This window comes from Littorina saxatilis, unplaced genomic scaffold, assembly GCF_037325665.1.
Source record: "Littorina saxatilis isolate snail1 unplaced genomic scaffold, US_GU_Lsax_2.0 scaffold_354, whole genome shotgun sequence".
In the NCBI taxonomy this organism is placed as follows: Eukaryota; Metazoa; Mollusca; class Gastropoda; order Littorinimorpha; family Littorinidae; genus Littorina; species Littorina saxatilis.
This window is the reverse complement of record NW_027127057.1, coordinates 1-72,089: the sequence shown is the minus strand read 5'-3', so window position 1 is coordinate 72,089 and position 72,089 is coordinate 1. Positions and strand designations below refer to the sequence as shown.

Genomic DNA, 72,089 nt, shown 5'->3' with positions numbered 1-72,089 from the left:
ATATGATATGTTTGGATTGAAAACACGCTCAGAAAGTTAAAACGAAGAGAGGTAAAGAAAAGCGTGCTATCCTTCTCAGCGCAACTACTACCCCGCTCTTCTTGTCAATTTCACTGCCTTTGCCATGATCGGTGGACTGACGATGCTACGAGTATACGGTCTTGCTGCGTTGCATTGCGTTCAGTTTCATTCTGTGAGTTCGTCAGCTACTTGACTAAATGTTGTATTTTCGGCTTACCCGACTTGTTACATTTGGTCAAGTTTTGGCTAAATGTTTTAAGATAGACGGGGGAATCGAGACGAGGGTCGTGGTGTATGTGTGTGTGTGTGTGTGTGTATGTGTGTGTGTGTGTGTGTGTGTGTGTGTGTGTGTGTGTGTGTGTGTGTGTGTGTGTGTGTGAGTGTGTGTATGTGTGTATGTGTGTGTGTGTGTGTGTGTGTGTCTGTGTGTCTGTGTCTGTGTCTGTGTGTGTGTGTAGAGCGATTCAGACTAAACTACTGGGCCGATTTTTATGAAATTTGACATGAGAGTTCCTGGGTATGATATCCCCGGACGTTTTTTTTTCCATTTTTTCGATAAATACCTTTGATGACGTCATATCCGGCTTTTTGTAAAAGTTGAGGCGGCACTGTCACACCCTCATTTTTCAATTAAATTGATTGAAATTTTGGCCAAGCAATCTTCGACGAAGGCCGGGGTTTGGTATTGCATTTCAGCTTGGTGGCTTAAAAACTAATGAGTGAGTTTGGTCATTAAAAATCGGAAACTTCTGATTAAAATTATTTTTTTATTAAACGATCCAAAAACAATTTCATCTTATTCTTCGTCATTTTCTGATTCCAAAAACATATACATATGTTATATTTGGATTAAAAACAAGCTCTGAAAATAAAAAATATATAAAAATTATGATCAAAATTAAATATCCGAAATCGTTTTAAAAACTATTTCATCTTATTCCTTGTCGGTTCCTGATTGCAAAAACATATAGATATGATATGTTTGGATTAAAAACACGCTCAGAAAGTTAAAACGAAAAGAGGTACAGTAAAGCACATGCACAGCGCAATCGCTACCGCGCCAAACAAGCTCGTCACTTTCACTGCCTTTTTAGCACTAGCGGCGGACTGCGTTCAGTTTCATTCTGTGAATTCCACAGCTTGACTAAATGTTGTAATTTCGCCTTACGCGACTTGTTTGTTTTTGTGTGGGGCAGCGTGTTAGGCGGTCGGGTTGGTCAATGTCTTCTGAAAAGATTTGATTAAGGGGAAGGGTTTCCATGTTTCTGAACACTACTCAGTTGCAAGCAGATTATTTGTATCCATAAAAATCCACATTTCTTCCGGAAAGTATCTTAAAGGTCCTTGTCTACATTTTTATACCGAAATCGCCATTTTACCATTAAAATGCAGAGTCTATTATCTACAATTATCAACAATACACCCCCTTTCTATCAGGAACGACGAAGCCAGTGTAGCCGTTTGAAAATTCATTGTAGTATTCCAGCGTAGTACTCATAGTAGGATATCCTTATTTGGAAAATGCCAAGCGCAAAACTCCTCTCAAATCCCGTGCATTTCGTGCGTTTAAAAAAAAGCGTGGACAGTGCTCCAGTGTCAAACTGTTGCTGCACTTGTTTGGGCGTGGCTATAAGCATAGTGACATGAATTTGATTGGTTAGTATTTTTAGGCAAAGCACATGTTCTCAGCAAAAATACCCCAAAATAAAATCTTTTTTTACATATTTTTTTCTATAACTTTTTTCCCCATGGTTCATTTGTCATTTGACATCACTTTTTAGCGAAATCTAACCATAAGATTATTGAAAAAAAGCAAAAATGTAGACGACCACCTTTAATTACCTCTACTTAAAATCTTCCGACAGTTTAATAGCAAATTTGTCTCTCTACTAACCCTCTGATGCTGTGGGATGTCCACCTGATTGTCCTCACCCCCCCCCCCCCATCCCCCCTCCCCACCTCCTCTCATCCCTCAACCTCCCCCGCCCTGCCCCGCCCCGCCCCCCCCCCCCCCCCCCGATCCCCACTAGAGTTATAACTTGTTTAAAGGTGATCAAGATTTTTTAACAAGATTTAAGTAACTAAGGAGAAAAGAAAATAGCCCTTTAAAAAAAAAGCCCTCTATATACTTCAAAATAGCATGTTACAAGTTAGTGTGTAAGTCAGACTAATTCAAATAATTATGCTTTAGATTTATCTGTTTCGGGTTGATGAGAGCATTATTTGAAGTACACCAGCAAACCGAAGAAGCTTATCAAAAACAGAGTGAAAATAAGTGAAATTATCAACTTCCACCCCCCAAAAAAATATTTGTTATATTTTTTTGAAATCTCGAGTGCTACTCATAGGTTATTTTCAGCTAGCTTCTTAATGAATTAATTAAAATTGCCTTTAGCTTTTATTTTCTTCGATTTGTTGAAGGTGGTCCATATTAGGGGACTCACACATACTTTGAGGTTTTGCTATTATTTTCTGTTTGCAGTAGAAACTCGGGGTAAACACTGCTATAATGTACGTAACAAATACGGTCTTAGCTGTCATATATAGCCATTTTTGTGTGATAAAAGCTTTGACTGTGGACAGAAACGAGTCCGTTTTAGACGGCGAATTTAGAGTGAGCGCTGCCAAAAGTGAAAAAAAGCGAAAAAGCCTGACGGTTTTGGGGTGTGTGTTTCTGCAACCGCCAAAACCAGTTGTCGTTATCAGCGTGGGTTCGATCCCCATGTTCGTCGAGGGATTTATTTCCGAGAGTCAACTTTGTGCAGACTCTCCCCGGTGTCCGAACACCCCCGTGTGCACGGCGCATGCGCACGATACAGAACCCAAGTTCACCGCGAAAGTCTGAAGGCTTGAAAACATGAATACACACATGCAGAAAAAAGAAAACAAATGGGTAGCGCCGTATACTGTATGGCAGCCCGCTTTCCCCAGTGAGAAAGCTGCCCGAATTCCCACGAGGGTAACCTCACAGGACTATATACAATCTTCTCCTTATCCTTATTCGTAGGGAATAAAATAGAGGAACAACACACTAGGAACAATATTGCCGTGAATTCTCCACACGGCTACATATAGCCATGCGTTGAATTTCGAACACAACAAAGCATACTTTACTGCTGAACTTGAAATTAACAATAAAGAAATGAAAAGAACCAACAACATCGGTTTGTGTTTGTGGGTTCAGTGCAGAGACAAGGGCAGAACGCTGACATTACACTTCTCCAAGCCAGGCCAGTACTTTGACATGACACAGGAAAGCAACACGACCTCTCTGCAGTGACACGGGCAGAACGCTGACAACAATGGCCCCACAACGAGGCGGCCTCAGTACCGATACATGATACGTGCACCGTGTCATTGCGTCGTCTCACACTTATAGACATCCGGGTCGCATACCGAGTTGTGGGTTGGATTTTCGGTGGGTGGGGGTTAGAGGAGGAAGGGGAGAGGGGGGGGGCGGTGGGGGGGGATGAAGGTTGAGGCTCTGTGAGAGTTTCTTGCAGGGTAAAATCACGCCTAATCAACAGTTGTGCACCCTGGCTTGTTGGGCGAAATCAGTGTCTACAAAGATTGATAGTCTTCATAAAACAAAGAAACACAAACCTGCATTGTTGACGATGAGTACATGTGAATAGTATTACGTTCTCTGTGCCGTGTGGTACTTGAGTATCCACACACCCATATAAATGCTGATCATTCTGTGTTGACGATGAGTACATGTGAATAGTATTACGTTCTCTGTGCTGTGTGGTACTTGAGTATCCACACACCCATATAAATGCTGATCATTCTGTGTTGACGATGAGTACATGTGAATAGTATTACGTTCTCTGTGCCGTGTGGTACTGAGTATCCACACACCCATATAAATGCTGATCATTCTGTGTTGACGATGAGTACATGTGAATAGTATTACGTTCTCTGTGCCGTGTGGTACTTGAGTATCCACACACCCATATAAATGCTGATCATTCTGTGTTGACGATGAGTACATGTGAATAGTATTACGTTCTCTGTGCCGTGTGGTACTTGAGTATCCACACACCCATATAAATGCTGATCATTCTGTGTTGTGTTGGTAATGTCATCACGAATTTTCATGACTTTGTCCAGGGGATATCAATACGCGGTCTGGTTACAACAACAATTACCTAGGAAATATACAACATGAATAACTGAGTAACTTACAATAACCCAGATAGTAAATAAGTTCACACTAGCTGTTAACTCTTACCAGTTCGGGGGTTTTAGGGCATATTTTACAGTGCTGTTGGTGCCTACTTGCCGAGTGGCTATCTGGGGTCATATTCCAAATGAAATATATATAGAAAGTTACACATCAAATGAAAGGAAAATGAATAAGCTGTTCATATTTGCAAGGAGAATTGTGCTATCTTTAAAGGTAAAAAATGTTATGGGGGTGACAACATGATTTTTGTTGAAATTTGTACGCCCATTTTTTGGAACACGTGACAAACACAAAGAAGACATTTTTTGTTGGTGTTCAGTTTGTTTTAGATATGCTGCTAACTAGTCTGTTTTGGCATTCATTTTACATAACATAGCAAAGTTTTATTGAGTTTTGCTGATAAAGAAAAACGTTATTGTCAAGTTGGACGTTTCATGACATACGCATGCCTTAGGCACACAAAAAATAGTCTGTTTACGGTATCCCGACCGACCCTATTTTTTCCCGCGACCCTAGACTTGTTTTTGGCATTTGGGGAAAAAAAATTGCCAAATAACTTAAAAATATGGTTTTTTGAAGAAAAAAAGGAAAAGAAAATTAAGGTCTTTGTTTTTTTTGCAAAATAACTTAGAAATATGTTTTTTTTGGGGAAAAAAAAAGTCCCGACCTACCGACCCTATTTTATTGGCCTATGTTACCGTTAACAGACTTTTTGTGTGTGTGCCTAATAATGCATTCCTATAACTAACTTTTAACAATAACCCAGCTCGTTTCTGTCATAAAGTGTGTCTAACATATGAGTTTATCCATATAAGATTTCTTACGATGGGTAAGGGAGCGAACTGGTAAGAGTTAAGGACATTTTGATCCAAAAAGTGTGCCATGATCCAGCAGACTGCCTTAAAATGTCATAGAAAGTTTAAATTTTGATTGGGTGTCTAACATTTGTCACAATCATATTTTTGCTAAGTTGACTTACACCAGTCTTGAGAAAAAAATCCAAAGGATTTAAAGATGCATTGATGTTTATGTGTCTCTGGGTCGTACTCGAAAACACAATAAAGGTTAAATGAGTAAAATCCACTTACACACTCTTACCTTTCAACAAAGCAATCCACAGTTATCCCTCCAACTCGTTAGCTCCAAACAGTGTTTCTTTCTCACAACTCGTTAGCTTCAGTCAGTGTTTCTATAGATCTCACAACTCGTCAGCTTCAGTCAGTGTTTCTTTCTCACGACTCGTTAGCTTCAGTCAGTGTTTCTTTCTCACAACTCGTTAGCTTCAGTCAGTGTTTCTTTCTCACAACTCGTTAGCTTCAGTCAGTGTTTCTTTCTCACAACTCGTTGGCTTCAGTCAGTGGTTCTTTTTCAAAACTCGTTAGCTTCAGTCAGTGTTTATTTCTCACGACTCGTTAGCTTCAGTCAGTGTTTCTTTCTCACTACTCGTCAGCTTCAGTCAGTGTTTCTTTCTCACAACTCGTTAGCTTCAGTCAGTGTTTCTTTCTCACAACTCGTTAGCTTCAGTCAGTGTTTCTTTCTCACAACTCGTTAGCTTCAGTCAGTGTTTCTTTCTCACGACTCGTTAGCTTCAGTCAGTGTTTCTTTCTCACAACTCGTTAGCTCCAAACAGTGTTTCTTTCTCACAACTCGTTAGCTTCAGTCAGTGTTTCTTTCTCACAACTCGTTAGCTTCAGTCAGTGTTTCTTTCTCACCACTCGTTAGCTTCAGTCAGTGTTTCTTTCTCACAACTCGTTAGCTTCAGTCAGTGTTTCTTTTGCACGACTCGTTAGCTTCAGTCAGTGTTTCTTTCTCACAACTCGTTAGCTTCAGTCAGTGTATCTTTCTCTCGATTCGTTAGCTTCAGTCAGTGTTTCTTTCTCACCACTCGTTAGCTGCACTGAGTCAGTGTTTCTTTCTTACCACTCGTTAGCTTCAGTCAGTGGTTCTTTCTCACGACTCGTTAGCTTCAGTCAGTGTTTCTTTCTCACAACTCGTTAGCTTCAGTCAGTGTTTCTTTCTCACGACTCGTTAGCTTCAGTCAGTGTTTCTTTCTCACAACTCGTTAGCTTCAGTCAGTGTTTCTTTCTCACAACTCGTTAGCTTCAGTCAGTGTTTCTTTCTCACGACTCGTTAGCTGCAATCAGTGTTTCTTTCTCACGACTCGTTAGCTTCAGTCAGTGTTTCTTTCTCACAACTCGTTAGCTTCAGTCAGTGTTTCTTTCCCACGACTCGTTAGCTTCAGTCAGTGTTTCTTTCTCTCGATTCGTTAGCTTCAGTCAGTGTTTCTTTCGTCAGGACGACGGGATCACACTTTAGACTTTCGGGCGAACACTACACTATTTCCCACAGGGCGAAGACACGGGGTTACATCTAAACACTACACTGCCTGCAACACGTGTTGACGACTGGTTGGTATAGACACAGACTGAGCTGTGACGACACTGGTCTTTACAAGATAAAGGCTTCAGCGCGGCCACACGATACGTGTTCCCGGACCCTCGTGACGTTTCACACTGCTGCACGTCCAGGTCGCGATGTACTCATCGTCGGTTTGTATGGGGACAGAAAACAGCCGCGTACTTTTTGTAAGCTGATACATGTAAAGGCACAGTAGGGAAAAAGACATTTTGGAGAAGTTTTCTGGGGTATTTGTTCATCAAGGAATGTTAGACATTTACTGTGGGGATTATATAACCTAAAAACGTTCCGTTAATGTGCTAGTTATTTACATAAATGAAAAAAAGAAACAACTGGTCTTCAATAAACTTTTCTGCCATATAGTCCCGATTCTATTCATCAGCTGATCTCATCAGTCCTGGTCAACATCCACGACGCGGGCAAACCCGTGCGCAACACAGCTGTAACAAAACAAAGTTAAGGCAACACAGCTGTAACAGAGCGAAGCCGGTGAAGGCAACACAGCTGTAACAGAGCGAAGTGAAGGCAACCCAGCTGTAACAGAACGAAGTAAAGGCAACACAGCTGTAACAGAACGAAGTGAAGGCAACACAGCTGTAACAGAGCGAAGTGAAGGCAACACAGCTGTAACAGAGCGAAGTTAAGGCAACACAGCTGTAACAGAGCGAAGTTAAGGCAACACAGCTGTAACAGAGCGAAGTTAAGGCAACACAGCTGTAACAGAGCGAAGTGAAGGCAACACAGCTGTAACAGAACAAAGTTAAGGCAACACAGCTGTAACAAAGCGAAGTGAAGGCAACACAGCTGTAACAGAGCGAAGTTAAGGCAACACAGCTGTAACAGAGCGAAGTGAAGGCAACACAGCTGTAACAGAGCGAAGTGAAGGCAACACAGCTGTAACAAAGCGAAGTGAAGGCAACACAGCTGTAACAGAGCGAAGTGAAGGCAACACAGCTGTAACAGAAAGAAGTGAAGGCAACACAGCTGTAACAGAACGAAGTAAAGGCAACACAGCTGTAACAGAGCGAAGTGAAAGCAACACAGCTGTAACAGAGCGAAGTAAAGGCAACACAGCTGTAACAGAGCGAAGTGAAGGCAACACAGCTGTAACAGAGCGAAGTGAAGGCAACACAGCTGTAACAGAGCGAAGTTAAGGCAACACAGCTGTAACAGAGCGAATTGAAGGCAACACAGCTGTAACAGAACGAAGTAAAGGCAACACAGCTGTAACAGAGCGAAGTTAAGGCAACACAGCTGTAACAGAGCGAAGTGAAGGCAACACAGCTGTAACAGAGCGAAGTGAAGGCAACACAGCTGTAACAGAGCGAAGTTAAGGCAACACAGCTGTAACAGAGCAAAGTTAAGGCAACACAGCTGTAACAGAACGAAGTGAAGGCAACACAGCTGCAAAAGAACGCGTGCTAGATTTACTGCTTCCAGATGAGAAACATGATAGAGAAACGAAACACAGACAGTGCAAGGAGAAAGTACAGTCTGCAAAGACTACCCAAACTCAGCGTGTAACACTCGACTTGTTAGACGTTCATATGATCGGTTTGAACACAAATGTTGGGAGGTAATTATAGAAGGTAATAAACCGTAATTTCTAATATGCTGACTGTTAACAAATGATAACAGACATGTCAAAAAATAAGACAGCTACCGGCTCATGCTGATATCATGTGTGAGACATATCTGTTTTCATTTGCTAACAGTCATCGGATTTATTACATTATAATTTCGACCAAAAAACATTTTCTAACCGATCCCGCAAATTAGACAGCCGCACAGGGGACTGTCAGTCAAAGCATCAGTTCTCGTGACCTGGGCCAGCCAATCACTCACCTGGCATAATGAATACTAACAGATGACATGCGCTCTCAGAACAATCTCACAAGATATAACCATGTTGAACATGTGTTTCAGTTCCCTTGATTTTTCTTGTCCAACAGAGATCTTCAGATTTGGAATAGATGTCAGACAGAAAGGAAATGACGTAAAGATATATTTGACGTAAACCGGGGAAGCATGCTGGGTATTTTCGATAACACACCAAACTCTGACATGGATTACATGATCTTTCACGTGCGCACTTGGTCTTGTGGTTGCGTGTCCACACGAAAGGGGATAAGACACAGTAGCAGGTCTGCACATAAGTTGACCTGGGAGATCAAAACAATCTCCACCCTTAACCCACCAGGCGGTCGCGGCCGGGATTTGAACCCACGACCTTCAGATTAAGAGGCCGATGTCTTATCCACTAGGCCACCGCGCCCGCCCTTTGTCATAACAACTCATGGGTTTGCATACCTCTAGAAAACAAGGAAGAAAATAAAGACGGAATGCAAGATAGAAACCAGCGCAGTGTCAAAATGCGTAAAACTCTAAAAGTCCAAAAGCACGAAAAGCACTATGACTGCAAGCTGGCCAAGTTTGTAGATAGAAATAAAGAGACTTGTTTTCGAATCACCTTTCTTCCAAGGTGTGTCTAAAACTCTCTCAGACAAAAACATAAAAAAATAAAAATAGAGAGAGAGTGCAACAGTCGATTCGGTTTTTTTTTCTTTGTTTTTCTTAGAGTATCGTCACTGGAAATCCCACAAGGAACATGAAACTGCCGAATTAATATCCTTCTCCTTTGTTGAGTGGCGGTGAGGTTCGTTCAGGGATCAGTACACACGCTGCTTGGCTTTCACAGTTCCCTGTGACGTAGGTGGCTGCCGGGCTGGGTAACTTAGATGTTCCACTGCTGCGCTACGATATCTTTGTGCTGGGTAAAGATAAATCCTGAACTCAGGTCAAAATGAGTTCGGCGCATTCTCTCACTGACAGGATGCCTTGAGTTTCCTTGTCTGGCAAGGAAACCGATTTTTTTTTTTTTTGTTTTTTTTACATATTTAGAGCTTTTTGTAATGTATTATTGATATAAGCAGATTCGCGATCGTCGATAATGTGTTTTGTAATCTTTAAATTACAAAGGAATTGATATGTATTCGCGGCTGTATTTACTGTGCAAACAACTCTAAATATGGCAAAAGTGTCACGTGATAATCAACCGTTTGGTTTCGGCGCTCGCTGGAGCAGACGATTTTTTGACAGTGATGCAACCATATATTACGGTTTATCCCCCCCTCTGCTTCTTTCTCTCTGTAAACTTGTAGGGCTAGTTATTTTTCGGTAACTTACCCAACAACCAAAATCACTTACCCAACAACGGGCCTGAATCCTCGATAGCTCATGGGTAGAGACTGTACACATTGTGGATCTACTTTTTGCGACTCAAAAGTTCAGAACACTATAAAGTACAAAATATACATTTCTGGAGCAAACAATTCAACCATACCGCATTTAAACCAGCAACTACAGGCTTGAACACATGAATCTCAATATAAAATCCATGAGTTTGGTTGTTTTCTGAATTCAGATCTGCCGTGCACAATCGTTTATCGCTAGCAAGATTCCAAGGAAAAGTAACTCTTATACTTTGTCTAGCGACACGAGTAGTTCCCCTTCCAGATTTCGGCTGCATCGACAAGACTGCAATCCGACGGTCAGTTTTCAACAATATTTCATTTTATAAACAGATTACACGCAATCAATTGCAAACATTTAATCAACTTAAAGAACATGCAGCGGTTTCATTCACTATTTTGCCACAGAAAACTGAACTTCATACAGTTTTTAACGTTGGAACACGGGTGTAAAACTTCGTCTGCTAGTCACATTCGAGGAAAGAACATTTCCTGAGCGATACCAAAACATGAACAGAGCACACACTATCTGCCTTTACCGCCACAGCAGAATAACTACATAACTGTGTACTTGATTTTAGTTCAAAACATGGAAACTGACAAGAAGTGTTAAAAAAATTGAATGATTTGCACGGAACTATACAACCGCGCATTAATCGATCGCCTGCGCAGGTAGACTGATTGGGTGAATATGATTCGATCAAACTTTCGCACAAAAACTCCTCTTTTCTTTGAATAACTGAAGAAAGGAGGGATAAAGAGGTTACATACCTCGTCTCAGTGATTATCAAAAATAATGGTCTCAGTTCGCGGTCATGAAAAAGCTCGCTGAAGCTCGCATTTTTCATGATCCGCTAACTTCGACCATTATTTTTGATAATCACTGAGACTCGGCATGCCTTCCGACAGCAGTCCCAAAATTTCGACTTGTTTTGACCTTAGAACGATGTCTTTATCATAACTGTGAAGAACAGAACGGAGATCACTGTCGAAGTCGGCCAATCTGCAATCATTTTCGTCTCGCGAACACTGATCTCAAATTTAGATCAGTGCTCGCGAAAAACATATGGGAGATAAGTCTGTATTCTTATTTTGATAGATTCGCGTTGGACTGTATAGCGTCCGCTCAAGGCATCCTGTCAGGGAGAGAATGAGCCGAACTCATTTTGACCTGAGTTTAGGATGGGTAAAGATAGTCCACTGCTTCGCTACGATATCTTTGTGCTGGGTAAAGATTCACTCTGACCAACACATCTACATGATGCTTCCACTAGGACTCTGACCAACACATCTACATGATGCTTCCACTGCTGCGCTGCAATATCTTTGTGCTGGGTAAAGATAGTCTACTGCTACACTACAATATCATTGTGCTAGGTAAAGATAGTCTACTGCTACACTACAATATTATAGGGCTTAGTAAAGATAGTCTACTGCTGCGCTGCAATATCTTTGTGCTGGGTAAAGATAGTCTACTGCTACACTACAATATCATTGTGCTAGGTAAAGATAGTCTACTGCTACACTACAATATTATAGGGCTAAGTAAAGATAGTCTACTGCTGCGCTGCAATATCATAACCCAGCCAGCAAGACATTAGCGGCCGATAATCGGCCGAACACCCTTCAAAAAGTCGGGCCGGTGACGTCAAAACATACGACGCGGGTGTTGGCCCGACTAACTTTTGCAAAGAGGCAACGAGGCGGCCGACAGGCGGCCGAACACATGTACTATGGCGGCACACATCCGGTCCGATGTTAATCGGCCAGATGACTTGTTGGACCTGCGGCCCGACACCTTATGCCGACATCGGGAAGATATCGATTTCAGCGGGAAGACATCGGGACGATGTCGGCCCGCAGGTCCAACAAGCCATCGGGCCGATTAACATCGGACCGGATGCGTGCCGCCATAGTACAGGTGTTCGGCCACCTGTCGGCCGCCTCTTTGCCTCTTTGCAAAAGTTAGTCGGGCCAACACCCGCGTCGTATCTTTTGACATCACCGGCCTGACTTTTTGAAGGGTGTTCGGCCGATTATCGGCCGCTAATGTCTTGCTGGCTGGGTGCAGCTACAGCAGTATGTACCCCCCCCCCCGCCCCCCAAGTGTAACAGTGCAACATTCACTTAAAGCTACAGCTACAGCAGTACAACCCCCCTCCCCCCCAGTGTTACAGTGGAAAACAAACCTACAGATACAGATACAGCAGTATGTACAACCCCCTCCCCCCCCCCCCCCAGTGTAACAGTGCAAAACACAACACCAGCTACAGATACAGCAGTATGTAGACCCCCCCCCCCCCGCCCTCACTGTAACAGTACAAAACACACCTACAGCTACAGATACAGCCGTATGTACACCCCCCCCCCCTCAGTATTACAGTATAAAACACACCTACAGCAACAGATTCAGCATAGTGCAAAAATTACTTACAGCTACAGCCGTATGTACACCCCCCTCCTCCTTAGTAACAGTACAAAACACACCAACAGCTCCAGTTACAGCAGTATGTATACCCCCCCCCCCCAATGTAACAGTGCAAAACACACTTACAGCTACAGATTCAGCAGTATGTACACCCCCCCCCCCCAACCCAAGTGTAACAGTGCAAAAAACACCTACAGCTACAGCAGTATGTACCCCCCCCCCCAACTGTAACAGCACAAATCGCACCTACTGCTACAGATACAGCAGTGTGTACAACCCCCCCCCCCCCCAGTGTAACAGTGCAAAACACACCTACAGCTACAGCATTAATATGTACAACCCCCAACCCCCCCCCCCCCCCGCCCCCACTGTAACAGTACAAAACTCATTTACAGCTACAGATTCAAAATTATGTACACCCCCCTCCCCCCGCTGCCACCACTGTAACAGTACAAAACATACAACACTCCACCCCCTTCCCTCGTGTAGAGCGCAAAACACACCTAGAGCTACAGATACAGCAGTATACAACCCCAATCCCCCCCCCCCCCCCCTGTGTGCAAAACACACCAACAGCTACAAAGACAGCAGTATGTTCAACCCCCCCCCCCCCCCTACTGTAACAGTACATAACACACCTACAGCTTCAGCTAGTTACATCTATGCTTGGCGCTGGTGGACAATATTCACTTTTTTTGGCAAAAACCGCCAGTTTTGGCCAAAAAAGACAAAGATTTGGCCAAAACAACCCACACATTTGGCCAAATAAAATAGATTTGGCTATAACTTTTTTTGGGCCAAAACTTTCTATGTAAAAGTTTTGGCCAAAACTGTTTATGTTAGCTAAAACGGGAGATTTGGCCAAACTTCTGCCACAAAAAGATTTGGCCAAAAAAAGATTTGGCCAAACAAAGATTTGGCCAAACAAAAAAGATTTGGCCAAATCTTCACTTTTTGGCCAAATCTTTTTTGTTTGGCCAAATCTTTTTTTGGCAAAATCTTTTGTATTTGCTGGCGCTGGTGGACAATATTCACTTTTTTGGCCAAATCTCTTTTTGGCCAAAACTTTGCTTTTTTGGCCAAAACTGGCGGTTTTGGCCAAAACTGGCGGTTTTGGCCAAAACTGGCGTTTTTGGCCGAAACTATACTTTTTTGGCCAAAACTTTGCTTTTTTGGCCAAAAATGTACGTTTTTGGCCAAAAAAGTGTGTTTTTGGCCAAAAAAGTGAATATTGTCCACCAGCGCCAAGCATATACATCAGTATGCACCCCCCCCCCCAAGTGTAACAGTACAAAACACACCTACAGCTACAGATTCAGCAGTATGTACAACCCCCTCCCCCCCCCCCCCCCCAGTGTCACTGTGCAGAACACACATACAGCTACAGATTCAGCAGTTAGTATGTACACCCCCCCCCCCTAGTGTGTAACAGTGCAAAACACACCACCAGCTACAGATAGATCAGTATGTACACCCCCCCCCCCCCCAAGTGTTACAATGCAATACACGTCACACCTACAGCTACAGATACATCAGTATGTACACCCCCCCCCCCCCAAGTGTAACAGTGCAAACCACACTTACAGCTACAGATTCAGCAGTATGTACTCCACCCCCCCCCCCCTCCCCAGTGTAACAGTGCATAAATCACTAACAGCTACAGCAGTATGTACCCCCCCTCCCCCTACAGCTACAGAAGTATGTTACCCCCCCCCCCCTGTAACAGGACAATACACACCTACATCTACAGCAGTATGTACACACACCCCCCCCCCCCCACTGTAACAAGACAAAACACACCTACATCTATATTTACAGCAGTGTGTACAACATCCCCTCCCCCACTGTAACAGGACAAAACACACCTACATCTACATATACAGAATAAGATACAGCAGTATGTACTCCTCCCCCCCCCCCCCCTCCCTCACTGTAACAGCAAAACTAACATTGAGAGCCCAAAAAAACCGAAATCACTTACTCGCTCCATCCGTCGGTTGTCCTCAGTCGGGTGACGTCGTCATATGTCGTGTGTCGTCGTCCGTTGTCGCGCCGATACCGTTTGACTGTGTGTAAAACTCGGCAAATGTACGTAATAAACCCCGACATCGGCCCGACGCAATGTTGCTGTCGATAAAATTATGCAGAGTTACGGGAGATAACAAATTGATGATCATTATTTTAACATTTGTTACGTCCCCTGTTCAAGCGTCGGTCCAGCAACGGCGTGACATTATGAGACTGACCATGCAAATGCGAAACTAAATTATTCATATTTGTTGACTTTTTCACATAGGAGTAGGATAATTAATTGTAAGTTTTATTTGCATATTTGCAATCAAATACAGCATGAGCTCAAATCATGAGTTTTACATTTTAAAAATACGCCATCATTTACTTGAAATATCAAATAGCTTTCCTTACGGTAAACAAGATTGAGTGTGCAAATGGCTGCTGCTTTCCCGCGTGAGCGAATTTTATTTGTTTTCTTAGTTCAAGTTAATAGCGAAAGAAGAGACATTCTTGGGAATGTTGGACAGCACATTGATGATATGTTATCCGAGACGAATGTCGCCTCGGGATCTCAATCTGAGTGCTGGTCCCAGTGCCACGTGGTGGCGGTGAGAATAGTTGTGTAGCCAGTGAGTCAGGCTCTTGGCAATGACAATCAGATTCAGACGTCAACTCGAGGACAACCGACGGATGGAGCGAGTAAGTGATTTCGGTTTTTTTGGGCTCTCAATGTTAGTTTTGCTGTTACAGTGAGGGGGGGGGGGGGGGGGGGAGGAGTACATACTGCTGTATCTTATTCTGTATATGTAGATGTAGGTGTGTTTTGTCCTGTTACAGTGGGGGAGGGGGTGTTGTACACACTGCTGTAAATATAGATGTAGGTGTGTTTTGTCTTGTTACAGTGGGGGGGGGGGGGGGGTGTGTGTGTACATACTGCTGTAGATGTAGGTGTGTATTGTCCTGTTACAGGGGGGGGGGTAACATACTTCTGTAGCTGTAGGGGGAGGGGGGTACATACTGCTGTAGCTGTTAGTGATTTTTGCACTGTTACACTGGGGAGGGGGGGGGTGGAGTACATACTGCTGAATCTGTAGCTGTAAGTGTGGTTTGCACTGTTACACTTGGGGGGGGGGGGGTGTACATACTGATGTATCTGTAGCTGTAGGTGTGACGTGTATTGCATTGTAACACTTGGGGGGGGGGGGGTGTACATACTGATCTATCTGTAGCTGGTGGTGTGTTTTGCACTGTTACACACTTGGGGGGGGGGGGGGGGTGTACATACTAACTGCTGAATCTGTAGCTGTATGTGTGTTCTGCACAGTGACACTGGGGGGGGGGGGGGGGGCGGGGGTTGTACATACTGCTGAATCAGTAGCTGTAGGTGTGTTTTGTACTGTTACACTTGGGGGGGGGGGGGGGGGTGCATACTGATGTATATGCTTGGCGCTGGTGGACAATATTCACTTTTTTGGCCAAAAACACACTTTTTTGGCCAAAAACGTACATTATTGGCCAAAAAGTGTGTTTTTGGCCAAAAACATGTTTTGGCCAAAACTTTTAAGTGCAAAGTTTTGGCCAAAAAAATAGTTTTGGCCAAATCTAAAACATTTTGGCCAAAAACACACTTTTTTGGCCAAAAACGTACATTTTTGGCCAAAAAAGCAAAGTTTTGGCCAAAAAGTATAGTTTCGGCCAAAAACGCCAGTTTTGGCCAAAACCGCCAGTTTTGGCCAAAAAAGTGCGTTTTTGGCCAAAAAAGTGAATATTGTTCACCAGTGCCAAGCTGCTTGGCGCTGGTGGACAATATTCACTTTTTTGGCCCAAAACACACTTTTTTGGCCAAAAACGTACATTTTTGGCCAAAAAAGCAAAGTTTTGGCCAAAAAAGTATAGTTTTGGCCAAAAACGCCAGTGCAAAAAACCGCCAGTTTTGGCCAAAAAAGTGTGTTTTGGGCAAAATAAGTGAATATTGTCCACCAGTTTGGGCCAAAAAAGCAAAGTTTTGGCCAAAAAGAGATTTGGCCAAAAAAGTGAATATTGTCCACCAGCGCCAGCAAATACAAAAGATTTGGCCAAAAAAAGATTTGGCCAAACAAAAAAGATTTGGCCAAAAAGTGAAGATTTGGCCAAATTTTTTTTGTTTGGCCAAATCTTTTTTTGGCCAAATCTTTTTTTGGCCAAATCTTTTTGTGGCAGAAGTTTGGCCAAATCTCCCGTTTTAGCTAACATAAACAGTTTTGGCCAAAACTTTTACATAGAAAGTTTTGGCAAAATAAAAGTTATAGCCAAATCTATTTTATTTGGCCAAATGTGTGGGTTTTTGGCCAAATCTTTGTCTTTTTTGGCCAAAACTGGCGGTTTTTGCCAAAAAAGTGAATATTGGCCACCAGCGCCAAGCATAGATGTAACTAGCTGTAGCTGTAGGTGTGTTATGTACTGTTACAGTAGGGGGGGGGGGTTGAACATACTGCTGTCTTTGTAGCTGTTGGTGTGTTTTGCACACAGGGGGGGGGGGGGGGGGGATTGGGGTTGTATACTGCTGTATCTGTAGCTCTAGGTGTGTTTTGCGCTCTACACGAGGGAAGGGGGTGGAGTGTTGTATGTTTTGTACTGTTACAGTGGTGGCAGCGGGGGGAGGGGGGTGTACATAATTTTGAATCTGTAGCTGTAAATGAGTTTTGTACTGTTACAGTGGGGGCGGGGGGGGGGGGGGTTGGGGGTTGTACATATTAATGCTGTAGCTGTAGGTGTGTTTTGCACTGTTACACTGGGGGGGGGGGGGGGGTTGTACACACTGCTGTATCTGTAGCAGTAGGTGCGATTTGTGCTGTTACAGTTGGGGGGGGGGGGGGGGTACATACTGCTGTAGCTGTAGGTGTTTTTTGCACTGTTACACTTGGGTTGGGGGGGGGGTGTACATACTGCTGAATCTGTAGCTGTAAGTGTGTTTTGCACTGTTACATTGGGGGGGGGGGGGGTATACATACTGCTGTAACTGGAGCTGTTGGTGTGTTTTGTACTGTTACTAAGGAGGAGGGGGGTGTACATACGGCTGTAGCTGTAAGTAATTTTTGCACTATGCTGAATCTGTTGCTGTAGGTGTGTTTTATACTGTAATACTGAGGGGGGGGGGGGGTGTACATACGGCTGTATCTGTAGCTGTAGGTGTGTTTTGTACTGTTACAGTGAGGGCGGGGGGGGGGGGGTCTACATACTGCTGTATCTGTAGCTGGTGTTGTGTTTTGCACTGTTACACTGGGGGGGGGGGGGGGTTGTACATACTGCTGTATCTGTATCTGTAGGTTTGTTTTCCACTGTAACACTGGGGGGAGGGGGGTTGTACTGCTGTAGCTGTAGCTTTAAGTGAATGTTGCACTGTTACACTTGGGGGGCGGGGGGGGGGGGGTACATACTGCTGTAGCTGCACCCAGCCAGCAAGACATTAGCGGCCGATAATCGGCCGAACACCCTTCAAAAAGTCAGGCCGGTGATGTCAAAAGATACGACGCGGGTGTTGGCCCGACTAACTTTTGCAAAGAGGCAAAGAGGCGGCCGACAGGTGGCCGAACACCTGTACTATGGCGGCACGCATCCGGTCCGATGTTAATCGGCCCGATGGCTTGTTGGACCTGCGGGCCGACATCGTCCCGATGTCTTCCCGCTGAAATCGATATCTTCCCGATGTCGGCATAAGGTGTCGGGCCGCAGGTCCAACAAGTCATCGGGCCGATTAACATCGGACCGGATGCGTGCCGCCATAGTACATGTGTTCGGCCGCCTGTCGGCCGCCTCGTTGCCTCTTTGCAAAAGTTAGTCGGGCCAACACCCGCGTCGTATGTTTTGACGTCACCGGCCCGACTTTTTGAAGGGTGTTCGGCCGATTATCGGCCGCTAATGTCTTGCTGGCTGGGTACATCATGCTTCCACTAGGACTCTGACCAACACATCTACATCATGCTTCCACTAGGACTCTGACCAACACATCTACATGATGCTTCCACTGGAACTCTGACCAACATATCTACATGATGCTTCCACTAGGACTCTGACCAACACATCTACATGATGCTTCCACTAGGACTCTGACCAACACATCTACATCATGCTTCCACTGGGACTCTGACCAACACATCTACATCATGCTTCCACTGGGACTCTGACCAACACATCTATATGATGCTTCCACTAGGACTCTGACCAACACATCTACATCATGCTTCCACTGGGACTCTGACCAACACATCTACATCATGCTTCCACTAGGACTCTGACCAACACATCTACATCATGCTTCCACTAGGACTCTGACCAACACATCTACATCATGCTTCCACTAGGACTCTGATCAACACATCTACATCATGCTTCCACTAGGACTCTGACCAACACATCTACATCATGCTTCCACTAGGACTCTGACCAACACATCTACACCATGCTTCCACTGGGACTCTGACCAACACATCTACATCATGCTTCCACTAGGACTCTGACCAGCACATCTACATGATGCTTCCACTAGGACTCTGACAAACACATCTACATGATGCTTCCACTGGGACTCTGACCAAGACATCTACATCATGCTTCCACTGGGACTCTGACCAACACATCTACATCATGCTTCCACTAGGACTCTGACCAACACATCTACATGATGCTTCCACTAGGACTCTGACCAACACATCTACATGATGCTTCCACTAGGACTCTGACCAACACATCTACATCGTGCTTCCACTAGGACCCTGACCAACACATCTACATCATGCTTCCACTAGGACTCTGACCAACACATCTACATGATGATTCCACTAGGACTCTGACCAATACATCTACATGATGCTTCCACTAGGACTCTGACCAATACATCTACATGATGCTTCCACTAGGACTCTGACCAACACATCTACATGATGCTTCCACTAGGACTCTGACCAATACATCTACATGATGCTTCCACTAGGACTCTGACCAATACATCTACATCATGCTTCCACTGGGACTCTGACCAACACATCTACATGATGCTTCCACTAGGACTCTGACCAACACATCTACATCATGCTTCCACTGGGACTCTGACCAACATATCTACATGATGCTTCCACTAGGACTCTGACCAACACATCTACATGATGCTTCCACTAGGACTCTGACCAACACATCTACATCATGCTTCCACTAGGACTCTGACCAACACATCTACATGATGCTTCCACTAGGACTCTGACCAACACATCTACATCATGCTTCCACTAGGACTCTGACCAACACATCTACATGATGCTTCCACTAGGACTCTGACCAACACATCCACATGATGCTTCCACTAGGACTCTGACCAACACATCTACATGATGCTTCCACTAGGACTCTGACCAACACATCCACATGATGCTTCCACTAGGACTCTGACCAACACATCTACATGATGCTTCCACTGGGACTCTGACCAACACATCTACATCATGCTTCCACTAGGATTCTGACCAACACATCTACATGATGCTTCCACTAGGACTCTGACCAACACATCTACATGATGCTTCCACTAGGACTCTGACCAACACATCTACATCATGCTTCCACTGGGACTCTGACCAACATATCTACATGATGCTTCCACTAGGACTCTGACCAACACATCTACATGATGCTTCCACTAGGACTCTGACCAACACATCTACATGATGCTTCCACTAGGACTCTGACCAACACATCTACATCATGCTTCCACCAGGACTCTGACCAACACATCTACATGATGCTTCCACTAGGACTCTGACCAACACATCTACATCATGCTTCCACTAGGACTCTGACCAACATATCTACATGATGCTTCCACTAGGACTCTGACCAACACATCTACATCATGCTTCCACTGGGACTCTGACCAACACATCTACATGATGCTTCCACTGGGACTCTGACCAACACATCTACATGATGCTTCCACTAGGACTCTGACCAACACATCTACATGATGCTTCCACTAGGACTCTGACCAACACATCTACATCATGCTTCCACTGGGACTCTGACCAACACATCTACATGATGCTTCCACTAGGACTCTGACCGACACATCTACATGATGCTTCCACTAGGACTCTGACCAACACATCTACATGATGCTTCCACTAGGACTCTGACCAATACATCTACATGATGCTTCCACTAGGACTCTGACCAACACATCTACATGATGCTTCCACTAGGACTCTGACCAATACATCTACATGATGCTTTTACTAGGACTCTGACCAATACATCTACATGATGCTTCCACTAGGACTCTGACCGACACATCTACATGATGCTTCCACTAGGACTCTGACCAACACATCTACATCATGCTTCCACTAGGACTCTGACCAACACATCTACATCATGCTTCCACTAGGACTCTGACCAACACATCTACATGATGCTTCCACTAGGACTCTGACAAACACATCTACATCATGCTTCCACTAGGACTCTGACCAACACATCTACATGATGCTTCCACTAGGACTCTGACCAACACATCTACATGATGCTTCCACTAGGACTCTGACCAACACATCTACATCATGCTTCCACTGGGACTCTGACCAACACATCTATATGATGCTTCCACTAGGACTCTGACCAACACATCTACATCATGCTTCCACTGGGACTCTGACCAACACATCTACATGATGCTTCCACTAGGACTCTGACCAACACATCTACATGATGCTTCCACTAGGATTCTGACCAACACATCTACATGATGCTTCCACTAGGACTCTGACCAACACATCTACATCATGCTTCCACTGGGACTCTGACCAACACATCTACATGATGCTTCCACTGGGACTCTGACCAACACATCTACATGATGCTTCCACTGGGACTCTGACTAACACATCTACATCATGCTTCCACTAGGACTCTGACCAACACATCACATCATGCTTCCACTAGGACTCTGACCAACACATCTACATCATGCTTCCACTAGGACTCTGACCAACACATCTACATGATGCTTCCACTGGGACTCTGACCAACACATCTACATGATGCTTCCACTAGGACTCTGACCAACACATCTACATGATGCTTCCACTAGGACTCTGACCATCACATCTACATCATGCTTCCACTAGGACTCTGACCAACACATCTACATCATGCTTCCACCAGGACTCTGACCAACACATCTACACCATGCTTCCACTGGGACTCTGACCAACACATCTACATGATGCTTCCACTAGGACTCTGACCAGCACATCTACATGATGCTTCCACTAGGACTCTGACCAACACATCTACATGATGCTTCCACTGGGACTCTGACCAAGACATCTACATCATGCTTCCACTGGGACTCTGACCAACACATCTACATCATGCTTCCACTAGGACTCTGACCAACACATCTACATGATGCTTCCACTAGGACTCTGACCAACACATCTACATGATGCTTCCACTAGGATTCTGACCAACACATCTACATCATGCTTCCACTAGGACTCTGACCAACACATCTACATCATGCTTCCGCTAGGATTCTGACCAACACATCTACATGATGCTTCCACTAGGACTCTGACCAACACATCTACATGATGCTTCCACTAGGACTCTGACCAACACATCTACATGATGCTTCCACGGGACTCTGACCAACACATCTACATGATGCTTCCACTAGGACTCTGACCAACACATCAACATCATGCTTCCACTAGTACTCTGACCAACACATCTACATCATGCTTCCACTGGGACTCTGACCAACACATCTACATGATGCTTCCACTAGGACTCTGACCAACACATCTACATCATGCTTCCACTAGGACTCTGACCAACACATCTACATGATGCTTCCACTGGGACTCTGACCAACACATCTACATGATTCTTCCACTAGGACTCTGACCAACACATCTACATCATGCTTCCACTAGGACTCTGACCAACACATCTACATGATGCTTCCACTAGGACTCTGACCAACACATCTACATCATGCTTCCACTAGGACTCTGACCAACACATCTACATGATGCTTCCACTAGGACTCTGACCAACACATCCACATGATGCTTCCACTAGGACTCTGACCAACACATCTACATGATGCTTCCACTAGGACTCTGACCAACACATCCACATGATGCTTCCACTAGGACTCTGACCAACACATCTACATGATGCTTCCACTGGGACTCTGACCAACACATCTACATCATGCTTCCACTAGGACTCTGACCAACACATCTACATGATGCTTCCACTAGGACTCTGACCAACACATCTACATGATGCTTCCACTAGGACTCTGACCAACACATCTACATCATGCTTCCACTGGGACTCTGACCAACATATCTACATGATGCTTCCACTAGGACTCTGACCAACACATCTACATGATGCTTCCACTAGGACTCTGACCAACACATCTACATGATGCTTCCACTAGGACTCTGACCATCACATCTACATCATGCTTCCACCAGGACTCTGACCAACACATCTACATGATGCTTCCACTAGGACTCTGACCAACACATCTACATCATGCTTCCACTAGGACTCTGACCAACATATCTACATGATGCTTCCACTAGGACTCTGACCAACACATCTACATCATGCTTCCACTGGGACTCTGACCAACACATCTACATGATGCTTCCACTGGGACTCTGACCAACACATCTACATGATGCTTCCACTAGGACTCTGACCAACACATCTACACGATGCTTCCACTAGGACTCTGACCAACACATCTACATCATGCTTCCACTGGGACTCTGACCAACACATCTACATGATGCTTCCACTAGGACTCTGACCAACACATCTACATGATGCTTCCACTAGGACTCTGACCAACACATCTACATCATGCTTCCACTGGGACTCTGACCAACACATCTACATGATGCTTCCACTAGGACTCTGACCAACACATCTACATGATGCTTCCACTGGGACTCTGACCAACACATCTACATGATGCTTCCACTAGGACTCTGACCAATACATCTACATGATGCTTCCACTGGGACTCTGACCAACACATCTACATCATGCTTCCACTAGGACTTGACCAACACATCTACATCATGCTTCCACTAGGACTCTGACCAACACATCTACATCATGCTTCCACTAGGACTCTGACCAACACATCTACGTGATGCTTCCACTAGGACTCTGACAAACACATCTACATCATGCTTCCACTAGGACTCTGACCAACACATCTACATGATGCTTCCACTAGGACTCTGACCAACACATCTACATGATGCTTCCACTAGGACTCTGACCAACACATCTACATCATGCTTCCACTGGGACTCTGACCAACACATCTACATGATGCTTCCACTAGGACTCTGACCAACACATCTACATCATGCTTCCACTGGGACTCTGACCAACACATCTACATGATGCTTCCACTAGGACTCTGACCAACACATCTACATGATGCTTCCACTAGGACTCTGACCAACACATCTACATGATGCTTCCACCAGGACTCTGACCAACACATCTACATCATGCTTCCACTGGGACTCTGACCAACACATCTACATGATGCTTCCACTGGGACTCTGACCAACACATCTACATGATGCTTCCACTGGGACTCTGACCAACACATCTACATCATGCTTCCACTAGGACTCTGACCAACACATCAACATCATGCTTCCACTAGGACTCTGACCAACACATCTACATCATGCTTCCACTAGGACTCTGACCAACACATCTACATGATGCTTCCACTGGGACTCTGACCAACACATCTACATCATGCTTCCACTAGGACTCTGACCAACACATCTACATGATGCTTCCACTAGGACTCTGATCAACACATCTACATCATGCTTCCACTAGGACTCTGACCAACACATCTACATCATGCTTCCACTAGGACTCTGACCAACACATCTACACCATGCTTCCACTGGGACTCTGACCAACACATCTACATGATGCTTCCACTAGGACTCTGACCAGCACATCTACATGATGCTTCCACTAGGACTCTGACCAACACATCTACATGATGCTTCCACTGGGACTCTGACCAAGACATCTACATCATGCTTCCACTGGGACTCTGACCAACACATCTACATCATGCTTCCACTAGGACTCTGACCAACACATCTACATGATGCTTCCACTAGGACTCTGACCAACACATCTACATGATGCTTCCACTAGGACTCTGACCAACACATCTACATCATGCTTCCACTAGGACCCTGACCAACACATCTACATCATGCTTCCACTAGGACTCTGACCAACACATCTACATGATGCTTCCACTAGGACTCTGACCAACACATCTACATGATGCTTCCACTAGGACTCTGACCAACACATCTACATGATGCTTCCACCGGGACTCTGACCAACACATCTACATGATGCTTCCACTAGGACTCTGACCAACACATCAACATCATGCTTCCACTAGTACTCTGACCAACACATCTACATCATGCTTCCACTGGGACTCTGACCAACACATCTACATGATGCTTCCACTAGGACTCTGACCAACACATCTACATCATGCTTCCACTGGGACTCTGACCAACATATCTACATGATGCTTCCACTAGGACTCTGACCAACACATCTACATGATGCTTCCACTAGGACTCTGACCAACACATCTACATCATGCTTCCACTAGGACTCTGACCAACACATCTACATGATGCTTCCACTAGGACTCTGACCAACACATCTACATGATGCTTCCACTAGGACTCTGACCAACACATCTACATCATGCTTCCACTAGGACTCTGACCAACACATCTACATGATGCTTCCACTAGGACTCTGACCAACACATCTACATGATGCTTTCACTAGGACTCTGACCAACACATCTACATGATGCTTCCACTGGGACTCTGACCAACACATCTACATCATGCTTCCACTAGGACTCTGACCAACACATCTACATGATGCTTCCACTAGGACTCTGACCAACACATCTACATCATGCTTCCACTAGGACTCTGACCAACACATCTACATCATGCTTCCACTGGGACTCTGACCAACACATCTACATCATGCTTCCACTAGGACTCTAACCAACACATCTACATGATGCTTCCACTAGGACTCTGACCAACACATCTACATGATGCTTTCACTAGGACTCTGACCAACACATCTACATGATGCTTCCACTGGGACTCTGACCAACACATCTACATCATGCTTCCACTAGGACTCTGACCAACACATCTACATCATGCTTCCGCTAGGACTCTGACCAACACATACATCATGCTTCCACTAGGACTCTGACCAACACATCTACATGATGCTTCCACTGGGACTCGGACCAACACATCTACATCATGCTTCCACTAGGACTCTAACCAACACATCTACATGATGCTTCCACTAGGACTCTGACCAACACATCTACATGATGCTTCCACTGGGACTCTGACCAACACATCTACATGATGCTTCCACTAGGACTCTGACCAACACATCAACATCATGCTTCCACTAGGACTCTGACCAACACATCTACATGATGCTTCCACTAGGACTCTGACCAACACATCTACATCATGCTTCCACTAGGACTCTGACCAACACATCTACATCATGCTTCCACTGGGACTCTGACCAACATATCTACATGATGCTTCCACTAGGACTCTGACTAACACATCTACATGATGCTTCCACTAGGACTCTGACCAACACATCTACATCATGCTTCCACTGGGACTCTGACCAACACATCTACATGATGCTTCCACTAGGACTCTGACCAACACATCTACATGATGCTTCCACTGGGACTCTGACCAACACATCTACATCATGCTTCCACTAGGACTCTGACCAACACATCTACATCATGCTTCCACTGGGACTCTGACCAACACATATACATCATGCTTCCACTAGGACTCTGACCAACACATCTACATCATGCTTCCACTAGGACTCTGACCAACACATTTACATCATGCTTCCACTAGGTCTCTGACCAACACATCTACATGATGCTTCCACTAGGACTCTGACGAACACATCTACATCATGCTTCCACTAGGATTCTGACCAACACATCTACATGATGCTTCCACTAGGACTCTGACCAACACATCTACATGATGCTTCCACTAGGACTCTGACCAACACATCTACATCGTGCTTCCACTGGGACTCTGACCAACACATCTATATGATGCTTCCACTAGGACTCTGACCAACACATCTACATCATGCTTCCACGGGGACTCTGACCAACACATCTACATGATGCTTCCACTAGGACTCTGACCAACACATCTACATGATGCTTCCACTAGGACTCTGACCAACACATCTACATGATGCTTCCACTAGGACTCTGACCAACACATCTACATCATGCTTCCACTGGGACTCTGACCAACACATCTACATGATGCTTCCACTGGGACTCTGACCAACACATCTACATCATGCTTCCACTAGGACTCTGACCAACACATACATCATGCTTCCACTAGGACTCTGACCAACACATCTACATCATGCTTCCACTAGGATTCTGACCAACACATCTACATGATGCTTCCACTGGGACTCTGACCAACACAACTACATGATGCTTCCACTAGGACTCTGACCAACACATCTACATGATGCTTCCACTAGGACTCTGACCATCACATCTACATCATGCTTCCACTAGGACTCTGACCAACACATCTACATCATGCTTCCGCTAGGACTCTGACCAACACATCTACATCATGCTTCCACTAGGACTCTGACCAACACATCTACATGATGCTTCCACTAGGACTCTGACCAACACATCTACATGATGCTTCCACTAGGACTCTGACCAACACATCTACATCATGCTTCCACTAGGACTCTGACCAACACATCTACATCATGCTTCCACTAGGACTCTGACCAACACATCTACATCATGCTTCCACTAGGACTCTGACCAACACATCTACATGATGCTTCCACTAGGACTCTGACCAACACATCTACATGATGCTTCCACTAGAACTCTGACCAACACATCTACATGATGCTTCCACTGGGACTCTGACCAACACATCTACATCATGCTTCCACTAGGACTCTGACCAACACATCTACATCATGCTTCCACTAGGACTCTGACCAACACATCTACATCATGCTTCCACTAGGACTCTGACCAACACATCTACATGATGCTTCCACTAGGACTCTGACCAACACATCTACATGATGCTTCCACTGGGACTCTGACCAACACATCTACATCATGCTTCCACTAGGACTCTGACCAACACATCTACATGATGCTTCCACTGGGACTCTGACCAACACAACTACATGATGCTTCCACTAGGACTCTGACCAACACATCTACATGATGCTTCCACTAGAACTCTGACCAACACATCTACATCATGCTTCCACTGGGACTCTGACCAACACATCTACATCATGCTTCCACTAGGACTCTGACCAACACATCTACATCATGCTTCCACTAGGACTCTGACCAACACATCTACATCATGCTTCCACTAGGACTCTGACCAACACATCTACATGATGCTTCCACTAGGACTCTGACCAACACATCTACATCATGCTTCCACTGGGACTCTGACCAACACATATACATCATGCTTCCACTAGGACTCTGACCAACACATCTACATCATGCTTCCACTGGGACTCTGACCAACACATCTACATCATGCTTCCACTGGGACTCTGACCAACACATCTACATGATGCTTCCACTGGGACTCTGACCAACACATCTACATCATGCTTCCACTGGGACTCTGACCAACACATCTACATCATGCTTCCACTATGACTCTGACCAACACATCTACATGATGCTTCCACTGGGACTCTGACCAACACATCTACATCATGCTTCCACTAGGACTCTGACCAACACATCTACATGATGCTTCCACTAGGACTCTGACCAACACATCTACATCGTGCTTTATACAGAAATAACGTGGTTTACTGGCTACAATACCCTAGGACATACTATATTCTCTACGGCATTGGCCCCGGATGGCCGTATCGGTTGAAGGGAATTTAAAAAAAAAAACAATACCCTCAACGTGCAACAACGACATTTGAGACACTTCTCGTCGCAGCCCACGGAAAAATCTAAGGTTTCACTGAACAACGCTCAGTTTCGGTTTGAATGAATGTCACTCCTTGCCTGACAAACAAACCCACTTGAGCTGAATGTCGCGCCACAATGGATTATTCTACCGTATCGTTTCCCCATCGCTTCCTGTGAGTTGGACCATTTGAAGGACACAACAATCGAGAATACTATGTAATTTTCTGTGTCACGTAAGGTTTACACGAGTTGCTTTGTTTTACATTACACCATCTGTGTGTCTTTTGGATATTCGCCATGAGAAGCAGCCTGAATCCAGGTCAGGTTACATCTCTACAGCCATTGTCTGTCTTGTCGGTCACCACTGGCTATGAGGACAGGTTACATCTCTACAGCCATTGTCTGTCTTGTCGGTCACCACTGGCTATGAGGACAGGTCAGGTTACATCTCTACAGCCCTTGTCTGTCTTGTCGGTCACCACTGGCTATGAGGACAGGTCAGGTTACATCTCTACAGCCATTGTCTGTCTTGTCGGTCACCACTGGCTATGAGGACAGGTTACATCTCTACAGCCCTTGTCTGTCTTGTCGGTCACCACTGGCTATGAGGACAGGTCAGGTTACATCTCTACACCCCTTGTCTGTCTTGTCGGTCACCACTGGCTATGAGGACAGGACAGGTTACATCTCTACACCCCTTGTCCGTCGTGTCGGTCACCACTGGCTATGAGGACAGGTCAGGTTACATCTCTACAGCCATTGTCTGTCTTGTCGGTCACCACTGGCTATGAGGACAGGTCAGGTTACATCTCTACAGCCATTGTCTGTCTTGTCGGTCACCACTGGCTATGAGGACAGGTCAGGTTACATCTCTACAGCCCTTGTCTGTCTTGTCGGTCACCACTGGCTATGAGGACAGGTCAGGTTACATCTCTACAGCCATTGTCTGTCTTGTCGGTTACCACTGGCTATGAGGACAGGTCAGGTTACATCTCTACAGCCCTTGTCTGTCTTGTCGGTCACCACTGGCTATGAGGACAGGACAGGTTACATCTCTAAACCCATTGTCTGTCTTGTCGGTCACCACTGGCTATGAGGACAGGGCAGGTTAAATCTCTACACCCCTTGTCTGTCTTGTCGGTCACCACTGGGTATGAGGACAGGTCAGGTTACATCTATACACCCCTTGTCTGTCTTGTCGGTCACCACTGGCTATGAGGACAGGTCTGGTTACATCTCTACACCCCTTGTCTGTCTTGTCGGTCACCACTGGCTATGAGGACAGGACAGGTTACATCTCTACACCCCTTGTCTGTCTTGTCGGTCACCACTGGCTATGAGGACAGGTCAGGTTACATCTCTACAGCCATTGTCTGTCTTGTCGGTCACCACTGGTTATGAGGACAGGACAGGTTACATCTCTACACCCATTGTCTGTCTTGTCGGTCACCACTGGCTATGAGGACAGGTCAGGTTACATCTCTACACCCCTTGTCTGTCTTGTCGGTCACCACTGGCTATGAGGACAGGGCAGGTTAAATCTCTAAACCCCTTGTCTGTCTTGTCGGCCACCACTGGCTATGAGGACAGGACAGGTTACATCTCTACAGTCATTGTCTGTCTTGTCGGTCACCACTGGCTATGAGGACAGGTCAGGTTACATCTCTACAGCCATTGTCTGTCTTGTCGGTCACCACTGGCTATGAGGACAGGTCAGGTTACATCTCTACAGCCATTGTCTGTCTTGTCGGTCACCACTGGCTATGAGGACAGGACAGGTTACATCTCTACACCCCTTGTCTGTCTTGTCGGTCACCACTGGCTATGAGGACAGGTCAGGTTACATCTCTACAGCCATTGTCTGTCTTGTCGGTCACCACTGGCTATGAGGACAGGACAGGTTACATCTCTACAGCCCTTGTCTGTCTTGTCGGTCACCACTGGCTACGAGGACAGGACAGGTTACATCTCTACACCCCTTGTCTGTCTTGTCGGTCACCACTGGCTATGAGGACAGGTCAGGTTACATCTCTAAACCCATTGTCTGTCTTGTCGCTCACCACTGGCTATGAGGACAGGTTACAGCTCTAAACCCATTGTCTGTCTTGTTGGTCACCACTGGCTATGAGGACAGGTCAGGTTACATCTCTACAGTCATTGTCTGTCTTGTCGGTCACCACTGGCTATGAGGACAGGTCAGGTTACATCTCTACAGCCATTGTCTGTCTGTCGGTCACCACTGGCTATGAGGACAGGTCAGGTTACATCTCTACAGCCATTGTCTGTCTTGTCGGTCACCACTGGCTATGAGGACAGGACAGGTTACATCTCTACACCCCTTGTCTGTCTTGTCGGTCACCACTGGCTATGAGGACAGGTCAGGTTACATCTCTACACCCCTTGTCTGTCTTGTCGGTCACCACTGGCTATGAGGACAGGTCAGGATACATCTCTACACCCCTTGTCTGTCTTGTCGGTCACCACTGGCTATGAGGACAGGTCAGGTTACATCTCTACACCCCTTGTCTGTCTTGTCGGTCACCACTGGCTATGAGGCCAGGACAGGTTACTTCTCTACACCCCTTGTCTGTCTTGTCGGTCACCACTGGCTATGAGGACAGGTCAGGTTACATCTCTACACCCCTTGTCTGTCTTGTCGGTCACCACTGGCTATGAAGACAGGTCAGGATACATCTCTACACCCCTTGTCTGTCTTGTCGGTCATCACTGGCTATGAGGACAGGTCAGGTTACATCTCTACACCCCTTGTCTGTCTTGTCGGTCACCACTGGCTATGAGGACAGGTCAGGTTACATCTCTACACCCCTTGTTTGTCTTGTCGGTCACCACTGGCTATGAGGACAGGTCAGGTTACATCTCTACAGCCATTGTCTGTCTTGTCGGTCACCACTGGCTATGAGGACAGGTCAGGTTACATCTCTACACCCCTTGTCTGTCTTGTTGGTCACAACTGGCTATGAGGACAGGTTACATCTCTACAACCCTTGTCTGTCTTGTCGGTCACCACTGGCTATGAGGACAGGTTACATCTCTACACCCCTCGTCTGTCTTGTCGGTCACCACTGGCTATGAGGACATGTTACATCTTTACAGCCCTTGTCTGTCTTGTCGGTCACCACTGGCTATGAGGACAGGTTACATATCTACACCCCTTGTCTGTCTTGTCGGTCACCACTGGCTATGAGGACAGGTTACATCTCAACAGCCATTGTCTGTCTTGTCGGTCACCACTGGCTATGAGGACAGGTCAGGTTACATCTCAACAGCCATTGTCTGTCTTGTCGGTTACCACTGGCTATGAGGACAGGTCAGGTTACATCTCTACAGCCCTTGTCTGTCTTGTCGGTCACCACTGGCTATGAGGACAGGTTACATCTCTACAGCCATTGTCTGTCTTGTCGGTCACCACTGGCTATGAGGACAGGTTACATCTCTACACCCCTTGTCTGTCTTGTCGGTCACCACTGGCTATGAGGACAGGTTACATCTCTACAGCCATTGTCTGTCTTGTCGGTCACCACTGGCTATGAGGACAGGTTACATCTCTACAGCCCTTGTCTGTCTTGTCGGTCACCACTGGCTATGAGGACAGGTTACATATCTACACCCCTTGTCTGCCTTGTCGGTCACCACTGGCTATGAGGACAGGACAGGTTACATCTCTACACCCCTTGTCTGTCTTGTCGGTCACCACTGGCTATGAGGACAGGTTACATATCTACACCCCTTGTCTGCCTTGTCGGTCACCACTGGCTATGAGGACAGGACAGGTTACATCTCTACACCCCTTGTCTGTCTTGTCGGTCACCACTGGCTATGAGGACAGGCCTACATCTCTACACCCCTTGTCTGTCTTGTCGGTCACCACTGGCTATGAGGACATGTCAGGTTACATCTCTACACCCCTTGTCTGTCTTGTCGGTCACCACTGGCTATGAGGACAGGTTACATCTCTACAGCCCTTGTCTGTCTTGTCGGTCACCACTGGGTATGAGGACAGGTTACATCTCTACACCCCTTGTCTGTCTTGTCGGTCACCACTGGGTATGAGGACAGGTTACATCTCTACACCCCTTGTCTGTCTTGTCGGTCACCACTGGCTATGAGGACATGTTACATCTCTACACCCCTTGTCTGTCTTGTCGGTCACCACTTGCTATGAGGACAGGTTACATCTCTACACCCCTTGTCTGTCTTGTCGGTCACCACTGGCTATGAGGACAGGACAGGTTACATCTCTACACCCCTTGTCTGACTTGTCGGTCACCACTGGCTATGAGGACAGGTCATGTTACATCTCTACACCCCTTGTCTGTCTTGTCGGTCACCACTGGCTATGAGGACAGGTCAGGTTACATCTCTACAGCCCTTGTCTGTCTTGTCGGTCACCACTGGCTATGAGGACAGGTCAGGTTACATCTCTACAGCCATTGTCTGTCTTGTCGGTCACCACTGGCTATGAGGACAGGTCAGGTTACATCTTTACACCCCTTGTCTGTCTTGTCGGTCACCACTGGCTATGAGGACAGGACAGGTTACATCTCTACACCCCATGTCTGTCTTGTCGGTCACCACTGGCTATGAGGACAGGCAGGCTGACGCTCAGAGAAAACAAGTCTACACAACACTGGCTGTAAGAAGAGACAGGTCATGATGACGCTCAGAGAAAACAAGTCTACACAACACTGGCTGTAAGAAGAGACAGGTCATGATGACGCTCAGAGAAAACAAGTCTACACACTGGCTGTAAGAAGAGACAGGTCATGATGATAGGTGCAAGCCTACCCGGACCCTTGTGTCGTCACACACTGCTGCACATTGGGGTCTCTGTCTGTTTTGTCTCTCTCTCTCTCTCTCTCTCTCTCTCTCTGTCTCTCTTTCTCTCTCTGTCTCTCTCTCTCTCTATCTCCCTATCTCTCTGTCTGTCTCTGTCTCTCTGTCTCTCTCTCTCTCTCTTTCTCTCTCTCTCTGATTGTGTGTGAACGAGCTTACATCGATGCGTGACGCATGAAAAAGGAGCTCCGTCGTTTTTGTTAATTACTCTGTACAACGTCAATTAGGTACCTTGAAAGTTTGCCTAGTGAGTGCCAAGCCACCATGCCATCTGCAGCACTTGACTTTAGGGGTGCTATTGGCAGATTTGCGTTTGTATTTGCCAGTTTCATGTTTCGACGTGCAAAGGAGAAGGCGGCCATGTATCAGCGTGTGTTGAAAATCCGAAACAGGCCAACCGGTGTCATGGTAGGTTTGTTACTGGTCTTGCTGTACTTCGGAAACATTCTGCACCAATGTGGAGACATCGAGCTCAACCCTGGACCTAACCCTAAACGTGGTGCATCTGCCGCTTCTGCCACGTCATCTGTTGACGGCGAACCTAGTCTGAGAGATGTTATGGATCTGCTGGCTGACATAAAAGGTGACATAAAGGAAATGAAAAATGGCTTTGCAAATCTCCAAGAAGAGGTGCGGGAAGTGAGAGAAGAAGTATCGAAAGTGTGGCGAATGAACAATGAGCTGAAAAGTGAGAACGATGTCTTGAAAACGAAAGTGGAGCGTTTAGAGGCAAAGACCGATGATCTAGAATGTAGGTCCAAAAGAAACAATGTGATGTTTTACGGACTGCCGAGGGAGGAAAACGAAAAATGGGAAGACTGTGAAGCTACGGTGAGAGAGCTCATTGTCGACAAGCTTGAGTTGGCAGGAGATATCCAGTTTGACCGCGTGCACCGGGTCAGTGCAAAGCCAGACTCGCCAGTTATCGCTAGATGTTGCTTCTACAAAGACAAGGAGCAGATTCTTAAAGCAAAAAGAAAGCTCAAAGGTAGCGACATCTTTATTGGTGAAGATTTCTCTCAACGTGTGAGAGACATCAGGAAGAAGCTCACTCCACATCTGAAAGCGGCTCAGAAAGATGGCAAGAAGGCGACAATGATATACGACCACCTAGTCATCAATGGGAAGAAATGTGTGGTTGATAAAGACGATCGTCTGCATGAACGGAAATAGGAAAAAGATGTAATTGAGGCTGAAGAAATAGAATATGAAGACGATGAAGGTATTTTGAATCGTCCTATTTCAAAAGAAGAAGTTTTGATTGCAATGAGAAAGTTAAAACCTCAAAAGTCTGCTGGGCCTGATGAAATAATAGGAGAACTGTTGAAAAATGTTTTTTCTCCAGGGATTGACTTTTTGGTACACTTGTTTAATTTTTTGTTTTCCAAGGGTGTATTTCCAGAAAGTTGGACAGAGTCCATTGTTATCCCTTTGTTTAAGAAAGGCGATGTGAATGATCCAAATAATTATCGTGGAATTTCGCTGTGTAATGTTAGTAGCAAGGTCTATAGTACTGTGATTAATAACAGGTTGCAAGAATGGATTGAATGTAATAACAGTACGGGGGAATATCAAGCTGGTTTTAAGAAGAATTATTCCACTATTGATCATATGTTTACACTTTTGGCCTTTGTACAGAAACAATTTTCTTTGAATCGTAAGCTGTATGTTGCCTTTATAGATTTTGAGAAAGCGTTTGATTCCATCAATAGAGCTTTGCTCTGGCCAATTCTGTTAAAAAACGGTATAAAAGGGAAACTCTTTAGGTGTGTGAAGAGTATGTATGATAATGTAAAAATAAAAGTGAGATGTGGAGCAAAGTTTACGGATTATATTAATTGTACATTTGGTGTTAAACAGGGCGATGTATGTAGCCCAGTTTTATTTTCTCTCTTTATTAATGAATTAGCACTTGAGATAATTGAGAATGGAAGACATGGTGCCACATTTACTGATGACTATTTGGAATTGTTTATTCTTTTGCTTGCTGATGATTTATTGTTGTTATCAGAGACTGTTGTGGGTCTGCAGAATCAGTTAAATAATTTACGCAGGGCAGTGTCTTCTCTTCATTTAAAGGTAAACATGAGTAAAAGTAACATTATTGTGTTTAGGAAGGGTGGATATTTGAGTGCAAGGGAAAGATGGACATATGAGGGTGATATATTACCAGTTGTAAACGTGTATAAGTATTTAGGAATATTGTTTTCAACTCGACTTAGTTTTACTGCTGCCTGTGGCGATCTCTCAAGCCGGGCCAAAAATGCTCTGATGTGTATTATACAAAGATTATCTGTGCTTAATAATAATAGTTTGGATGTTTTTTTGAAGTTGTTTGATTCCCAAGTACAACCAATAGTACAGTATGGTGCGGAGATATGGGGACTGGATAAGGCTGCTCTGCAGTGTGAAAAAGTCAATTTATTTGCACTGAAGAAGTTCTTAGGAGTTCGAATGCGAACACCTAATGATCTTGTATATGGCGAGACAAACAGATATCCGATATATTTGAATTCTATTTTAAGATGCATTAGCTACTGGTTGAAATTGTTAAAGATGGAGGCGCACAGACTTCCTCGTAAATCCTACGAAATGTTGTATAAAATGGATGAAAGTGGTAAAACGAACTGGGCCTCAGGTGTCCGTTGTAAATTGTATGAGTACGGTTTTGGTTTTGTGTGGTTAAATCAGGGCGTTGTTAATGAAAAAGATTTTTTGCGTGTTTTTAGGGAAAGGTTGGTCGATTGCAGATGGCAAGAGTGGGATTATCATGTACAAAATAGTGATAGATTTGCTGTTTATCGGACATTTTGTACTGTACATGACATTAAACCCTATCTTTTGTCGAATATGGATAGGCATCTAAAGTTTATTATGACCAGGTTTCGATTCGGCATTTCAGAAATTGCAGTGCATGCTTACCGATATAGAAAACATAATGCCGATGATTTGATGTGTCCTCTTTGTAAACAAAACCAAGAAGATGAAGTCCATTTTGTTTTGTGTTGTCCATACTATAACAAATTAAGAGAAAAATTGATCCCATTTAAATATTATAAGAACCCAAGCATTTTCCGACTCAGCTTGCTTTTAGCATCACCTCAAGAAACTGTTGTCAGAAATGTATCCCTGTATTTGTATAAAGCCTTTAAATTAAGAGATGTTGTAACCTCATAGTTAAATGCCGTGTAATGTATGTGTTGTGCGATTATTATTTTGTACCTTTTTTGTGTACATCTGTTGAGTTTAATTTATATGCAATGTGAACCGTTTGTTCACACCCCTTCATAAGGGGCTATGGCCTATTGAATAAACTATCTGCGTCTGCGTCTGCGTCTCTCTCTGATTGAGACAAACACTATTGCGTTGGTACCAGCACTTTCATAGCATTTTAGAAAAAGATGAGATTGAAGATGATGAGCATGCTGATGTTAATGACTTGAATAATGAATATGAAGAAATGCTGGATAGACCCATTACCAAAGAAGAAGTGTTGATTGCTATCAGAAAACTGAAATCGGGCAAAGCTGCAGGACCTGATGGTTTAATTGGGGATTTTTTTAAAGCAGCTAGCGAAGATGTGGTGTTGTTTTTAGTGAAACTGTTTAACGCTTTGTTTGATGAGGGAATCTATCCACAGAACTGGTACGATTCAGTTATTGTACCGTTATTTAAGAAAGGAGATAGAAATGATACTAACAACTATAGGGGAATTTCATTGTGTGATATATGTAGTAAATTGTATGGTACTGTTGTTAATAATAGACTTAAAGAGTGGACTGAATTACATAATATTACAGGTGAATGTCAGGCTGGTTTCAAACAAAATTATTCTACTGTTGACCACATCTTCACTCTGCTTGCTGCTGTACAGAAACAATGTTCTAATAATCGCAAACTTTATGTAGCTTTCATTGATTTTGAGAAATGTTTTGACAGTATCTCACGCAGACTGCTCTGGCCAATTTTGATTAAAAATGGTATAAAGGGAAAGTTGTATAGATGTATTAAAAGTATGTATGCAGTGGTCAAGGCTAAAATACGATGTGGTGCTCAACTAACAGATTTCATTAACTGTACAAAAGGTGTGAAGCAAGGAGACGTGTGCAGTCCAATTTTATTCGCTCTATTTATAAATGAGCTGGCATTGGAAATCATGGATAATGGTAGGCATGGTATTACTTTAAACCCTGACATTGTTGAATTGTTCATTCTACTGTTTGCCGATGATATTACTTTGCTGTCTGAAACTGTTGTTGGTCTGCAGTCACAACTACATAGTCTATATTTTGCTTCACAGCGCCTTGAGCTTAAAGTAAACATGGGGAAAAGTAACATCGTGGTTTTTCGTAAAGGTGGATATCTAGCTGCTCGTGAAGTTTGGTATTTTGGTGGGCAAAGAATGGAGGTAGTAAATGCATACAAGTATTTAGGTATTTATTTTTCTACCAAATTAAGCTTTAATTTTGCTTGTCAAGATCTAGTTGCCAGAGCAAAACGTGCAGTACTGTGTATTATGAGTAATTTGTATAAATTCGATAGATTGTCTTTGGATGTTTTTATCAAGCTTTTTGACTCACAAGTTCAACCTATTGTTCAGTATGGTGCTGAGGTATGGGGTCTGATGCAGGCAGCAACAGTAGAAAAGGTGCATTTGTTTGCTTTAAAACGTTTTTTAGGTGTTGACAGGCGTACTCCTAATGATCTTGTTTATGGTGAATTTGGACGTTATCCCATTTACTTAAATTCATATGTACGTTGCATAAGATACTGGCTGAAACTGACAAGAATGGATGACAGTAGATTACCTCGTAAAGCATATAAGATGTTGTTTTCTCTAGATAGCAGAGGTAAATCTACTTGGGCATCACAGGTACGGTTGTGCATTATTGACTGCCGGTGGCAAGAGTGGGATAATCATATTCAGACTAGCGACCGGTTTGCATTGTACCGTACCTTTAAGACAACAAATCTTGTAGAAACATACTTGTCAATTCCAGTAAACAGACACATTTTAAATGTTTTGGTTAAATTTAGATTGGGTATTTCCAGACTTGCTTTACATACAGAAAGGTATAAAGCTGTAAGTGAAAATAATTTGGTCTGTCGTTTGTGTCTATCTAGTACTGAAGATGAATTGCATTTTGTTTTATGCTGCCCTGCACTGGAAAATCTAAGACGTCAATTTATTCCAGCAAAATTTTGTAGATGTCCTTCGAACTTCAAACTTGCACTGTTGTTGTCTGTGAAAAATGAAACTATACTTTGCAATGTAGCTAAGTTCTTGTATTTTTCATTTAAATGTTTAGAAAATGCTGTTTAAGCATTAGTATTTTGTGATTATACATTGTCTTTTCTTCTGTTCACTTGAAACGACGCGTGTGTGGATTGCTGCTGCACACACGCTCTACTTTTGTGTAACCAGCCCCCTTCCGAAAGGGGCTAAGGCCTTAAAGGAATAAAATCTTGTTCTTGTTCTTGTTCTCTCTCTCTCTCTCTCTCTCTCTCCCCCCTCTCTCTCCCTCTCTCATTTTCTCTCTCTAACTCTCTCTCGAATTATCGCTCTTTTCTCTCGCCCGTCTCTCTCTCTCTTTCTTTCTTTCTCTCTCTCTATCTCTCTCTCTCTCTCTCGTTCTCTCTCTCTCTCTCTCTGTCTCTCTCTATCTCTCTGTCTCTCTCTATTTCCCTCTCTCTCTATCTCTTTCTCTCCCTCTCTCTCTCCCCCCTCTCTCTCCCTCTCTCATTTTCTCTCTCTAACTCTCTCTCGAATTATCGCTCTTTTTCTCTCGCCCGTTTCTCTCTCTCTCTCTCTCTCTCTCTCTCTCTCTCTCTCTCTCTCTCTCTCTCTCTCTCTCTCCCTCTCTCTCTCTCTCTCTCTCTCTCTCTCTCGCTCTCTCTCTCTCTCTCTCTCTCTCTCTCTCTCTCTCTATCTCCCTCTCTCCCTCTCTCGCTCTCTCTCTCTCTCTCACTCTCTATGACACCTTGACTGAGCCTTACTGTGTGAAACAGAGGTGGTGAGAGAAGAAGAGCTTGGGTGAGAGGTATAGGGTGACAAGAAGGGTATGGCCGGGGGGGGGGGGGGGGGTGTGCATGTGTGCGTGCGAGCGTGCGTGCGTGGGTGTTTGCTAGTGTGTGAGGTGTGCGTGCGTGCGGTCGTGTGTGTTTGTGTGGTGTGATGCGTGCGAGCGTGCGTGTGTGCGTGCGAGCGTGTGTGTGTGTGTGTGCGTGCGTGCGAGTGTGCGTGCATGCATGCGTGTGTGTGTGTCTGTGTTTGTGTGTTAATTACAAAGCACCTGTTTGTCGCGAACAGCAAAGGAAAAGGGCAGCAGTCGACATTTGTCCTCAATGATGGCGCATGGCGTCACTGGGAATCCAAACAGGTAAAACTAAAAGAAGCCTTTTCGTGTTCGACAGGAAAATTCCTTCAGGGTTCACGCTGCTCAAGTTTCAGAGTTACCTGTGACGTAGCTGCCGGGCTGGGAGGGGAGGGGGGGGGGGGGGGGGGCTTTTGGCATTGTCCTCGTGAAGAGAGGAGCAGGAAAGTCACCCCGCAGTACAAAAGTCACAACGCAAAGTCACGGTCTAGTTTATAGCTGGTAACCGCATTTCTCTTGTTTGAATTCACTGCAGCACTCCAACTCTAACTTTACTGTTTGTGTTTAATGGTGTGTGTGTTTTTAACCCCGATCTTTCTTATTCCTTATTCAACTTTCCTTTGTTTGCTTATTTGTTTGATGGTCTGACTGTTGTGGGTTTTTGTCACTAATCTGTTGGGGGTTTTGTCACTAATCTGTTGGGGTTTTTGTCACTAATCTGTTGTGGGTTTTTGTCACTAATCTGTTGGGGTTTTTTGTCACTAATCTGTTGGGGTTTTTTGTCACTAATCTGTTGGGGGTTTATGTCACTAATCTGTTGGGGTTTTTTGTCACTAATCTGTTGGGGGTTTGTGTCACTAATCTGTTGTGGGTTTTTGTCACTAATCTGTTGGGGGTTTATGTCACTAATCTGTTGTGGGTTTGTGTCACTAATCTGTTGGGGGTTTGTGTCACTAATCTGTTGTGGGGTTTTGTCACTAATCTGTTGTGGGTTTTGTGTCACTAATCTGTTGTGGTTTTTTTGTCACTAATCTGTTGTGGGTTTTGTGTCACTAATCTGTTGGGGGTTTTGTGTCACTAATCTGTTGGGGTTTTTTGTCACTAATCTGTTGGGGTTTTGTGTCACTAATCTGTTGGGGGTTTTTGTCACTAATCTGTTGGGTTTTTTTGGTCACTAATCTGTTGTGGGTTTTTGTCACTAATCTGTTGGGTTTTTTTTGTCACTAATCTGTTGGGGGTTTTTGTCACTAATCTGTTGGGTTTTTGTCACTAATCTGTTGGGGGTTTGTGTCACTAATCTGCTGGGGGTTTTGTCACTAATCTGTTGGGGTTTTTTGTCACTAATCTGTTGGGGTTTTTGTCACTAATCTGTTGGGGGTTTGTGTCACTAATCTGTTGTGGGTTTTTGTCACTAATCTGTTGGGGGTTTATGTCACTAATCTGTTGGGGTTTTTTGTCACTAATCTGTTGGGGGTTTTTGTCACTAATCTGTTGGGGTTTTTGTCACTAATCTGTTGGGGTTTTTGTCACTAATCTGTTGGGTTTTTGTCACTAATCTGTTGGGGGTTTGTGTCACTAATCTGCTGGGGGTTTTGTCACTAATCTGTTGGGGTTTTTTGTCACTAATCTGTTGGGGGTTTATGTCACTAATCTGTTGGGGGTTTGTGTCACTAATCTGTTGTGGGTTTGTGTCACTAATCTGTTGGGTTTTTTTGTCACTAATCTGTTGGGGGTTTATGTCACTAATCTGTTGGGGGGTTTTGTCACTAATCTGTTGGGGTTTTTGTCACTAATCTGTTGGGGGTTTGTGTCACTAATCTGTTGTGGGTTTTGTCACTAATCTGTTGGGGTTTTTGTCACTAATCTGTTGGGGGTTTGTGTCACTAATCTGTTGGGGGTTTGTGTCACTAATCTGTTGTGGGTTTTGTCACTAATCTGTTGGGGTTTTTGTCACTAATCTGTTGGGGGTTTGTGTCACTAATCTGTTGTGGGTTTTGTCACTAATCTGTTGGGGTTTTTGTCACTAATCTGTTGGGGTTTTTTGTCACTAATCTGTTGGGGGTTTGTGTCACTAATCAGTTGGGGGTTTGTGTCACTAATCTGTTGGGGGTTTGTGTCACTAATCTGTTGGGGGGTTTGTGTCACTAATCTGTTGGGGTTTTTGTCACTAATCTGTTGGGGGTTTGTGTCACTAATCTGTTGTGGGTTTGTGTCACTAATCTGTTGGGGGTTTGTGTCACTAATCTGTTGGGGGTTTGTGTCACTAATCTGTTGGGGGTTTGTGTCACTAATCTGTTGTGGGGTTTTGTCACTAATCTGTTGGGGGTTTGTGTCACTAATCTGTTGGGGGTTTGTGTCACTAATCTGTTGTGGGGTTTTGTCACTAATCTGTTGGGGGTTTGTGTCACTAATTTGTTGGGGGTTTGTGTCACTAATCTGTTGGGGGGTTTGTGTCACTAATCTGTTGGGGGTTTGTGTCACTAATCTGTTGGGGGGTTTTGTCACTAATCTGTTGGGGGTTTTGTCACTAATCTGTTGGGGGTTCGTGTCACTAATCTGTTGGGGGTTTGTGTCACTAATCTGTTGGGGGTTTTGTCACTAATCTGTTGGGGGTTTGTGTCACTAATCTGTTGTGGGTTTTTGTCACTAATCTGTTGGGTTTTTTTTGTCACTAATCTGTTGTGGGTTTTGTCACTAATCTGTTGGGGGTTTTGTCACTAATCTGTTGGGGGTTTTGTCACTAATCTGTTGGGGGTTTGTGTCACTAATCTGTTGGGGGTTTGTGTCACTAATCTGTTGGGGGGTTCGGATGCTCTCTGTCCGTTTTTACATTTAGTCAAGTTTTGACTAAATGTTTTAACATAGAGGGGGAATCGAGACGAGGGTCGTGGTGTATGTGTGTGTGTGTGTGTGTGTGTGTGTGTGTGTGTGTGTGTGTGTGTGTGTGTGTGTGTGTGTGTGTGTGTGTGTGTGTGTGTGTGTGTGTGTGTGTGTGTAGAGCGATTCAGAGTAAACTACTGGACCGATCTTTATGAAATTTTACGTAAGAGTTCCTGGGTATGATATCCCCAGATGTTTTTTTCATTTTTTGAATGAATGTCTTTAATGACGTCAAATCCGGCTTTTTGTAAAAGTTGAGGCGGCACTGTCACACCCTCATTATATTTAGTCAAGTTTTGACTAAATATTTTAACATCGAGGGGGAATCGAAACGAGGGTCGTGGTGTATGTGTGTGTGTGTGTGTGTGTGTGTGTGTGTGTGTGTGTGTGTGTGTGTGTGTGTGTGTAGAGCGATTCAGACTAAACGACTGGACCGATCTTTATGAAATTTGACATGAGAGTTCCTGGGTATGAAATCCCCGAACGTTTTTTTCATCTGTTTGATAAATGTCTTTGATGACGTCATATCCGGCTTTTCGTGAAAGTTGAGGCGGCACTGTCACGCCCTCATTTTTCAACCAAATTGGTTGAAATTTTGGTCAAGTAATCTTCGACGAAGCCCGGACTTCGGTATTGCATTTCAGCTTGGTGGCTTAAAAATTAATTAATGACTTTGGTCATTAAAAATCTGAAAATTGTAAAAAAAATTAAAAATTTATAAAACGATCCAAATTTACCTTTATTTTATTCTCCATCATTTGCTGATTCCAAAAACATATAAATATGTTATATTCGGATTAAAAACAAGCTCTGAAAATTAAATATATAAAAATTATTATCAAAATTAAATTGTCGAAATCAATTTAAAAACACTTTCATCTTATTCCTTGTCGGTTCCTGATTCCAAAAACATATAGATATGATATGTTTGGATTAAAAACACGCTCAGAAAGTTAAAACAAAGAGAGGTACAGAAAAGCGTGCTATCCTTCTTAGCGCAACTACTACCCCGCTCTTCTTGTCAATTTCACTGCCTTTGCCATGAGCGGTGGACTGACGATGCTACGAGTATACGGTCTTGCTGAAAAATGGCATTGCGTTCAGTTTCATTCTGTGAGTTCGACAGCTACTTGACTAAATATTGTATTTTCGCCTTACGCGACTTGTTTTTCAATCAAATTGATTGAAATTTTTGTAAAGCAATCTTCGACGAAGGCCGGACTTTGGTATTGCATTTCAGCTTGGTGGCTTAAAAATTAATTGATGACTTTAGTCATTAAAAATCTGAAAATTGTAATAAATTTACGTTCATCTTATTCTTCAGTATTTTCTGATTCCAAAAACATATAAATATGTTTTATTCGGATTAAAAACAAGCTCTGAAAATTAATAATATAAAAATTATGATCAAAATTAAATTTCCGAAATCGATTTAAAACAATTTCACCTTATTCATTGTCGGTTCCTGATTCCAAAAACATATAGATATGATATTTTTGGATTCAAAACACGCTCAGAAAGTTAAAACGAAGAGAGGTAAAGAAAAGCGTGCTATGCAGCACAGCGAAACCACTACCGCGCTAAACAGGCTCGTCAGTTTCACTGCGTTTTGCACGAGCGGCGGACTACGGTCATGGGGATGGGGTTGGGGGTCGGACGAAGTTTGTTAATTTTCGTCCTATTTTTCACACTGAATTGTTTTTGTGTGTTGAATCCTTGCAGACTGATTTCATTTCTTCTGAATCTTATTTGTGTGCCAATCATCTGCTTCACATCTTGTAAAGTGACAGCGTTCAGAGAGAGAGAGAGAGAGAGAGAGAGAGAGAGAGAGAGAGAGAGAGAGAGAGAGAGAGAGAGAGAGAGAGAGAGAGAGAGAGAGAGAGAGAGAGAGAAGTCAGACATTTTATTTGTTAGGCCTCCGGTCCATAACAAGACTGGTGACGTAATACAAGCGAGTAGAGGATAATAGTGGACACATGCTAAACATGGATGGGTTCCGATAATACGTTGAGGCTATTCATTCAACTCTGATCTTATTATGCGGGAAAAAACAAGTAAAAAGTGAACTTCCGTTTCAAGTGTATCATCTGAGAACAAAGGGCAGAGTCTGTCTACGTTATTCACATTGGGTTTATACTGTAGACAGTGGTTATTTAAGGGTGACATACCAAATCTGAAACGTGCGAACATTTTCCTCAAATGAACATTTCTTATCTGATACAAATAACTACTCTTGTCATCATTTTCACGAGTTTTCATTCACAAGCACCTGGGAAATAAATGTCATGTTCCCCGGGGAATAAATCCCCGGTTACCATAGTTGCAGGAAGCCCTATTACATGGATAATCAAAAGCAAACCCAATAGAAACGCTCGAGGATTCTTCGGCTCTTTTCATTGGCGTTTCCCCAGACCTAAACAGACGACACTGCTTCGCCAAGTTCCAAATACGAACTGGCAAACTGGCAAATGTAAACAAAAAACAAAACTACCTCATCAAAGGTCATACATTTATGCTTTATCGCAAACAAATGAAACCTATCGATATGTGTTATCTTCTCACAAAGTCATGGAGTGCGTGTATCTCTGTTTGGAGAAACACGAACGTCAAGTTTAAGTCAAACCAATTGACCCCTGACACACACATTTTGACCCGTGCACAAGACGTTGTATCGATAAACTAAGCGCAAATAAAAAAATAATAATAAAAAAGCAAAGAACATAGCAACAAGAAATGAAGACATCTGACAAAGCCGAGCAAGCAGAATGACAAGTCAAATGAAAAACAGAGAGGCAATGAGAAACAAGATCGCGATTATCTTTCCTTCGCGGCACGACGCAAATCGTTTGTGTCCTTTGACCCAATTCGTGCAGTGCTGCACGATGCAAATCTTCTGTGACCTTTGACTCAACGTAGCTTCAATATTCGATTACCAATATTTACCACTGAAAACCGAGGGGTGGAATACCGAGAGGGGCAGGGTGGTAGGGCGATGGTGAAATGTAATGAAGAGACACGTGTAGCAATAAGAGAAAACCGATTCTGCAATAACACAAACAAGAACAAAAAACCCAACACTGACCTATATGAATATTTAATCAATAATATGATCGTCTGCGTTGCAGGTGTGCAAGTGAAGGGTTGGGAGGGGGGTAACTTGATCATTAATTTGTGTGTGTCAGTGTTTGTGTTCATGGACTGATTGTGAGGGAGGGGGAGGGTGGGGTGGGGTGTGTTTCAGGTTTTGGTGTGGGTATGAAACGAGCAAAACAATACCCACACCACAAAATCTTGGAGGCAAAAAACACTCGCCGTCGCATCATTTTGTCCGCACAATATTATATGCACCAACAACCGGAAAGAAAGGTGACAATGGAAAAAGACTCATCTTTGCTTCCTGCGATTCCTTGCCCCCGACTCGAACGTCGCACGATAATCCACATAACAGATGTGTTGTGAGATGGTCAACGCTGACTGTGCAAGCAAATCACCTCGTTTGAAATACGACAATCCCATCGCTCGAATGCAACATGTGGGCACTATCGTCTCAAAGGCGCTTACTGTTGGTTTCACACACCACTCTGTAGTCGGAACCTACAGAACTTCGCATCCTCAAACCTGACATACTTGTCTCAACATTATAAACTCAAATCACACACAGTAAGTTGCTTTCGCACGCCAGCTTTGAACAACGTGCTGGGGCCCCGAACATGCATTATAATAACAGAACTCGCGTTTCAAACCATGGCTCCCTGTGTTGATTTTGCACTTAATGTTGTACCACCAAAATGATGACAAAAACTATGTTTGATGGTTTGTTGCCAGACCAGCTTTTTTGTCGGTCCTCGGGGGGCATATCGACTTTTGTTTCATATTTATTGACCGCGGCCTTCGGCCTTGGTCAATAAATATGAAACAAAAGACGATATGCTCCCCCTCGGACCGACAAAAAAGCTGGTCTGTCAACAACCCATCAAACATCTTATAATACACAAGGACTGCTTAGATAACGAATACACATTATAAAACACGCGTGATTCCAGGGAACTATACCAGTCCTGTCTAAAGCAATCGACAAGTCTTTGGCGAAATTCTCTTACAAACGAGGGAATATCACCAACACCTTGTGCTTCCAACACTTCACCAAAACCGTACTTGTTCAAAACATTACGAATTCTACAAGCCCATGTCGTGCATTTTGACTTTATATCTAAAGACAATAACATATTATTTATTTTCTTGGGGTACCTGTTGCCATCCATCCGAGATAAGCAAAGCCAAAACTTCATACACTTTATGTGCGTTACCACGAACAGAGGATAACCGTAAACTATATATGCCTTGGTGACTTTGAATGGACACCGACAAACCTTTTAATGGCCGACAAATGTACTCTTTCAACAATTTGTTGATCAGCACAGAGAGAGAGAGAGAGAGAGAGAGAGAGAGAGAGAGAGAGCATTTCAGCTTGGTGGCTTAAAAATTAATTAATGACTTTGGTCATTAAAAATCTGAAAATTGTAAAAAAAAATAAACATTTATAAAACGATCCAAATTTACCTTTATTTTATTCTCCATCATTTGCTGATTCCAAAAACATATAAATATGTTATATTCGGATTAAAAACAAGCTCTGAAAATTAAATATATAAAAATTATTATCAAAATTAAATTGTCGAAATCAATTTAAAAACACTTTCATCTTATTCCTTGTCGGTTCCTGATTCCAAAAACATATAGATATGATATGTTTGGATTAAAAACACGCTCAGAAAGTTAAAACAAAGAGAGGTACAGAAAAGCGTGCTATCCTTCTTAGCGCAACTACTACCCCGCTCTTCTTGTCAATTTCACTGCCTTTGCCATGAGCGGTGGACTGACGATGCTACGAGTATACGGTCTTGCTGAAAAATGGCATTGCGTTCAGTTTCATTCTGTGAGTTCGACAGCTACTTGACTAAATATTGTATTTTCGCCTTACGCGACTTGTTTTTCAATCAAATTGATTGAAATTTTTGTAAAGCAATCTTCGACGAAGGCCGGACTTTGGTATTGCATTTCAGCTTGGTGGCTTAAAAATTAATTGATGACTTTAGTCATTAAAAATCTGAAAATTGTAATAAATTTACGTTCATCTTATTCTTCAGTATTTTCTGATTCCAAAAACATATAAATATGTTTTATTCGGATTAAAAACAAGCTCTGAAAATTAATAATATAAAAATTATGATCAAAATTAAATTTCCGAAATCGATTTAAAACAATTTCACCTTATTCATTGTCGGTTCCTGATTCCAAAAACATATAGATATGATATTTTTGGATTCAAAACACGCTCAGAAAGTTAAAACGAAGAGAGGTAAAGAAAAGCGTGCTATGCAGCACAGCGAAACCACTACCGCGCTAAACAGGCTCGTCAGTTTCACTGCGTTTTGCACGAGCGGCGGACTACGGTCATGGGGATGGGGTTGGGGGTCGGACGAAGTTTGTTAATTTTCGTCATATCTCTCACACTGAATTGTTTGTGTGTGTTGAATCCTTGCAGACTGATTTCATTTCTTCTGACTCTTATTTGTGTGCATATCATCTGCTTCACATCTTGTAAAGTGACAGCGAGAGAGAGAGAGAGAGAGAGAGAGAGAGAGAGAGAGAGAGAGAGAGAGAGAGAGAGAGAGAGAGAGAGAGAGAGAGAGAAGTCAGACATTTTATTTGTTAGGCCTCCGGCCCATAACAAGACTGGTGACGTAATACAAGCGAGTAGAGGATAATAGTGGACACATGCTAAACATGGATGGGTTCCGATAATACGTTGAGGCTATTCATTCAACTCTGATCTTATTATGCGGGAAAAAACAAGTAAAAAGTGAACTTCCGTTTCAAGTGTATCATCTGAGAACAAAGGGCAGAGTCTGTCTACGTTATTCACATTGGGTTTATACTGTAGACAGTGGTTATTTAAGGGTGACATACCAAATCTGAAACGTGCGAACATTTTCCTCAAATGAACATTTCTTATCTGATACAAATAACTACTCTTGTCATCATTTTCACGAGTTTTCATTCACAAGCACCTGGGAAATAAATGTCATGTTCCCCGGGGAATAAATCCCCGGTTACCATAGTTGCAGGAAGCCCTATTACATGGATAATCAAAAGCAAACCCAATAGAAACGCTCGAGGATTCTTCGGCTCTTTTCATTGGCGTTTCCCCAGACCTAAACAGACGACACTGCTTCGCCAAGTTCCAAATACGAACTGGCAAACTGGCAAATGTAAACAAAAAACAAAACTACCTCATCAAAGGTCATACATTTATGCTTTATCGCAAACAAATGAAACCTATCGATATGTGTTATCTTCTCACAAAGTCATGGAGTGCGTGTATCTCTGTTTGGAGAAACACGAACGTCAAGTTTAAGTCAAACCAATTGACCCCTGACACACACATTTTGACCCGTGCACAAGACGTTGTATCGATAAACTAAGCGCAAATAACAAAATAATAATAAAAAAGCAAAGAACATAGCAACAAGAAATGAAGACATCTGACAAAGCCGAGCAAGCAGAATGACAAGTCAAAATGAAAAACAGAGAGGCAATGAGAAACAAGATCGCGATTATCTTTCCTTCGCGGCACGACGCAAATCGTTTTTGTCCTTTGACCCAATTCGTGCAGTGCTGCACGATGCAAATCTTCTGTGACCTTTGACTCAACGTAGCTTCAATATTCGATTACTAATATTTACCACTGAAAACCGAGGGGTGGAATACCGAGAGGGGCAGGGTGGTAGGGCGATGGTGAAATGTAATGAAGAGACACGTGTAGCAATAAGAGAAAACCGATTCTGCAATAACACAAACAAGAACAAAAAACCCAACACTGACCTATATGAATATTTAATCAATAATATGATCGTCTGCGTTGCAGGTGTGCAAGTGAAGGGTTGGGGGGGGGGGTAACTTGATCATTCATTTGTGTGTGTCAGTGTTTGTGTTCATGGACTGATTGTGAGGGAGGGGGAGGGTGGGGTGGGGTGTGTTTCAGGTTTTGGTGTGGGTATGAAACGAGCAAAACAATACCCACACCACAAAATCTTGGAGGCAAAAAACACTCGCCGTCGCATCATTTTGTCCGCACAATATTATATGCACCAACAACCGGAAAGAAAGGTGACAATGGAAAAAGACTCATCTTTGCTTCCTGCGATTCCTTGCCCCCGACTCGAACGTCGCACGATAATCCACATAACAGATGTGTTGTGAGATGGTCAACGCTGACTGTGCAAGCAAATCACCTCGTTTGAAATACGACAATCCCATCGCTCGAATGCAACATGTGGGCACTATCGTCTCAAAGGCGCTTACTGTTGGTTTCACACACCACTCTGTAGTCGGAACCTACAGAACTTCGCATCCTCAAACCTGACATACTTGTCTCAACATTATAAACTCAAATCACACACAGTAAGTTGCTTTCGCACGCCAGCTTTGAACAACGTGCTGGGGCCCCGAACATGCATTATAATAACAGAACTCGCGTTTCAAACCATGGCTCCCTGTGTTGATTTTGCACTTAATGTTGTACCACCAAAATGATGACAAAAACTATGTTTGATGGTTTGTTGCCAGACCAGCTTTTTTGTCGGTCCTCGGGGGGCATATCGACTTTTGTTTCATATTTATTGACCGCGGCCTTCGGCCTTGGTCAATAAATATGAAACAAAAGACGATATGCTCCCCCTCGGACCGACAAAAAAGCTGGTCTGTCAACAACCCATCAAACATCTTATAATACACAAGGACTGCTTAGATAACGAATACACATTATAAAACACGCGTGATTCAAGGGAACTATGCCAATCCTGTCTAAAACAATCGACAAGTCTTTGGCGAAATTCTCTTACAAACGTGCAAATATCACCAACACCTTGTGCTTCCCACACTTCACCAAAACCATACTTGTACAAAACATTACGAACTTTACAAGCCCCTGTCGTGCATTTTGACTTTATATCTAAAGACAATAACATATTATTTATTTTCTTGGGGTACCTGTTGCCATCCATCCGAGATAAGCAAAGCCAAAACTTCATACACTTTATGTGCGTTACCACGAACAGAGGATAACCGTAAACTATATATGCCTTGGTGACTTTGAATGGACACCGACAAACCTTTTAATGGCCGACAAATGTACTCTTTCAACAATTTGTTGATCAGCACAGAGAGAGAGAGAGAGAGAGAGAGAGAGAGAGAGAGAGAGAGAGAGAGAGAGAGAGAGAGAGAGAGAGAGAGAGAGAGAGAGAGAGAGAGAGAGAGAGAGACAGACAGACAGACAGACAGACAGAAAGAGCGAGAGAGAGAAAGAGAGAGAGAGAAAGAGAGATAAAGAGAGAGAGAGAAATAGAGAGAGAGAATGTGAGTGTGTATGTGTATATTTGTGTTTGTTTGTGTGTGTGTGTGCGTATGTGTGTATGTGTGTGCGTGTATGTATGTGTGTGTGCGTGTGTGCGTGCGTACATACGTGCGCACGGGCGCAAGTGTGTGTGTGTATGTGTGTGTGTGTGTGTGTGTATGTGTGTGTGTGTGTGTGTGTGTGTGTGTGTATGTGTGTGTGTGTGTGTGTGTGTGTGATAACAACGCAATAGTGTATGTCGCAAAAGCAAAAGACAAGTCGCGTAAGGCGAAAATACAATATTTAGTCAAGTAGCTGCCATTTTTCAGCAAGACCGTATACTCGTAGCATCGTCAGTCCACCGCTCATGGCAAAGGCAGTGAAATTGACAAGAAGAGCGGGGTAGTAGTTGCGCTAAGAAGGATAGCACGCTTTTCTGTACCTCTCTTTGTTTTAACTTTCTGAGCGTGTTTTTAATCCAAACATATCATATCTATATGTTTTTGGAATCAGGAACCGACAAGGAATAAGATGAAAGTGTTTTTAAATTGATTTGGAAAATTTAATTTTGATAATATTTTTTATATATTTAATTTTCAGAGCTTGTTTTTAATCCGAATATAACATATTTATATGTTTTTGGAATCAGCAAATGATGGAAAATAAGATAAACGTAAATTTGGATCGTTTTATAAATTTTTAATTTTTTAAAAAATTTTCCGATTTTTAATGACCAAAGTCATTAATTAATTTTTAAGCCACCAAGCTGAAATGCAATACCGAACCCCGGGCTTCGTCGAAGAATACTTGACCAAAATTTGAACCAATTTGGTTGAAAAATGAGGGCGTGACAGTGCCGCCTCAACTTTCACGAAAAGCCGGATATGACGTCATCAAAGACATTTATCAAAAAAATGAAAAAAACGTTCGGGGATTTCATACCCAGGAACTCTCATGTCAAATTTCATAAAGATCGGTCCAGTAGTTTAGTCTGAATCGCTCTACACACACACACACACACACACACACACACACACACACACACGCACGCACGCACGCACATGCACCACGACCCTCGTTTCGATTCCCCCTCGATGTTAAAATATTTAGTCAAAACTTGACTAAATATAAAAAGAGCAATCGACACTTTTTTTCAAGAATGACGTCACTGCGAATCCCGAGAGAGAACACACCCGCCTTTATCCTTCCCGTTTGTTGCGAGTCAGTGGGGTCACTTCAGGGGTGAGTACACCCGCCTTTATCCTTCCCCTTTGTTGCGAGTCAGTGGGGTCACTTCAGGGGTCAGTACACACGCACCTGTCATTATTAGGCCTATATTTAAACATTTTCATGTAGGAGGCACTAACAGTCGTTAGCATCGCTTACTTCCGTGCGTCCCGGGACCCGAAATCGGGTGTGCTTACTATGTGATGCTTTTTAGAAGAAAACACACACACAAACACACACACACACAAACACACACAAACACACACACACACCAGACACACAAACACACACTCTCTCTCTCTCGTTCGCTCTCTGTCTCTCCGAGGTTCTCTGTGTCTCTTTCTTCCTTTTTCTCTGTCTCTCTCTCTCTGTCTCTCTCTGTCTCTCTGTCTCTCTGTCTCCGTAGGGCTCCGGCCAAAGTGCGCGTCCCTGCGTCATAATACGCACTTGAAGCCAAAAACACGTACTAGAATTTTGAGGAGGGGGTCCCGGGACGCACTACATTTATAAAGGGCGGGTCCCGGGACGCACTAAATATCCGTTATCGTGCGTACCCTGAGTACTGTTTCTAGAATGTTGTCGTTAGCCTCGCTTACTTTCGTGCCAGCAAAAAGGAGGCTGAGGCCGATGCAGATGTTGCTGTGCCCGGCAAAGGTTTTGATATAACATGGTTGTTGGCACAAAAGCTTGTCGGGCGACTTCAGCGGTGAACGAACACAGCGCTCAAACAGATTTAGCGAAACATGGAAGAAAAAATTGCAAACACCGAACAAAAGATAAAGATGTTTTCAAACAGAATGGAAGAGGTGATACAACGAATAATGTAACAAAAACGAATAATGTAACAATTGTAACATTATTCGGGGGTAGCCCTTTTTTCAACTTAGATTAGAAAAAGTGTAAAATAGCTCACAATACAGTCTCGGGTTAGGGTTAGCATCCACTCTCAAAAATCACATGTCACTCACATGGCATGCACGCTTTTTGCAGAATCAGTGACGCCACTCGCACACATGCACAGACAGATAGACACACGCCGTTATGCTCTGATTCTACCCCCCTCCCCGCGATTTGTAAAATGTTTTACAAATCACGTAAATGCTCCCGATATTTAATTCATCATCTCCAAAGTGAAGGGATCTGTTGAGAAAAAAAATCTCATTACTTTTTTGTCCCATCGCTTGGAAATTCGGGTCACTTCCTCCCAGTGGAAAGCTAGCAGTAACAAAGTCGCGCTACCCCAAAGTCAAGGGATCTATTAGTCCCGTTTCGCCGTTATCCCATTTCACCCCCATCCCATTTCGCGACATTTTACAGGCCAAGTGTCATTTTACCACCATGTCATGTACCATTAGCTCCACATCCCATTTTGGCGCAATCCCGTTTCGCCGTTATCTCATTTTGCCCCCATCCCATTTTTGCGACATTTCACAGGCCAAGTGTCATTTTACCACCGTGTCATACCACTAGCGCCACATTCCATTTTGTCGCCATGCCGTTTTGCCGTCATCCCATTTCGCCGCCATCCCTATTTCTCGACATTGTGGATTGTGGCATAACTGGGATTTCGCGTAAACGGAATGTCTTCCTAGTTGAATAACGCAGTATAGTAGTATAGTGAGGCTTGGCAAGAAGAATAAATCAAAAATGGGATGGCGGCCAAATGGGATGGTTTCAAAATGGTATGTCGCGCTATTGTTATGACACGGCATATAATGCAATGCATTTCCAAAAATATGATGACATTTGTTTTTCCTCCGATAAGAGAAAAATATTTCTTATATCCGGAGTCTCCCGATAAGAAAAACCTCGAATGTAAGAAAGCAAAAATAATTTCTCCTGGACACTCTTATAAACCCTATGTTCTTGACCTCACTGGGTGAAGGGTCATTCGCATCATTACGCACGAATTTGTGTGCATCTCAATAATTATCAGTCTAGTGTTTCCTAGTGAATTATATTCACAGAGAAAATCTCGATAGCAATTTCAAGCAAAAGCTACATCCGCCACGAATAATGTAACAATTGTTACATTATTCGTTTTTGTTACATTATTCGTTGTATCAAGAGGACTTACACATGGGCTTCCCTTTAAAACTTATAGATGATGGTCGTGGATTGACTTCTGCAAAAAGTCGTATTGAAGCCTCACAAAGGCTTCTGGTGGTCGTCAATCCACAATTATCCCCAATAAGTTTCAAATGCAAGCCTGTCAATGTGATTGTAGTTCAAGTCTCACGGACTGCACCAGTTAAATCCACAATCATCACCGAGACGTTTCAAATGCAAGCCTGTCAATGTGATTGTAGTTCAAGTCTCACGGACTGCACCAGTTACATTTGTTCCATTCACTGCCAACAACTGGCTTTCAGTCACTGCCAACAGCTGGCTTTCAGTCACTGCCAACAACTGGCTTTCAGTCACTGCCAACAACTGGCTTTCAGTCACTGCCAACAACTGGCTTTCAGTCACTGCCAACAACTGGCTTTCAGTCACTGCCAACAACTGGCTTTCAGTCACTGCCAACAACTGGCTTTCAGTCACTGCCAACAACTGGCTTTCAGTCACTGCCAACAACTGGCTTTCAGTCACTGTCAACAACTGGCTTTCAGTCACTGCCAACAACTGGCTTTCAGTCACTGTCAACAACTGGCTTTCAGTCACTGCCAACAACTGGCTTTCAGTCACTGTCAATAACTGGCTTTCAGTCACTGCCAACAACTGGCTTTCAGTCATTGTCAACAACTGGCTTTCAGTCACTGTCAACAACTGGCTTTCAGTCACTGTCAACAACTGGCTTTCAGTCACTGCCAACAACTGGCTTTCAGTCACTGTCAATAACTGGCTTTCAGTCACTGTCAACAACTGGCTTTCAGTCACTGTCAACAACTGGCTTTCAGTCACTGTCAACAACTGGCTTTCAGTCACTGTCAACAACTGGCTTTCAGTCACTGTCAACAACTGGCTTTCAGTCACTGGACATAATCTAAAAGAAGCCCCACCCCCATACCAAACAAACTGTTTTTTGTTTTTTTTAATACAAAGAGAGATCCAAAATACCCTTTTCAAACAGCATCTGGGGGGGGGGGGGGGCAAGGCGCGAGCGCACCCGTGTGTGTGTGTGTGTGTGTGTGTGTGTGTGTGTGTGTGTGTGTTTGCGTGTGTTGGTGCGAGCGTGCATGCGTGGTGAGCATGTGTGCGTGCATATATGTGTGTGTATGTATGTTTTTGTGCGTGCGTGCATATATGTGTGTGTATGTATGTTTTTGTGTGTGCGTGTATGTATGTGAGTGTGTGTGTGTGTGTGTGTGTGTGTGTGTGTGTGTGTGTGTGTGTGTGTGTGTGTGTGTGTGTGTGTGTGTGTGTGTGTGTGTGTGTGTGTGTGTGTTTGTTAGTGTGTGAGGATGTACACGTGTGCATGTCTGTACGTGTGCTCGCGTGGCGGGTTGGTGATGGGTGGGTGTACGTGTGCTCGCGTGGCGGGGTGGTGATGGGTGGGTGTACGTGTGCTCGCGTGGCGGGTTGGTGATGGGTGGGTGTACGTGTGCTCGCGTGGCGGGGTGGTGATGGGTGGGTGTACGTGTGCTCGCCGCGTGGCGGGTTGGTGATGGGTGGGTGTACGTGTGCTCGCGTGGCGGGGTGGTGATGGGTGGGTGTACGTGTGCTCGCCGCGTGGCGGGTTGGTGATGGGTGGGTGTACGTGTGCTCGCGTGGCGGGGTGGTGATGGGTGGGTGTACGTGTGCTCGCGTGGCGGGGTGGTGATGGGTGGGTGTACGTGTGCTCGCGTGGCGGGGTGGTGATGGGTGGGTGTACGTGTGCTCGCGTGGCGGGGTGGTGATGGGTGGGTGTACGTGTGCTCGCGTGGCGGGGTGGTGATGGGTGGGTGTACGTGTGCTCGCGTGGCGGGGTGGTGATGGGTGGGTGTACGTGTGCTCGCGTGGCGGGGTGGTGATGGGTGGGTGTACGTGTGCTCGCCGCGTGGCGGGTTGGTGATGGGTGGGTGTACGTGTGCTCGCGTGGCGGGGTGGTGATGGGTGGGTGTACGTGTGCTCGCGTGGCGGGTTGGTGATGGGTGGGTGTACGTGTGCTCGCGTGGCGGGGTGGTGATGGGTGGGTGTACGTGTGCTCGCGTGGCGGGGTGGTGATGGGTGGGTGTACGTGTGCTCGCCGCGTGGCGGGTTGGTGATGGGTGGGTGTACGTGTGCTCGCGTGGCGGGGTGGTGATGGGTGGGTGTACGTGTGCTCGCGTGGCGGGGTGGTGATGGGTGGGTGTACGTGTGCTCGCGTGGCGGGGTGGTGATGGGTGGGTGTACGTGTGCTCGCGTGGCGGGGTGGTGATGGGTGGGTGTACGTGTGCTCGCGTGGCGGGGTGGTGATGGGTGGGTGTACGTGTGCTCGCGTGGCGGGGTGGTGATGGGTGGGTGTAGGTGTGCTCGCGTGGCGGGGTGGTGATGGGTGGGTGTACGTGTGCTCGCGTGGCGGGGTGGTGATGGGTGGGTGTACGTGTGCTCGCCGCGTGGCGGGTTGGTGATGGGTGGGTGTACGTGTGCTCGCGTGGCGGGGTGGTGATGGGTGGGTGTACGTGTGCTCGCGTGGCGGGTTGGTGATGGGTGGGTGTACGTGTGCTCGCGTGGCGGGGTGGTGATGGGTGGGTGTACGTGTGCTCGCGTGGCGGGTTGGTGATGGGTGGGTGTACGTGTGCTCGCGTGGCGGGGTGGTGATGGGTGGGTGTACGTGTGCTCGCCGCGTGGCGGGTTGGTGATGGGTGGGTGTAGGTGTGCTCGCGTGGCGGGGTGGTGATGGGTGGGTGTACGTGTGCTCGCGTGGCGGGGTGGTGATGGGTGGGTGTACGTGTGCTCGCGTGGCGGGGTGGTGATGGGTGGGTGTACGTGTGCTCGCGTGGCGGATTGGTGATGGGTGGGTGTACGTGTGCTCGCGTGGCGGGGTGGTGATGGGTGGGTGTACGTGTGCTCGCGTGGCGGGTTGGTGATGGGTGGGTGTACGTGTGCTCGCGTGGCGGGGTGGTGATGGGTGGGTGTACGTGTGCTCGCGTGGCGGGTTGGTGATGGGTGGGTGTACGTGTGCTCGCGTGGCGGGGTGGTGATGGGTGGGTGTACGTGTGCTCGCCGCGTGGCGGGTTGGTGATGGGTGGGTGTTGGTGTGCTCGCGTGGCGGGGTGGTGATGGGTGGGTGTACGTGTGCTCGCGTGGCGGGGTGGTGATGGGTGGGTGTACGTGTGCTCGCGTGGCGGGGTGGTGATGGGTGGGTGTACGTGTGCTCGCGTGGCGGATTGGTGATGGGTGGGTGTACGTGTGCTCGCGTGGCGGGGTGGTGATGGGTGGGTGTACGTGTGCTCGCGTGGCGGGGTGGTGATGGGTGGGTGTACGTGTGCTCGCGTGGCGGGGTGGTGATGGGTGGGTGTAGGTGTGCTCGCGTGGCGGGGTGGTGATGGGTGGGTGTACGTGTGCTCGCCGCGTGGCGGGGTGGTGATGGGTGGGTGTACGTGTGCTCGCGAGGCGGGGTGGTGATGGGTGGGTGTACGTGTGCTCGCGTGGCGGGGTGGTGATGGGTGGGTGTACGTGTGCTCGCGTGGCGGGGTGGTGATGGGTGGGTGTACGTGTGCTCGCGTGGCGGGGTGGTGATGGGTGGGTGTACGTGTGCTCGCGAGGCGGGGTGGTGATGGGTGGGTGTACGTGTGCTCGCGTGGCGGGGTGGTGATGGGTGGGTGTACGTGTGCTCGCGTGGCGGGGTGGTGATGGGTGGGTGTACGTGTGCTCGCGTGGCGGGGTGGTGATGGGTGGGTGTACGTGTGCTCGCGTGGCGGGGTGGTGATGGGTGGGTGTACGTGTGCTCGCGTGGCGGGGTGGTGATGGGTGGGTGTACGTGTGCTCGCGTGGCGGGGTGGTGATGGGTGGGTGTACGTGTGCTCGCGTGGCGGGGTGGTGATGGGTGGGTGTACGTGTGCTCGCGTGGCGGGGTGGTGATGGGTGGGTGTACGTGTGCTCGCCGCGTGGCGGGTTGGTGATGGGTGGGTGTACGTGTGCTCGCGTGGCGGGGTGGTGATGGGTGGGTGTACGTGTGCTCGCGTGGCGGGGTGGTGATGGGTGGGTGTACGTGTGCTCGCGAGGCGGGGTGGTGATGGGTGGGTGTACGTGTGCTCGCGTGGCGGGGTGGTGATGGGTGGGTGTACGTGTGCTCGCGTGGCGGGGTGGTGATGGGTGGGTGTACGTGTGCTCGCGTGGCGGGGTGGTGATGGGTGGGTGTACGTGTGCTCGCGTGGCGGGGTGGTGATGGGTGGGTGTACGTGTGCTCGCGTGGCGGGGTGGTGATGGGTGGGTGTACGTGTGCTCGCGTGGCGGGGTGGTGATGGGTGGGTGTACGTGTGCTCGCGTGGCGGGGTGGTGATGGGTGGGTGTACGTGTGCTCGCGTGGCGGGGTGGTGATGGGTGGGTGTACGTGTGCTCGCGTGGCGGGTTGGTGATGGGTGGGTGTACGTGTGCTCGCGTGGCGGGGTGGTGATGGGTGGGTGTACGTGTGCTCGCGTGGCGGGGTGGTGATGGGTGGGTGTACGTGTGCTCGCGAGGCGGGGTGGTGATGGGTGGGTGTACGTGTGCTCGCGTGGCGGGGTGGTGATGGGTGGGTGTACGTGTGCTCGCGTGGCGGGTTGGTGATGGGTGGGTGTACGTGTGCTCGCGTGGCGGGGTGGTGATGGGTGGGTGTACGTGTGCTCGCGTGGCGGGGTGGTGATGGGTGGGTGTACGTGTGCTCGCGTGGCGGGGTGGTGATGGGTGGGTGTACGTGTGCTCGCGTGGCGGGGTGGTGATGGGTGGGTGTACGTGTGCTCGCGTGGCGGGTTGGTGATGGGTGGGTGTACGTGTGCTCGCGTGGCGGGGTGGTGATGGGTGGGTGTACGTGTGCTCGCGTGGCGGGGTGGTGATGGGTGGGTGTACGTGTGCTCGCGAGGCGGGGTGGTGATGGGTGGGTGTACGTGTGCTCGCGTGGCGGGTTGGTGATGGGTGGGTGTACGTGTGCTCGCGTGGCGGGGTGGTGATGGGTGGGTGTACGTGTGCTCGCGTGGCGGGTTGGTGATGGGTGGGTGTACGTGTGCTCGCGTGGCGGGGTGGTGATGGGTGGGTGTACGTGTGCTCGCGTGGCGGGGTGGTGATGGGTGGGTGTACGTGTGCTCGCGAGGCGGGGTGGTGATGGGTGGGTGTACGTGTGCTCGCGTGGCGGGGTGGTGATGGGTGGGTGTACGTGTGCTCGCGTGGCGGGTTGGTGATGGGTGGGTGTACGTGTGCTCGCGTGGCGGGGTGGTGATGGGTGGGTGTACGTGTGCTCGCGTGGCGGGGTGGTGATGGGTGGGTGTACGTGTGCTCGCGTGGCGGGGTGGTGATGGGTGGGTGTACGTGTGCTCGCGTGGCGGGGTGGTGATGGGTGGGTGTAGGCTGCGTATGAGTAGATGGGTCTGTGCCTACACGTGTACGACATATAGAGAACGTGTTTTCTTGTTTGTATGTATTTCTTCATGTCACATAACTATGACCTTTACAGACAGACAGACGAACATGGATACAGAGACAGAGTGAAGGAGAATTTGAAAGGAGTATGTTGGGCCTCTCCTCGAAACAAAAGGTTCACTTTGCCGTGTGGGTGGAGGGGGGGGGGGTGCCTCCGAAACCCAGGAACGCAGCCATAGATCTAGCCCCGAGTGTTATTCAATCATGTATGTGATTCACGTAATTGTATGCACACAAAAAAGACAAAGATCTGGAAAAATTACTTTCAGGATAAACGTTGATATCCGATGCCACTGCTGTCTGAGTGCGAATGATGTCCTTACGAAAAAATGAAGTGAGAACTACGAATGCTACAGACATTAGGTGGACAAAAATTAGCTTTTCAAATGACAGGGAAAATTCATGTACAAAAACCATTAAAAAAAGGCTAATGTCTTGAGGCAAACAATAGTGAGAATTTGTAATGGCACAATCGATATATACCGAGAGGCATAAATTCCGCAAACTGAACTTTTAAAAATCAAAAAAAAATCAACTCGGTGGTGAATATTTTCAATGTTTGAATATTTTATTTATTGGCCATTTTAGTGTTTATAAACCTTCGCTTTATTGATTTTGAATAGAACATCATTAAATGACAATTGTTTTAAAAAAAGTGACTGAGTCTAAGCGCAATGATTTCGGAAAACGTTCAGTGTTCATCACGTTCAATGCTTTGGCCAGCTCTAAGCATCCCAATCGCTTGCTGAGTCTCTCTCCTTCATCAAGTCGTGGCATGATTGCGATATCTGATACAGCCAAACAGCCAGTTGCATTTCATAGGGCCATACACTATCTTTTTTACGTTATTGTCTCCCGTTCAGCCCATGGTCTTTATTAGCACAGTGAGCTGTGGCTGGATCAGCAATACTGCAAAGCGCACGCTGACAGCATGAAACATTTGCTCCGACATTCAAGATGTCAACTACAAATTACAGGTTCAATCTGATTTTCGTTTGAGAGCAAAATCGTTCAATGCACTATTTGCAGAATTTATGCCTTTCAGTATAGAAACAGGAATTCAAAGAAAGCATTTTCCCCCGTTTTTTTCATGAGTTTGATTCATGATGTGTTTTAAAGTTGGATAAAAAGAACCCCTCAATAAGAGGTTGTTATTTTTAAACCTTTCTCTCCTTTAGTTTTATAGAGCGTTTTGCAAGCGAGTGTCCCAAGTATTTCAAATCAGTTGAAGCACGGTTAGAACAGACTTCAATGCCTCGATTGTTTGTCAATCGTCTTCCCATTTTTCTTGTGTGAAAATTTAAAATAATTTCCGGTAAACTATCAACTTTCATCGTACTCAACGTTTGCAAACAATTTACTGCATACAATTCTGACTAACAATATTTGACATTTGTTGTGCTTGCTTTGTCTACTGGGGATGTGGAGTGCCTTTATTGCTGTACATATCTCCTGAATATGATGTACTGAGTCACCTAAAAGTAAATTAGTTTATCTCATGAATATAAAATAGTGTGTTAATTGTCTGTATGGATATAATAGTGTCAGACAATCTAAATGTTAAGTACAGTATCTGTGTCTGTAAATCACCCGAACGTACGGTACATGTAAAATACTGGCTCACCTCAATCATCAATGTAAAATACTGACTCAGATCAGTGTAAAATGCCGATTTGCTTGAATGTAAAATATTGACTCATTTGACTGTAACCTGTAACATTGTTTCCCCAAAATATTGACTCATTTGACTGTAACCTGTAACATTGTTGCCCCAAAATATTGACTCATTTGACTGTAACCTGTAACATTGTTGCCCCAAAATATTGACTCATTTGACTGTAACCTGTAACATTGTTGCCCCAAAATATTGACTCATTTGACTGTAACCTGTAACATTGTTGCCCCAAAATATTGACTCATTTGATTGTAACCTGTAACATTGTTGCCCCAAAATATTGACTCATTTGACTGTAACCTGTAACATTGTTGCCCCAAAATATTGACTCATTTGACTGTAACCTGTAACATTGCTGCCCCAAAATATTGACTCATTTGACTGTAACCTGTAACATTGTTGCCCCAAAATATTGACTCATTTGACTGTAACCTGTAACATTGTTGCCCCAAAACAGACAGATTGTTAACGTTTCACAATCCAGAATGGAAAAAAACCATCGAAGAATGTTAGTTCATTTAACGTTTTTACATTTAGTCAAGTTTTGACTAAATCTTTTAACATAGAGGGGGGAATCGAGACGAGGGTCGTGGTGTATGTGTGTCTGTCTGTCTGTCTCTGTGTGTGTGTGTGTGTGTGTGTGTGTGTGTGTGTATGTGTAGAGCGATTCAGACTAAACTACTGGGCCGATCTTTATGAAATTTGACATGAGTGTTCCTGGGTATGATATCCCCGGACGTTTGTTTTCATTTTTTCGGTGAATACCTTTGATGACGTCATATCCGGCCTTTTATAAAAGTTGAGGCGGCACTGTCACACCCTCATTTTCAAATTGATTGAAATTTTGGCAAAGCAATCTTCGACGAAGCCCGGGGTTTGGTATTGCATTTCAGCTTGGTGGCTTAAAAACTAATGAGTGAGTTTGGTCATTAAAAATCGAAAATTTGTAATTAAAATTATTTTTTTATTAAACGATCCAAAAACAATTTCATCTTATTCTTCGTCATTTTCTGATTCCAAAAACATATACATATGTTATATTTTGATTAAAAACAAGCTCTGAAAATTAAAAATATAAAAATTATGATCAAAATTAAATTTCCGAAATCGTTTTAAAAACTATTTCATCTTATTCCTTGTCGGTTCCTGATTCCAAAAACATATAGATATGATATGTTTGGATTAAAAACACGCTCAGAAAGTTAAAACGAAGAGAGGTACAGTAAAGCGTGCTATGAAGCACAGCGCAATCGCTACCGCGCCAAACAGGCTCGTCACTTTCACTGCCTTTTGCACTAGCGGCGGACTACGTTCAGTTTCATTCTGTGAGTTCCACAGCTTGACTAAATGTAGTAATTTCGCCTTACGCGACTTGTTTTTTTGTTTGTGGACAAAACTAAGCATTCACTATTTATAAGTGACGACACTAACAACAAGTCTATAAAATACAAATACACCTGATACTTAAACATAAAGGCCATGTGAACGAGTAACGGATGTAAACAGACAGAACAGAAAGGAACCGAGCTTAAAAATTCAGGCCAGGCAGTATTTTACATTCTGGTAAGTCAAAAGTTTACATTCAGGTGAGACAGTATTTTACATTCAGGGGAGTCAGTATTTTACATTCAGGTGAGTCCGTATTTTACATTCAGGTGAGTCAGTATTTTACGTTCAGGTGAGTCAGAATGTTACATCCAAGTGAGCCAGTATATATTTTACATTCAGACAGTAATTTATATTCAAGCGAGTAAGTATTTTACATTCATATCATGTGAGTCAGTATTTTACACTGAGTTTTTTTTAATAGTTTTTTTCTTCTCAAAATACAGAACATTTAATCAACCTACCTTCTTGTATTGTGATGGTAGATTTGTGTTTATGTGTGTACCAGGTATTGTGGCTGCTGTGTCTACTGGGGATGACCAGTGCCATGGTGTACCAGCTGATCAAACTGACCACCACATTCTTCGCCTTCCCCGTCAAGACCTCAGTCAACCTCGCCTTTAGGTACAGGTATCAGGTGTATTTGTAGTCCTACAGGTATCAGGTTTATTTGTTGTCGTACAGGTATCAGGTGTATATGTTGTCGTACAGGTAGCAGGTGTATTTGTTGTCCTACAAGTATCAGGTGTATTTGTTGTCGTACAGGTATCAGGTGTATTTGTTGTCCTGCAGACTTCATGTATGTTGTGATATTAAAACGTTCTCACAGAATTGTGGAGCAGAGAAGCTGTTTAGCCTTTTTTTTTTGTAATTCTATTTTAAGTATCGAGGGACCTAGGCGAAGTATGTGTGTGTGTGTGTGTGGGGGGGGGGGGGGTAGAGGGGTTGGTAGTGTGTGTGTGTGGGTGTGTGTGTGTGTAAGTGTGTATGTGTTAGCGTGCGTTTGTGTGTGCGTGTGTGCGTGCGTTTGTGTGTACGTGTGCGTGCGTGTGTGTGTGTGTGTGCGTGTGTGTGTATGTGTGTGTGTGTGTGTGGTGTGTGTGTGTGTGTGTGTGTGTTGTGCGTGTGTGCGTGAGAGAAAGAGGGGAGAGAGAGAGAAACAAAAGATATCCCGAGAGAGAAAAAGGGGGGGGGGGGGGGGGGCAGTGAATGCGTATGTCAAAGATTGATATGCGCCTGAACAGCACAAAACATCAACAGAAAGGTGAGGCTGATTTAAACTAACTGCTTATGTCTCTCTTTTTCGCCAATTGTCCTCTATCTGTTACTCCCAGCAATCACAATCTGCAACAGCAACCCGATACGACTGACTAAGGTGCGCACCCTCAACTGTCCACTGCAGTCCTTTCTCAGGGTGGAAGACCAATACAAGAGTCCGGTGAGAGATGTGCACGTGTGTGTGTGTGTGTGTGTGTGTGTGTGTGTGTGTGTGTGTGTGTGTGTGGTGTGTGTGTGTGTGTAGTGTGTGTGGTGTGTGTGTGTGTGTGTGTGTGAATGTGTGTGTGTGTGGTGTGTGTGGTGTGTGTGTGTGGTGTGTGTGGTGTGTGTGTGTGTGTGGTGTGTGTGTGTGTGTGTGTGTGTGTGTGTTGTGCGTGTGTGCGTGAGAGAAAGAGGGGAGAGAGAGAGAAACAAAAGATATCCCGAGAGAGAAAAAGGGGGGGGGGGGGGGCAGTGAATGCGTATGTCAAAGATTGATATGCGCCTGAACAGCACAAAACATCAACAGAAAGGTGAGGCTGATTTAAACTAACTGCTTATGTCTCTCTTTTTCGCCAATTGTCCTCTATCTGTTACTCCCAGCAATCACAATCTGCAACAGCAACCCGATACGACTGACTAAGGTGCGCACCCTCAACTGTCCACTGCAGTCCTTTCTCAGGGTGGAAGACCAATACAAGAGTCCGGTGAGAGATGTGCACGTGTGTGTGTGTGTGTGTGTGTGTGTGTATGTGTGTGTGTGTGTGTGTGTGTGTGTGTGTGTTGTGGAGTAAAGGGGGAAATGTGTGTGTGTGTGTGTGTGTGTGTGTGGTGTGTGTGGTGTGTGTGTGTGGTGTGTGTGTGTGTGTGTGTGTGTGTGTGTGTGCATGTGTGGTGTGTGTGGTGTGTGTGTGTGTGTGTGTGTGTGTGTGGTGTGTGTGTGTGGTGTGTGTGTGTGCGCGTGTGTGTGTGTGTGTGTGCGTGTGTGTGTGTGTGTGTGGTGTGTGTGTGTGGTGTGTGTGTGTGTGTGCGTGTGTAGGTGGTTTTACCGACAAATGGGGACGATTGTCACTGGAGAGCAGTCAAATGGGGACGCTTCCGACAAACGGGGACGTCCCCATTTGTCGGCCCGTGCGACCCCATTTGACTGGATTTGAGCAGATTGAGCGACCCCATTTGACTGCTTCCTAGCATCCCTGTGGACAAACGGACTGGATTTTCACACAGATTCATACACATATTTTAGCTCTGCACTTTGTGGTCTGCTCAACTAAACCATGTGATTTTTATTATGTGACTTCAAATGACTTTACAGTAACTGCTTTCATCAGAATTCAGTTTCTATTCAAATGCAGTCAAACTAAAACATTTATTTGAATTAAAAAAAAAAGTTATTGCATTTAATATATTTTATTAAGAGTATTTTGAAAGAGTTCTGATTATTTGATCACGGTTTTTTTTTGTATTAAAACAAAAACAAACACAGAAACATATCTGCCGTGTGCTGACAAAACCGAGTAAGTCCACTGAAGCTAGTTCTGAGATAAACGACTTTTTCTGTTTTATTACATTTCTCAAAAGTGACGATTATCTTGATCAACCTACAGAGATAATAAGATAAATAGCATTATTGTACGTTTACAACCCGAGTTTGATAATGATCTGATGGATGGTTTTTGTTTTGTTGGGCATTTTGTGGACTTACTTGGTTTTGTCACTTTTTTCCCTTATATCAGATCTAAAAAAATTGACAGATCTAAGCAAGTGGACTTACTTGGTTTTGTCAAAACATTTGGAAGAAAAAGTAGTGCTTTTTTTGAGGATGAAAGTCGCTTGTTCATTTCAATGCGTTATTCTCTCAGGTGCCAGGAGAAACGTTCCGTATAACTCTCGCTTACTCTATTACACATGTCGTGTGCACATTAGAGCGTTTACTTCCCTTTGCTTATTTGATCTCTAAACTACGCTCTGGCTCATTTCGGTACGATTCTCACAGATACTTTCGAAGCGAACCTGTAACAATGTGTGCGTTTGTGTGTTTGTTCTGATTAAAACCAGGCTTGATCTAAGGACTATGTCCAGTCAAGAATAAAAGCTGGTTCTTGTGTATGACTGTGTACGTGAGTGTTAGTTTGAGTGCCTTGGAGAATGATGAGCATATCAGATTGCGGTGATTTGCTAAAATACATATTATTCACGTAAAATTTTTAAGCTACACAGCATGTTTTTTTGTTCCGGTAATGTTTTGTTGTTGTAAGTTTGGGTGGTACGGTTACTACTATAGTTACAGCCTTAAATCACATTATTTGAAATTCAAATCAAACACTATTTACCCGGGTTTGATGTCTTAAAAATCGTTTCTTGAAATTGTTATTACGAAATATTTCTGGACATTAAAATGCTAGCACAGGCACGAAAGTGATTTTATTGCAGGTGTCAATGTTTCCTGAATCTATTTATAGATGTGTTACGTTTGAATTCAGGTGCCGTGTGGACATGGTACGGAAATATTCACTGTCCCGATTGACGGGTTTTAACAGCGAGAACGCAATTTTTGTGAAGGCGTTTTAGTTCTGCTTCTTCTTCTTCTTTTGCGTTCGTGGGCTGAAACTCCCACGTACACGTGTGCTTTTGCACGAGTGGATTTGTACGTGGATGACCGTTTTTACAAAACCATTTAGGCAGCCATACGCCGTTTTCGGTGAAAGCATGCTGGGTATTTTCGTGTTTCTATAACCCACCGAACTCTGCTTTGGACTGCACGATCTTTTCCGTGCGCACTTGGTCTTGTGCTTGCGTGTACACACGAAGGGTGATAAGGCACCAGCAGGCCTGCACGTAAGTTGACCTGGGATATCGGTAAAATCTTCACCTTAATTACCCGTCAGGTGCGGCCGGGATTCGAACCCACGACCTTCCGCTTTGGTAAGTCTTTTTTTTTTTTCAAAATGATATTTTTTGTCCATCAAAAAGAAAAAATCAATGCGCATCTTGTGTGCTAATTTCTACTTTTTAGAGTGTTTAGATAAGCAGATATGAACAAGTAAGTCCACAACCAAAAACAACTTTTTAAGTGTGCATGAATGTTTTGACAAAACCAAGTAAGTCCAAGGGGTTCCCAATTTTCCTATAATGATAGTTTTAAAATTCTTGTCAGACGACCCATACAGAAAATACGTCATTTTAAGTTTAGAACTCACAAATGACGTCATTTAAAGTTTAGAACACACAAATGACTTCTTTCGATAAGGCGAGACATAATGACGTCACCTTATGACGTTTTATTTTAAACATTTTTCTTCTCTATCTATAATTCTCCTGACGATCCTTGTCTCTCTCTCTCTCTCCCTCCCTATCTCTCTCTTTTCCTCCCTCCATCTCTCTTTCTATCCCTCCCAACCTCTCTCGCTATCTCTCTCCCTCTTACTCTCTTCCTCCTTCCCTAATTCCTCTTTCCCTTTATTTCTCTCTCTCCCTCCATCCCCCCCCCCCTCGACCCTGATTTCTTTCCCCTCTCTCACTCTCTCCCTGTTTAGTCTCTCTCTCTCCCTTTCTCTCTCTCTCTCTCTCTCTCTCTCTCTCTCTCTCTCTCCCTCTCTCTCTCTCTCTCTCTCTCTCTCTCTCTCTCTCCATCTTGTGCAAATTCGTAATGTTAACGTTATTTTCACTGTTTTGTCATTTATCTTGTCAACACTTCTTCTTTAGCTTTAGCAGCCATGCTTGCACCAAAACTAGCACCCCTACTAATAGCGTGGGGAGCCTGTCCAGATTTATGCTTAGACCCAAAAAAAATGGTTACAGAAAGTTTTTTTGTTGCAACGCATTTAGATAGCCTGTCTGAACATTCCCAACGAGTTATACCGTTGGCAGCCTCTGCATAACTTTTTTATGACGGTTTGATTACGTCACATATCAAAACCCTTGTTTCTGCCAATAACGCCGCAAAATTCCACTCTACGCCGCTTCATTAGCCTACCATCATCTATAAGGAACACTTTATTAAGCCGGTGGACGGACAAGGGTCAAGTGTATGTGCAGACTAAGAAACGGTATCCATGTCCCACCCCCGTGTCACCACAGTAAGACGTAAAAGACCTTGGTCATTCTGCTATTAGTGCAGTTAGCTGATTACACCTTAACACGCGCACACCTGGTTAGCACCACTCTTGTTGCTGCAAGCTTTCATTTGGAGGAAGCTACCCGAATTTCCCAGCCCTGGGATAATAAAATAATGAAAATGAAATGAACAATAACGCATTGCAATGCGTTGTTCACGTACGGACGATAAAAGAAATACGCATTCTTTAATATGACTATACCTATTCCTATCCCTTTGTCTTCTTCAGCAGAATACTTTCTAGGACGGCTTTCATTCAAAGTCATCTACAGGTGAAGAAAAGAGTGCATAACACAATAGGCCTACCGTTTGAGGAAAACATGATGGTTACGATGTTTCACTCTCGATTTCAAAAGACAGTAGAGGCGAGTTGCAGCAGCCAACACCGCGACATTCCCCACATCCAGATGTGCACTCTAGTCCGTGTTTCCTGCAACTACACCGCTTTGTGTCACAACCACTTTTGCATGTGCAGCGAATCACCTTTAACACATCGGCTGGTGCTGCCGGCAGATCTGTTGTCACTGGAACAAGGATGCCATGCTCAAGTTTCCAGCCGTAGTCCGTGGGATCCATGGCCACTTTGAGTCCCATCCATTCTTGTACTTGCAAGTACACTCGCATGCTGTGGAATCGGGCAGCTGCTGAGGTGGGTGGCAGAGTGTGAATTTGCACAAACGTTGTTCCAACAGCGACCTTTGAACAGAAAAGTCGGTAGCGAAGTTCATCGAGACCCTCTCTGGAACTACCGTTGTAGAGCAGCACTAACGCCTTTTCACCTGCTGATAGGATATCCTCTAAGGTCGCATTGTCTTGGAGGAACACTTCAGCAAGTGTTTGCAACTGTAGGTTGTTTCTGAGTTCCTTCATCGAGGCTGCTTCTAACTCTAGAACACCGTGAAGCTGCACAGCAGTGTCCTTATTGATGCTCAGTGCGTCAACTTGGTTCACATTGAGTTCAGACTCGTAAGGGGTCGAAAGTGTTTCTGTCTGCTCATCTTGCGTGTTTTTATCTCTATTCTTTTCTGTGTCACTTTCGGGCAGTGGCAGTGGCACACGGAATATGTCAGACAGCAACAGCATAATTAGTGCTGCGTCAACAAGTATGTGTCCTCGAACGGCACGCAGCACAGCTTTCCCTTGAAGCATGTTGCTCGCTGCGTTTGGTGCGTACACAGTAGACAGCACTTCATGAAGACCCGTTTCTTCCATCAGATGGCCAATACACGCCAGGAAACTCATTTCCAGATGGAAGGGTCCAAGGCGAAGGACAATGGCCAGGCTTTAAGGTCGCTGCCATCTGGCTCACTGGAGATGATGCCAAGAGCTTTCCACTATAAGGGTTGGTCAAATGTCAACACAGGTGTCGTGTTGCTGCGCTTTGCCTGAGCACTGATGAAATGCAGGGTAGAAAATATGCACGAGGTGTCACTGGGATTCATGTCGATCATCGGCATAAATATTATGGATGACTGTCCTGGATATCTGCCCTTGTGGATGGCTTGCATGAAACCAGACCAAGATGGTCTGTCGGGTTGCAACAGCCAGCAAGCTTTCCACAGCAGATCCACCTTTGATGTTACATCTTCTACAAACACGTTTTCAAGATGTTCAAATTTCAGCTTCAGCAGGCCATCACACGCTTGTCTGTTGTAGTACTGAATGTCAACTTTAGCTCTTTTCACTATTTCTTCTGGCTTGACGTCAGTTCTTCTTCTGATCCTGTCTGTTTTCCCGATGGTCGGAGTGACAGTGGCGATCATTCCCATTCCATGAAACGTGTTGCACCAGTCAAGTGTTGCTGTGTTGTGGTCGAGGTTGTCTGCGATATATTGGGTAAAATGGCCATCAACTTGAAACGCAACGTTGTTTTCTGAAACGGCAGCATTCATTTCATAGGTCAGAACCTCCTTGTACGATGAACAGAATCCCAGAGAATACAATGTGTCAATGAGAAACTTTGAATCAAAACAGTGATGCACTTGCACAGCTAGTCCGATCTGCAGGGGACACAGCAACAATCGTGGGCGAGATGCCTGCATAATTGCCTGTCCAATCGATGAGACTTTCACGCTGGTTTCCTTTCCACTGAAGATGTTTTCAAGAAGAATCTGTAAGGACTTTGGAACAAACTCTAATTTGGCGCCACGCGATGAAATGTCATCATCACTGGGGTACATTGCACGGGATGTCGGCACTGCTCTTATGTCATTCTTTAGCAGTTCTGCAGCGGTTTTGAGAATCAGCTCTTTCTGTGCATCCTCATCTTTGACCTTTTTTGCATAAAAGTTATGAAGACTTGAAGAGGCTGTCTTCCTGAATGTTACGACATTTGACTTGCCGTTGACTTCCGTGACGATGAGCTGCTCACCAAAATAATTTTGAAGTTCTTGTTTCATCGTCGGGTGGCTATAAGCATCATCTGTAAACTCCTTCATTTTGATAATCAGGTCGTTCACTGTTATCTGTTCGTTTTCATTTTGAACCAGGTAGGTAGCAACTTTCTCCAACGCTTCAGCTTTCCTCTCATTTTTCGGTCGACCAAGTTTCACCTGTTTGTTGACTTGATGCGACTGAGTAAACTGTAGTGGTCTTTTCCTGCTCCGAAAGCAAAGACTACAGTTTTGATGGTAGACTGCATCAGCAGCTGGCAAATCTGATACAAACTCCAGTCTGCTTCGTACAATGTCTGCCCATTCATCACAGCGCTGCGAACAAACTTGAAAAATTGTGCGTTCAAAGTCAAGTGTCCTAACTGGATACACTTTGGGACGAGAGCGCGAGTCAAGGTTTGCTTCCTTGCTGCAAAAAAGGCAACATTTAGCAAAGTCAAAACATTATTACTGTGAGCACAAATTCTGTGCTAGACTGATTTGATAAAGCGTTCTATTTTTCTGCTTTCTTCTTCAAAACGCTCTGAATGTTACGTGCATTCGTGTAATTGCGACGACAAACCTCGTGCACTGCTTCACCTTCTGATAGACAAACGGCATCACCACGTTCCAGACTAGCCTTGTTTATGGTATAGATCTCTTCCTCTGTCTGTTGGCACAACAGTCTTCTCTCCAAGGTTGAGCGGATCACCACACAAAACACACAGCGCCATGGTTTGTAATTGGAACAAAAGCTGCAAAATAAATTAAACTGAGTATGAGTCATTCTGTGTTATATCACTTTAGACATTTAATCTGGCAGGGAATCACACACACACACACACACACACACACACACACACACACACACACACACACACACACACACACACACACACACACACTCACACTCACACTGCATACACGCACGCACCGTCACACACACAAACGCACACAAACGCACACGCACACAGACTCGCACGCCCAGTTCTCAACAAGGCAACGTTAGAATATACATGTAGCTAAATTACCTCATTGTTTGATCATGAGAAGTACAATAATGTCTTTTTTCCGGTGAATCTATTTTATACACAACACTGTCTCAGCAGCTTTAGATCTGTTTCGCGAGCCATACTTGTGACCTAAAAAAACATTAGCGCCGGCGTGAAGGTGAAGGTCGGCTTAAACAATTCGGTCCTATTTACAGTAAAATACAGATATTTAGCTACTGCTGATTATCATCCTCTTGCGCATTCCAAGAAAAGTAGTCAACTAGATCATTTTTATAAAGAAAAAGACAAAAAAAGGAATTAAAAACATATATTCGAGCGAACACTGCAGCGTATTACAGACTGTCAAAGCATCGTCTGCTGCAGTATCAAATCGATCGCTTCCAATCGCTTCCGATCGTTTATTTGTCCTGTAACAAAGTAAAACCTCGGAAATATTCATTGATATTGCAAGTGTTTAGTGGCAACTTTTTAATTCAAACTATAAATCGCACAAAAAAGACGAAATACTTTACTTACCAAAGATTTGTTGACGTGCAGAGTTCTGCTTCAAATGCTCGCGCAAAACGAAGTAGTAGTTGTCTCCCATGGTAAACAAATCACCCAAGCTATGGCTGGCCAGTGAGGGCACATTAAATTCTACCGTTTTTCAACTTGAAAATTCTCCATTATGCAGAGGCGTACATAGGTATAACATGATGCAATTGTTAGATCTACATTCACTTTACCATTTCCATTCGATATCATTTCTGTAACCATTTTTTTTACCCCTTTTGCCCCGTTCCCCAGGTTATA

General features: G+C 44.8%; 2 protein-coding genes and 1 pseudogene across 2 annotated transcripts in view; 1 reads left to right on the top strand and 2 right to left on the bottom strand.

Moving 5' to 3' along the window:
- LOC138955529 (uncharacterized) overlaps positions 1-5,502 on the bottom strand; it is a 24,555-nt gene extending 19,053 nt beyond the window's left edge. The window contains exon 1 of the mRNA XM_070327116.1: positions 5,309-5,502. The gene's annotated coding sequence lies outside the window, so the exon portion shown is untranslated. The remainder of the gene's footprint in view (positions 1-5,308) is intronic.
- A 28,265-nt stretch (positions 5,503-33,767) lies between these two features.
- LOC138955526 (uncharacterized) lies at positions 33,768-34,535 on the top strand. The gene has a single exon (XM_070327113.1). The coding sequence runs from the start codon at positions 33,768-33,770 to the stop codon at positions 34,533-34,535; it is 768 nt and encodes a 255-aa protein (XP_070183214.1).
- A 5,527-nt stretch (positions 34,536-40,062) lies between these two features.
- LOC138955525 (mucin-2-like) lies at positions 40,063-69,154 on the bottom strand (annotated as a pseudogene).
- Between the last annotated feature and the right edge of the window lie 2,935 nt (positions 69,155-72,089).

Bases quoted from the DNA above. Each gene is read 5' to 3' on its own strand.
- LOC138955526 (XM_070327113.1), top strand. From the start codon at position 33,768: ATGGTAGGTTTGTTACTGGTCTTGCTGTACTTCGGAAACATTCTGCAC.